At 32.5% G+C, this 72,089-nt stretch overlaps 3 protein-coding genes across 3 annotated transcripts; 1 reads left to right on the top strand and 2 right to left on the bottom strand.

Moving 5' to 3' along the window:
* The first annotated feature begins 6,470 nt into the window (after positions 1–6,470).
* On the top strand, positions 6,471–9,240 carry LOC133173596 (uncharacterized). The gene is made up of 8 exons (XM_061308580.1): positions 6,471–6,519; positions 6,619–6,679; positions 6,793–6,904; positions 7,177–7,350; positions 7,673–7,766; positions 8,225–8,307; positions 8,741–8,837; positions 8,979–9,240. Exons 1-8 carry the CDS (start codon positions 6,471–6,473, stop codon positions 9,215–9,217), a joined length of 909 nt encoding a protein of 302 aa, XP_061164564.1. The 3' UTR covers positions 9,218–9,240.
* An 8,190-nt stretch (positions 9,241–17,430) lies between these two features.
* Positions 17,431–20,086, bottom strand: LOC133172908 (uncharacterized). The gene is made up of 8 exons (XM_061307742.1): positions 20,039–20,086; positions 19,694–19,754; positions 19,481–19,586; positions 19,050–19,223; positions 18,635–18,728; positions 18,088–18,170; positions 17,888–17,981; positions 17,431–17,738 (listed from the first exon to the last, which is right to left on the bottom strand). The coding sequence occupies exons 1-8, from the start codon at positions 20,079–20,081 to the stop codon at positions 17,497–17,499; spliced, it is 897 nt and encodes a 298-aa protein (XP_061163726.1). The 5' UTR covers positions 20,082–20,086; the 3' UTR covers positions 17,431–17,496.
* An 11,959-nt stretch (positions 20,087–32,045) lies between these two features.
* Positions 32,046–59,212, bottom strand: LOC133172907 (uncharacterized). Its single transcript, XM_061307741.1, has 8 exons — positions 59,139–59,212; positions 34,295–34,355; positions 34,087–34,192; positions 33,655–33,828; positions 33,243–33,336; positions 32,678–32,760; positions 32,478–32,571; positions 32,046–32,330 (listed from the first exon to the last, which is right to left on the bottom strand). The coding sequence occupies exons 1-8, from the start codon at positions 59,182–59,184 to the stop codon at positions 32,089–32,091; spliced, it is 900 nt and encodes a 299-aa protein (XP_061163725.1). The 5' UTR covers positions 59,185–59,212; the 3' UTR covers positions 32,046–32,088.
* Between the last annotated feature and the right edge of the window lie 12,877 nt (positions 59,213–72,089).

Genomic DNA, 72,089 nt, shown 5'->3' with positions numbered 1-72,089 from the left:
CCTAATATCTTCAAGAACTGAAAAAAATTTGCATGTGTCAGGCAAAAATTCTACTGTTGTCAATTTTCCCGTTTGTCGGTCAGTGTCACTTTAAACATAATTATGATAGTAATTTCAATGAGGATGTTGATAAATAATAATAAATAAATGAAAACCATTTCTTTCTTTGTCAATTTTAATCATCATGTTTTCATTGACTTAAATATTAAATATGTAAACACCAACTGCAGTCTTGTGTGTTCAGCAAAAACACAGACGTCGTAACACTACTGGACGAAAAAAGTGCTGAGAATCCCAAATTTTACTGATAATGTTTGATAATTACTGATACGGTGCTGTTCTTGCTGATAAATACTGATATTTACTGTTATTATTACTGTCGTTGCTGATAATTTTAGTTGTTTCTGATAAATACTGATAATTACTGTCGTCTTTACTGTGGAGTCTGATAAATACTGATAAATACTGTTGATGTGCTGTCGATGCTGAGATTTACTGATAATTACTGTCGTCATTGTTTTTAATCTGGGAAGGGACTAAAATAGCCTAAGAAATGATTATTTGTTTTAAAGAAAGTATTTTATCAACAAATTCATTACAGTATTCTAACCAAAAAAAATCATTCTAGGAAAAAAAGTCTCATTTTATTTGTTTTCATATTTCATGTATTAATTTTATCATAATCATTTTTACATCATAATGTTAAAATTAGATCATAAATGTTTGTGTTTTTCTTTACCTTTATATTTCTCCTTTCACAAAGTTTTCAATATCTGCGGAAAATAATGATTGTGTTGTTATTGCGGTGGTTTTTCTCCCCAAGTACTTTTTAAAACAAGTTTTTATTTTTAAAGGTTAAAAAAAAAATCCCATCTCATATTTTTTCCACGTGTATTTGTATTGTCATCAAAAGCTTTTAGAGGGTATCTTTAATATAGTCAATGGTTGTTATTGTCAATTTATTTTTTCGTGTGGAGAAGTGAACATGTATGAGCTCTATAAGTTGAGACCCCCCCCCCCCCTCTATTAACATACAACTCTCATTTTAAGAAGACACTTTAGCCATTATTAAATATATCTCACAAAAAAATCTATTCTGATTTTATGTTGTGTACACTATGTCCTTTTATTGAAGAATGTGACAGGTTTGAATAATAAAAATAAAACATCTTTAATTTGTAGAAAAATCTCTGTAATATACATATAGCCAGTGCGCTCTAGTTCTCTGATTATGTCCTCGATGCAAATTTGATATCATTGTGTGGTATCGACGCTTTCTATCTTTCGATTTTTTTTTATTTTAATTGTTAAGCCATCAGTACACTATAAATCTTATGCAGTGTGATTTTCAATCAATGAAATACACGTCTTTCTTTAATTCTTTGTTAATAGTACATAAATCTGCGTTAGGTCTATGGACATACGCCAGTATCAGGGAGATCAATAAATAACTGCTTATACATGTTATACGCGGTCAGTCAGTTAAAAAAACAAAACAAAATAAAATAAAACAAAACTTGAAGTTACTTTCATCCATTAATGCCGTCTAGCTAAATTGCTGTTCTGGAACACACATGTCAACCACGTGTAAAAGTTCTACTTTCGTTTTGAGAATCGGGTCAATTATTATAATAGTACATTCTGTGTAAATTTTGTAAAATTAGAAATAGTTTTGTACAGAGATTATAATGTTTTTTTTATTCCATTTTCTCCTTGTCGGAGACCTTTGTATAAACAAACAGTACAGGCTGGGCGCTTACCGACTTGATTATGCTTTTTAGAACAAAAAAGGGGGGGGGGGTGAAATACTGTCAACTTAAAACTGATACGCGCAAGGTTGATTCTTTAGTTTTATGTTTAATAAGTCATACATGTTATAATTACTTATTACATATTTTTTATATACATGAATAAAATTATTTTAGAGAATCAATGAACGATACCAAATTCAGAACTATAACATTTATTCATGAGTGCGATAAACAACGTCATGTTACTGTCATTCAAAATTCATAAAAGATTTTTTTCATGGATTCTGAGCGATGTGGAGTTTAATTCCCTGTTTCTGAATTGTGAACAGTTAATGCTAATATAATTTCAATAATTGATTTCACTAAACAATCTATTTTTTTTAATTTATATGTACATTTTGCATAATGTTTTAATTATAAGATGAAGTCAAATGTTCCGTATCAATTTCTCGTCTCCGTTTCACGGGCCCCAAACCATCGTTAACAGAGATTCAGAATTGAAAATACATGTAGCCCCCTCCCCGGGATTTTCTTTTAAATTTTTCTCAAGCATTTCAAGAAATGTGCATAAAACTAACAAATAAAATTAAATACTGAGCAAAGATAGATTTATGTGAATTCAAATAATTATTGAATATTAAGTCTGTACAATGTATATGTATATAACTTCATTTCTTTCTTTTTTATCTTAGCACTGCAATGTCCTATTTTGCTAAATAGTTTTTTTTTCAATTTTCAATTTTATTCGTCAACAAATTGAATATTACAAGATATTTTTTTTTCCGTGCGACCGTAAAGATTTTCCTGCTCAAAGAAGAAAGTACATGTACAGTGTAGGTAGTTTGTTTATTATGTACACCGGTGGTCGCAGACGAGGAACAATAAGTAATAAGTGCCCATTGTTACGCTGACCACTACAATTTACATGGAATATACAAGTTGTACCCCGTTCTACCCCGGGGCGGAAGACTTGTACGCAATACAGCCAAATCAGAGACTGATCTTCGATTTTTGATCAATGAAGATCAATTTATTAAGTAAACATATTATACTAGGTCTCATTTCTTATTTCACATTCCATAAATTAATGAGATTTTAAAAATTATTAAATAAAAGTTTTTCGTGTCATGAAATTTTAAGAGACCAACATCAAAATAACATAAACACGTGTGCACCTTCGCTCTGACACTGCACTAATTTTTAATCAGCCCCCAATCTGCCGGTTGCACATGTATGTATCGTGCACATGTAGATGTAGACTGAAGAGATATTCTGGAAGAATCTAAAATGCCTATATTACGTTCAAATGAATGAATAAATAAATAAATAAATAACTAAATAAATAAATAAATATCTTTGCCTCTAGATTGAACATATTCACCTCTGTTTTCATCTCTTTATTAAATTTAAATATGCATAAAATTTCTAATTTTCGAGCAAATTTTCAAATATCTTGACAGAGACCAGAAAACCAAACATTTGAAAATGAAAAAAAAAATAAATAAATGTCTTTGAGAAAGAAAAAACAAAAATAGCTATATGAAAGGTCATCTTTAAAAAGAAAATGTCGTCCTCTCTTGACCAGTTGACGGAGTGAAACCGTGCGAATCTGTTAATCAAACTTTTCTAATCTGCAGGAAATATTTTTTATCCCAAATTTTTTTCCCACCCATTAAGAACTATTTCTTATTATTGAAAAAAAAACATCACCGACCTCCCTACCCAAATATCTTGGAGTCGGGAGAGGGCGGCGATAAATCTTTTTAAAAGGATAGCCTTATTTTCTTTTTATTTACAGTACATTAATAAAATTCCATTTATCTTGCTTACAGATAAATTATACTATTTTCATAGATTGGTAGAAAACATTTGCTTAATATAGGCGGAAGGTTTCATTTATTTATTGTCAACATTTTCACAACCGTATTGTAGTAAATGAGATTAGTGTAAATTTTGTCACTAGCAGAACATTTAAAGAAATATCAAAATGTTGTAATGATAATTTATAATTAAAAGAAAGAAATAATTGAAGGTTTTTACAGCCCTCAGTTCTTCTTTAGCCCTTCCCAGCTTAAGAACAAAGACCACAGTAATTATCAGCTTAATATAGGCGGAAGGTTTCATTTATTTATTGTCAACATTTTCAAAACCGTATTGTAGTAAATGAGATTAGTGTAAATTTTGTCACTAGCAAAACATTTAAAGAAATATCAAAATGTTGTAATGATAATTTATAATTAGAAAGAAATAATAAGAAAGAAATAATTGAAGGTTTTTACAGCCCTCAGTTCTTCTTTAGCCCTTCCCAGCTTAAGAACAAAGACCACAGTAATTATCAGTAAATCTCAGCATCGACAGCACATCAACAGTATTTATCAGACTCAACAGTAAAGACCACAGTAATTATCAGTATTTATCAGAAACAACTAAAATTATCAGCAACGACATTAATAATAACAGTAAATATCAGTTTTTATCAGCAAGAACAGCCCCGTATCAGTAATTATCAAACATTATCAGTAAAATTTGGGATTCTCAGCACATTTTTCGTCCAGTAGTGTAAGAAAGGAGTTTATCATATGTGTTCCCCTTTATCTCGTGGATATCACTCATTTTTTCATATCCCACTGTTGTGACGTCACAATGGGTTTTTATTCAATGTTGTCGTAAGAAAGAAGTAAAATCCAGGCTTTTGGTATCATTGACAGCTGCCTTTTCAATAAAAATGGAACTCGTAGATTTACTTACCTTGTCATTGGTCATTTGCAAAATTATTTTGTTAAAAAACTTTCTGAAGTTGACATTAAAAAGATGCTTGAGTTTCTGATTGACAATATCTATGTAGTTTTTGGAGACCAGGTCTTCCAACAATCTATTGGAATTCCCATGGGTACAAATTGCGCCCCGTTATTTGCAGACCTTTTTTTGTATTCATATGAAGCAGAATTTGTCCAAAATCTTATACGTGAAAAGAAGAAAACACCTGCTGTGGCCTTCAACTCGACATTTAGATATATCGACGACGTATTGTCTATAAACAATTGTTATTTCCATTCTTATGTCGATATACCGTTCACGGTAGCTCAGTCGGTTGAGCGCTCGCTCCGTGATCGGGAGGTCGTGAGTTCGAATCTCGGCCGCGACAGACCTAAGTCGATAAAAAAATAGGTAGCAACTGTTCCTTCGCCATGCACTCGGCACTTTGGAGTGAAAGTTGCGGGTCTTTCGGATGAGACCTTAAAAACCGAGGCACCGTGTCACGGCAGGCGTTGGCACGATAAAGATCCCTCACTGCTCAATGGCCCTGAGTGCCGAGTAAAGGTCAAAATTTGAAGCCCTTCACCGGTATATGGTGACGTCTCTATATGAGTGAAAAATTCTCGAATGGGACGTAAAACAATATACAATCAATACAATCAATCTTATGTCGATACGATATATCACGGTGAGCTTGAGATAAAAGATACTACAGAGTCTGACACATCTGTTTCATATTTGGATATTTTACTTGAAAAAGACGTTAATGGTAATCTAACAACCAAGCTTTATGATAAACGTGATGACTAACTTTTCAATCGTCAACTTCCCTTACTTATGCAGCAATATACCTTCATCACCTGCATATGGGGTTTACATCTCTCAGTTGATTCGATACGCAAGAGCATGCTCTACGTATGTACAATTTCTAAAACGAGGTAAATTATTGACAAACAAATTGATAAAAGAAGAATATCAGCAGTCTCGTTTAAAGTCATCATTTCGTAAGTTCTATGGTCGATACAATGGCCTTGTCAGCAAATACAATTTATCATTGAGTCAAATCCTGACTGACGTTTTTCATACTAAGTGTTAGGCCTTTATTTACACACTGAATTGTCGACGGATTTTTCTGTTATTTCCCGATCATGACAAAGAGCACACGGCGGGTGTGACTGGTCGGCAGGGTATGCTCACTCCTCGATGGCACCTGATCCCACCTCTGAAATTTTGGAGGTCCGTGTTTGCTCTGCACCTATTTTGTAATGTTTAATGGACTTTTGAACTTGAATACTGTTCGTTATCTCCATATATTTCATACAAAGTCTTTTTGAAATCGAGCAGAAATCATCAATTAGGAATTTATTTTGAATTGCGATGCTATACTTCCGTATCATACATAGAGAATAATACATACCCTTTTCCATGTAACATCCTGTACCTGTATCAGCCCGAGCCACCAATATCAGACAGAGGGCCGAGGGCTGATTTTGGTGTCTCAGGTATTATGTATTCTTCTCTGTTATACACTGTTGAAGCATGAGCATTTATATACTTCTCGAATGAACGTGTAAATGTGAATAAATAAAGGAAAAAGTAATGAAAATAGTTTGTTGTACATAAATATGTTTATATATACAACATAATTCTGGTATTTTGGTAACTTGTTTTATCTGAATTTCGGAAAGAAAAGAGGTATAGGTTTTATTTCTTTATATGCAAAACTTTACTTTCTAACAGAAATCGGCTGGGTTGTCAAACATGGTTAAAGTAGAGTTGTCAAATGTTTTTAGCCATTATATTTTTTCAGATGTTGTGTTAAAAATATTGTGGAAATATGATACACACATTAAAAAGAAATATGAGAGGGACTTTGACTCACGATAAATGTATACATTTTACCTACTCAAATTTAAAAACTAGTCTAACAATAGATGCCGTTATTGTGTGGGGAAAGGAGCTATGATGATTCTTCTGTGCGTTTTCACATTGATCGTCTCGTCTTCAGAAGGTAAGCCTAAAAAAATATTAAAAGAGTGTTTCTAAAGAAAAAAAACTAGTTCATTAAAATCTAATATAAAAGATTGATTTTTTTCACGTGACACGAAAGCCATCAAACGCCAATGGGCCTCAGAAGTTACAGCCTTTTCGTCACAGCACAACACAGCCGGGTAAAATCCTTATAAGTCTGTTTAGTTTCTAATTTCTGATGTAATTTATATGTTTAATCTTATGAATTTTTTCAATTTCAATATCCTATTCATAGTTTTTGCATTTTTTACAGATACTCAGCAAAACAGATGTTGGGAAAACCCAATGTTTATCCTCGCTATGGTGATTTCCCAGGGACATGGACACAGGCAACTGGACAACTAAATGAGAACCAGTTTATACAGGTACAATGTCATTTCAAGAAATAAGTTAACAATGACAAAGTTAATCATGTGATTGTTATTCTTTTCACCGAATATTGTTCCTTCCTTAATCAAAAGCCATATGCAGATTTAAAAAAAAATGTTTTATGTACCGTGATAAATAAGGATGGTCAACCCACAGGTGAAAGATTACTTACCGGGCAGAAAGCTCCTTTTGCAAATTCAAAGCTAATGATATATAAAAGCTAAGGTTGCAAAGTAATCTTTAAGGTATGATTTTGTTTTATTTCCAGGTCAGATTTCCAGAAAAGGTTTGGCTTACCAAGGTTGTTATATATGAAACGTATAATGCCGGAACTGTCAAGAGAATATTGGCGAAGAATAAAGAAAACCAGTGGGTTGAAATTTTTGACGTTTCCCCTGAACACACAATCGATTTGGCTAGGAAATTCTCCCCAATAATAAAAGTGAGTTTTTTTTAAATTGTATTTTCTGTTAAAATGTTTAGTAAAAATTCATTGTTTGTTTTAATAATTTCATAGTACACATGGCAATGATTTTTTTTCCTTCTTTGTTTTTTGACTTGTCTTAGGTGAAAAAAAACTTTTTGAAAATGCGTGAAAACTTACATATAGCTATATGATATAGAGCTGAAAATATAATGATTATTTTGTCTCCTTCACTATTCTAAGTCGGCATCGTTTTAGCAACGAATGATTTGTAGATCGTAAAACCGTAAATATTTAAATATTTCTTAATGAACTCTTAATTGATCCTCATTATATTCAGAAAGTGAATTTTCCTGTGAACGAGTTGAGAATAGAATTTGATTGTTCTATTTCTTCCTCTTGGGTAGAAATCGATGCAGTCGAAATCGTTGGAGGTATTTGGTTTAATCTAAATATTATATCTGTAATTGAAATTAATTTCATATTAAAATATATTTTATTCAGACATCATGAAAAGTAAAGAAGAATTTTGATCTGTGATTATTCTCCTAAATATTAATTAGAGGTTTGATAAAAAAAACGACATTAATTGTTTAAGTGATAAATTTAATTGCATGGTATAAAAACAACTTTATTAAAAATAAGGAAATAGTACATTAAAGAAGACAAAAGGATACGGATATTTAATTACATGAAGAAGCTTAGAAAAAGACTTAGAGAATTACGAAGAGACACCTACTGCATAATGGAAAAATGAAATTTAATCTGTTTTTCACTATATGTATTTAATGTGGAGTCTTTAAGCGCACCCTGTTTGAGATGTGTTTGGATTATATAATCTTGATTTATTTTATGTCCATGTTTTATCAGTCCCTTTTTTTCCTTTACAAAGGTGAATGCCCTGAACAGTTTAAAAAGATGTGGGATTCTTGTTATCTGATCAAGAAGGATAAGGTATCAGCAGACACAGCATTTGTAAGTAGAAAGGGATTGGGGAATGAATATATACAAATGATAGTAGGTAAATCATAATTACTTTTTCTTTTAAAAAATTATCATATAAAGGGTACATAACAAAAATTCGATACATGGATTGATATATGATTTTTGACTGATTTTGAATGGAAATGACATAAATAATCAATCCCTAAAATATAAAGAAATCGTAAGTTTTCTTTGGTGCATAGATAAACAACTTTGCATTGTTTTCTATGTAATTCTATACAAAATTTTGCACATATTTTTGACATTGTGACAAAATCTTACAAAAGTCTCCCAATTTCCCCAGAAAATATCATTCAGGCTACCTTTTTGAATATTAGTCTATGAGAAATATTTGCTGATTTCTGAAAAAAAGTTTGTTTGTGTTATTTATCCTTAATGTTGTTTTCTGGATTACATCCTATAGGCAAACTGTTTAGATGCCGGTGGTTATCTGGCCAACTTTGAAACAATAGAAGAAGCTTTGCAAATGAAAAAGATTTTGAAGAAAATGAACACAGGTACTAATTTAAATTTCATGGGTACCATTTTTTAAATTACTTATATTTCTTTTATTTCAAACTTCACCTTTATCTTTTTTTTATACAATCAGAGAATGACCTTTTCAATTCCATACTTATTTGACTTTAATGAAAAATTAAGATCTTCCTTTTACGTTGGGGGAAGAAACATAAACAGAAGAAAACCCGGGGGTGATTGGAGGTGGATCAAACATGGACAAATGACCAAAATGACGTATCATGCCTTTGGTATCGGACAGCCCAATGGATCTGATAAGGCTCCCCAGGACTGCATGTATTTTGATGTAGGAGAACGGTACACGTTCCACGATGTCTTCTGCGATAGTGATACACACCTTGGTGGCTATATCTGCGAAGCATGAAAATTGTCAAATTGATTATAATAAAAAATGAAAGAAATTCATTATTTGCGGAGTTTCTAAATTCTTTTGCACAAAAAGGAAAAGACATGCATCTAGTGCTCCTGGTGTACAAGGGGCAATTGTGTTCATGAGTGACATTCCGTCAGAAAAGTGTTTCTTAGGAATGACACCAGCACCCTTTCGCTTTTCTTCAATTTTTCATGTTATTGATTTTTTTCTTTTGATCTGTTTTCCGTCCCTCATATTAAAGCTGGAATAATTTACATTTCAAAAATGTGAATGTTAGACCTATGTTTCATTTAAATGGGGGTATGTTGAATTAAAAATTTGCTTATAAATCGTTTTTATATACACTATGAGTTTCTTCAGTTTTATAAAATATTGCATATCACTTTCAATAACACAAAATAATGCTTCGAGTAAGTCTCGTTTCTGTCTTTAAACTAATTTAACCAACGTTGAAATAAGTTAAGAGTCTAGATTCACGAGAGGATTAGGTATGGGGGTTTGGTGATTCGCTAGTTATTTGGTAATATAATCGTTTAAATCAATTTATCAGTCAATAATCAAATGAGACTGGAAATCGGAAAACAAGCAGTAAAATTCAACTTTGACACAAAATGTCAATAATTGTAAATCTTATTCACTTACTCTTTGTTTTGTGATTTCTGAACTTCATAAAATCTCTCAGTTATTGTATTATACACATGGGCTTCATGTACTTAGCTATTAAATAACTAAAAAAATTGTGTAAAAATCTAATCAAATGATAATATTATCATCCAAAAACATGTCTTACGATTTCTTGAGAGACTAACTTTACAATTTTTTATGAGTTAGAATTTTAGGTTTGCGATCGATGATTTGAATTAAATATTTTGTAAGATTTCATTTCAAATTAGAAAATTCTTGAGTCGAAAATACTCATAATTCAATTTTAAAAAAATCAGTTGACTCATATATACCTTTATCCAAAATATTTTCGATAAGATTTAGCATTGATAAAATAGGTGTAATCCTACTCTGAGAAAAAGAAATGGAACATCTGGCTCCAGTGTGAAATTTACCCATCAAGGGAAAGTCCTACTCTAGAGAACAGATTACGGTGGGAAAGCTGGCTCTGGGAAATTCTACTTGAAAACACCGGTAATTTTTTTAACTAGCTTATATTTCTGGAACAAAAATAAGCTTTTTAGGAAATCTTATTCTTGTACTTTTTGGTCGTCCATTAAAATCTACATTTTTGATAAAATATATATGTTTCTTACTCATTATCCAGAATCTTATCGCAAGAGGTGTTCTGGGTTTCGCAAATCTACCGTTAAGATTTGTCCTAAGACAGATCATTAGATGAAATATGAAAATTATGAACAGTATTCAGTCTCGAAAGTCCAGTGAAACGATACAAATTTGGAGTAGACCTCAAAATTTAGACCATCTTTAACATCTGACTTATGACAATCATAAGCTAAAGCTATGTCACTGCTATTTCACAAAACTATCTGGAGTGTAAAAAATCTTAAGACAAGTAATAGTACAAATTTCATACTTTTATATAACAAGGATTTTTTTTAAAATAAAAGTTTTCACTAGGTTTAGTCGCCTTTCTTAAATAAATTTCAATATTTAGTAGTGTGTCTTAAATAATTCTTTACTTGCTTTGAAAATACATTTTGTTGCACCAACTTCAATGTACTTGGGTGGAGGCTAAATTTCAATACATTTCATTACAAATGTTACATTAAAAATTTAGACTTTATCACGTTAAACTGGTCTTAAACAGTTTAGACTGTAAGTTATACTAGTACATAAGTTTAACTTGATAAAATCTAAACTTTTAATGTAACACAAAGACTGTGTGAGAAATGAAAGTACTAATAAATTTGCATAAATTTCTTTTGCTCAGAAAAATAAAGGTTGTTAAAAAATGTATAATGTGATACTAATTAGAATTAAATTCACTATTGCATTTATGCCTGTGCGAATAATCCAGTTGAAACATCAAAGTGTGTTCAAAGTACCACGGTGTCTCTGAAATGTCTTTACTGCTACTAAAATAACCCTGCTATCCAACAAAGTAGAGAAAAGAAAGAACAATTATCAATCAGAATTTAACAGTTGCGAATGCTTTGAAGAAGGAAACATGTAGCTTCAAATGTTACAGTAGTAATTACATGTATAATCGATTACATCAAGTTGGCCTTCTTACAGTAGCTATATTGAGTTTCCATACACATCTGGTAGATGAAAGTAGGAGGGGTGTACCTAAAGAACCAAAACTGTTTCATCTAATTCTCTGAAAAAAGTCATCAAAATTATTAAAATAAACTGAAAAGTCTTACAAATGTAGGGGGCTACAGAACTAATGTTCTTTTTTAACTTTAAAGGACGGGTCTTGTCCAAAGCATAAACCAGAAGTCTCTGACGAGACTGTAGTTCTACTGGTTGTTCTTATAAAGGAAGATAAAGATTAGCACTTAGACTTAAAACTTTGCAACAGCAATATATAGAATAATGATCCTTGGTTTAGTCTCTTTTTGTTGCAATGTTGCAAGATTTATTGCAATCAGACTAAAATGCTATGAATACAAAATTTGTTACGGACAGACAGACACACAGACGGACAGACAGACAGACAGACACACAAGGGTAAAACAGTACACCCCCCTCTCCTTCGGAGCGGGGGTATAATTATGTATCTCAGTCTAGTCTACTTGTATGCCACGTTATACTGAAATCAGACAAAAAGTGTAGGAGGAGTAGAGTTTTGAAAGTATTTCAATAAAATTTCTATTTTTATTAACCATGGCAACACTGTTCATCGAAATCCAAAACTGGTACAAAGAATTATGTATCTTAGTGTAGTCTACTTGTGTGGTAAGTTATACTGAAATCAGGCCAAAATGTAGGAGGAGGAGCATTTTGAAGGTATTTTAAGGAAATTTCTAATTTTAGTAACCATGGCAACACCGTTCATCGAAATCAAAAACCGATGCACAGAATTATGTATATTAGTATAGTCTACGAGTGTGCAAAGTTATACTGAAATCGGACCAAAACTGTAGGAGGAGTAGAGTTTTGAAAAATTGTTTACAGACGGACGGACAGACAGACAAACGGACGGACGACGGACACCTTACTATCGCATAAGCTCTTCTTGTCTCTGACCAGTAGAGCTAAAATCTCGCAAATACTTCAAATTTTTATCGATTCAAAATTAATTTACATAATATATCCATAAATCTAATTGCGTTAGCCATTTTACAAAATGCATACGTATGAAACGAGAATTAGCAATGCTTTTCTCATAGAAAATATAACATTCCAGTGAAAAATTGAGCTTTGTGAATAAATTTAAAATTATATGATGTTAAAGTAAGTTATAAATGATATCTGGATCTTACATAAACATGTACAGGCCCGTAAGAAGAATTTTGGTTGGGGGGGGGGTGCACATCCAAGCACTTTCAATTGCGAGGGGCACTCAACCACACAAAAATTCCTTGCAAAGCAAATGAATAATGGGGCACAACCATAAAGTAGCTATGTTTTTTTTTTTATCGTACAGTATCTACTGGTAAAATCATTGGTGGTGGAAGGGTGATGGGGCATAGTTCCTATGGCCCTGATTTAGTCCGAAGTATTGTTTTATATTTGAGTACCGCTTTTTCTTCTAAAAACCTTCTGAGCCGAAAAATATACTATTGCCATGTTCAGACATGTATCTAGTTGTCTTAAGATAAAGATTAAGATAGATCTCAAGATTTAGTTTTGTCGACCAGTTATGGTGCAATCTTACGATAAATTTCGGTCTTAAGACAGATCTTAGTCATGAGATGGTTTTGTTTATCTCCGTAAAAGTTCAAATGCAGAAAACGACATAGAGACTTCGATGTCTTCTGCATGAGACCATTTAAGTTGTATATTTGATACTTTAAAAATATGTAATATTTTAAAAATGTTTAAGAAAAGGAAATATGCTATGAATACTTCCTACTACTTAAAAAATTAAGAATATCAGTTGTGACGGAATATTAAATTTATCATGATATGTGGTAGTTGTACTTTTTATCTTTTATGATATTTATTTTAATTAAATTGTGTTTATTATTCTCATTTATTATCTTATTCATCTAGGTATTCACTTATTCATCAAGCCTTGCGAAATGATGTACTAACACTTTATAATGTGTTTGTTCAGTGTATGTTTCCCAATCATGACAAGGAGCACACGGCGGCTGTGACCGGTCGGCAGGGGATGCTCACTCCTCCATGGCACCTGATCCCATCTCTGATGTTTTAGGGGTCCGTGCATGCTCTGCTCCTAATTTGTATTGTTTAACGGACTTTTGAGATTCAATACCGATTGTTATTACCATATATATCATTGTTATAAACCTAAACACCCCCTATTTTGTAAAATGTAAGACTCCTTATACTCTTCCATAAATGTGTATAATGGGTTATTCTATTATTTCACGTAACACTGATTTCTATTGGTCACTGTGGTTGAATGGTTTATAAGCTGGAATTGGCGGGAAGTATTTTGATAAATTTATTACTCTTAGAAACTGGTTTTGGAAAGGGTGTGAGGCGTAAGTCATGTAACCATTATGGAAGATAACCTGACCTTATTCATGTAAGTAAATTCAATAAATAATTACACCATTAAATAAGCACCTAAATAATTTCTTTAAGAATGAGGAATCTAAATAATTCACTTTAATCAAAACCTATAAAAAGGAGGGTGTGTGAAAGGTAATGAAAATATATGGGTATGCAAGAGTTATAACAGCAAGTTAACATTTTAATTTATTGAAGCATTCCAAAGAAGGGATTTTGTGAATTTGTTATATTACATTATTGTTAAGTAGGACATATTCATATCGGAGTTGAAAAGTTGTTCATAGCAATTCACAGTTCCACAAACTGATATGTGCTGATATGATAAAACAAATATGTCTATATCAGATTGAATAATGATAACACATGTACCTAATATTATGAAATATTTATATAAATTAGGAGTAGAAGTATACAGGTTTATAGAGATTATTAAACTGAGCGATTAAATAGTAATAAGCACTTTAATTATCCTCTGTTCTTTCCCAAAATAATGTTGAAACCTGAGGTGAATAGAAGTTTGATTTGACGCCATTGGTTAGTACATGTATGTCGTCATGCAATCTTTGATGTCCAATCTATTGGTAAAAAAAAATCGAGAAATTCAGGATTAGACTCATAATAAAAAACAGAAGCTGATGTACTAAGGATGTATATCCCCCTCAATTTCCTGTCGTTTAATTTACTTTATTTTTGTATATTTTATAACTGACTATATCTACTAGTGTAGGCCTATGCATGTTGTAGAAGAATCAGTCGACTCGTGTTTGGACAGGAGGTTCCAAAATTACCCCACCACCCACCCCTTTTAACTGTTCATGATTAGAAGAAATTTTCAAGCGACTAACTATAAAATCCTTGATTTTCAAAAAAGTGAGGTTAGCCTAGCTGTTAAAATACATTTACGCATTCGTTTAACTATTAAACAACAAATAAAGTAATTTTGTAGAGGTACGTACACATCAACAAAACAAATTTTAAGAAATTAAATTGAAAAACTATGTTTCATCTTAGCCTTGAAAAATGCATGTTTTTCAATTTTTATATTTTACGACAAAACTTATCGTTTAATTTAAAAAAAATACTTTTTTCGTGTAGCTGGTTCTGAAATGAAATATATGGAGATAACGAACAGTATTCAAGCTCAAAAGTCCATTATACAATACAAAATAGGAGCAGAGCAAACACGGACCTCCAAACATCAGAGGTGGGATCGGGTGCCATGGAGGAGTGAGCATCCCCTGCCGACCGGTCACACCCGCCGTGTGCTCCTTGTCATGATCGGGAAATAACGGAAAAATCCGTCGACAATTCAGTGTGTAAATAATGGCCTAACAATTAGTGTGAAAAACGTCAGTCAGCATTTGACTCAATGATAAATTGTATTTGCTGACAAGGTCATTGTATCGACCAAAGAACTTACGAAATAATGACTTTAAACGAGACAGCTGATATTCTTGTTTCATCAACTTATTTGTCAATAATTTACCTCGTTTTAGAAATTGTACATACGTAGAGCATGCTCTTGCGTATCGAATCAACTGAGAAAATAATTTTGATAGTTCTTTATAAGTTTTAAAAAGACCTGTTTTGGATTTGTAGCGGACTCCCCCTCCCCTCCTTTTCCCTTTTCTCCCTAAGTCACGTTTCACTCAGCCTCTTTCAGACTTGGGACTAAAACAATGCTATGAATATAAAAAGAATTCACATAATAAAATTCCAATGTGGAAAGTATATTTTGCTTTTAATGTGTTATTTAAATTATATTTTATTTTTAAAAACTCAAAACTTTACAATGCATTAGAATGTACATGTGTAGACAATTCCTGAAATTTTAAGACCCCTCTCTTTCCTTTCTTCTTCGCAACTCAGGCTATTCAAGTTTCATGAAACATCGGTTACATCTGCAGAGTTTAGTCTGTTGAATCCCTGAAGTAAAAATTCGTCATTCATGCATGCTGTTTAGATATTGACTACTTGTATGTTTTATTTGTATTTAGTAAAAGTCATTTTCTAAGGATTTTACGTCCATGTGACCGGTTTGTAATCCATACACATGCTCTAAGTTTCATAGCTGTATATGATTTCAACTTGCATTGAATTTTCATTACTTTTTAAAGTGAAGGCACAATCATTATAGTGTATGTACAACTCTCCTGTCATGTAAATGGGCGACTCTTTGTTTATAAACTAATTAAGAATATCAGAATATATATATATATATATATATATATATATATATATATATATATATATATATATATATATATATATATATATATATATATATATATATATATATATATATATATATATATATATTCTTAATTAGTTTATGAACAAAGAGCCTCCTCGATATTGTATGCATCATTCTGTTGCTCTTATAAATAAAATAGAAATTCCGTACACTGATATCAAATATTTTGTTTTTGTTTCGTTCGAGGAAATGCGAATTGAAACTTTTTACAGTGAAATAAGGCCGAAGCAGTTTACCACATTGAGATATTGTAATTAATCAGTTAATTTCAGTAAACAATTCTTTTTCACTTTCTATACTTAGTTTGTATATATCATATAGCTTTCAGTCATTTTATTCATCAGAACTCACAGTAAAAGTAAGCCAAACAATTCCCCCTCGCTCACCTGAAATGTAAATTCTTGATCTAGGCGCAAAATATATTGCTTATTTATTTATTTATTTCTAATTAATAATTTTTTTTTCTTTTTTCCTCACATTAAGTCATATGCTCTAACATTCTCATTCTTTAGCTTTATTTTCAAATATTTATATATTGCACATTATTTTAACCTTATTCACAAAAAGAACCAAATATAAACCAAAGGGTCCAAGTGCCAATTACAGTAAAACACGCTTATAGCGAACACGCTTATAATGAATTGACGCATACAGCAAACTGATTTTCATTCTCTATGACTTTAAAATATATTGTAAACTTAATGAATATAAGAATTAAGCTTATAAATCGTCCACGTCCCTGGAACTTCGTTATAAACGTGTTTTACTGTATTTAAAAAAAACATACATACAGTAGTTTATTACAAAAATTAAACTTACTTTGAGCGTTATTGCATGTTATTGTCAGTGATATGCAATGCTTTACAATAGTGGATTAACATGAATTATTTTAAAAGGATTTAAAAGGAAATATTTATAATCAAATTACTTTAAGTTTATTTCCCGATCATGACAAGGAGCACACGGCGGGTGTGACCGGTCGGCAGGGGATGCTCACTCCTCCATGGCACCTGATCCCACCTCTGATGTTTTGGAGGTCCGTGTTTGCTCTGCTTCTATTTTGTAATGATTAATGGACTTTTGAGCTCGAATACTGTTCGTTATCTCCATATATTTCATTTAAGGAATCTCAGGACCACTAAATTAATAATTTTGAATGTAAAACATTTGGAAGTTTGGAAAATACATTAAAATGAAAAATAATGACATTAAGAATACTGATTCAAGCAAGGGAGAGGAAGTACGTTCTCCAGAAATTTTCACTATGAGAAGAACTGCCCCTTGGTAGATCTTTAGTTCTATAGACAGGCCACATTCATAATTTTTGCAAATATTTCTAAAAATCAGAACAATAATAAAATGCTTTCAGTTTATTGCATCATATTCAATTTGACAATTTTCATGCTTCGCAGATATAGCCACCAAGATATGAACCGTTATCACAATAGATATTGTGGAACTTGTAGCGTTTTCCTGCGTAAAACATCATACAGTCCTGGGGAGAACTGTCAGATCCATTGGGTTCTCCGGCAGCAAAGGCAAAATATTTCATCTTAGTCATTTGTCCGTTCTTAATCCATCTCCAATCTCCTCCAGACTTTCTTCTGTTTATATTTCTTCCCCCGACAAAGTAGTTATATCCTGATATTTACGTTTTAAAAAATGGAATGAAAAATTTCAATAAGTTAATCTTTAACTGATATGAAAAATATGTATAAGTAAAATTTGAATAGAAGAAACCTTAAGAATTTAGAAAAGGGCATCTTTCAGTTGTTCCATTAATTTAATACCTGTATGCATTTTCTTTAGAAAATTTTTCATTCGCAAAGCCTCTTCAAGAGTTTCAAAGTTGGCCAGATATCCACCAGCATCTAAACAGTCGGCCTATAATATGTAATACATAAAGAATCACTTGAATGATAATCAAAAGAAATTGTAATTTATATACTATCATTTCAAAACATTCATTTAGAAGTCTTTGGTTACTTACGAATGCCGTGTCAGCTGACACTCTAGCTTTTCTGATCAGATAACAAGAATCCCAGAGTTTTTTAAATCGTCTAGGACAACCACCTTTGTTTATTTTTGTTTTTGGTTTTTTTAAAAAAAAAAAAAAATAAAGATTGGATAAACAATGGAAATGAAATTGAATAAGCACATAAATGCTTAAACATTTGGGGATGGCGTGTCTTCAGAGAAGCAGAAAATAATTTTAAATACAATAGTCAAAATATGAAATTTTATTCTCATTTCCCGTGTCCATCTACCATAAAAAACCATTAAGACTCGTGTAATCTTTTCCATGTAATACAAAATGTTCAAATCCTTCAGGTGTGTAACATATTATAAAACTGTGAAGATTTACATCAAAAAATATATGATTAACATCGCATCTCATTTAGTCGACCTGTATTTGAAATTGACGGTAATAAACAGAGGTCCAACATTCTCTTTTGCGTTTAGTTTAATAAGAGATATTAATAAGTATTTAACTTGAAATTCTAATACAAATACAATATTAAGATGAGAAGAAATACCTCCAACGATTTCAACTGCGTCAATAGCTACATATGAACCGGAGACAGTACAATCAACTTCGATTCTCAGCTCATTTACAGGAAAGTTCAATCTCTGAGTAGAATAGTGTTTATTTTTATTTTAATTTTAATAATTATATGAAACACTTTAATATTAACCATGCCATTATAACTCAAAACGATTCTTAACTAAAACACTTAAGGATTAAAAAATATCATTATTTTTTCAATAATGTTTCGATTTATTTCGTGTATGCTCCCTACTAATGACTTTCAAAAATGATATTTTTGTTGAAAGATTTTCATCTTAGAAAAGAAACGATTACTCAAAGAGTAAAAAAAATCAATGCCAATTTTTACCACTCAGAATTTTAAAAAAATAAATGTTTCACTGAATTCCATGAAAAATACTCACTTTTATTTTGGGGGAAAATATCCTAGATCTCTTGATTAAGTGTGCATATGGAGCCTTAAATATTTCAACCCATCGATTTTCTTCATTTTTCGCCAATATTCCAGTGACAGCTCCAGCATTATAAGTTTCATATATGTTAACCTCAGTTAGCCAAATCTTTTCCGGGAATTTCAACTGATAATTTAAAGGATATTCAGCAAAGAAATGACGATGTAACCTTGGTTTTTAAATATGTCTCAATGTAATGAAAATTTGAAGAACCTTGATCAATCCCACATAGCTACGGAATAAGGCTTTTTTGAAAAGATTATGTGCGGATGATTTTTTTTTCAAGATTATGCCTGTGGGTTATTTTTTAAAGAATTCAATCATTATCTAGTGAGAGGAGACACCCTTTTAAGAGTTTTACTTATTTGCTTATTTAGTTTTACCTCTATGTATTGTTTTGCATTATAACTCGACTGCATCCATGTCAATGGACCAGCGCTATATTTAGGATAGACATTCGGTTTTCCCAATATCTGTTTTGCCGAGTAGCTAGAAAATTTGCAGTAAACAATGAATGTGATCTTGTAATAAAATATATTTTTTGTGATTAGATTAATGTAAAATACTTGAGAATATGAAAGCTTAAACAAGTTTACCTTGATGAGCTGTACTGTGACGAAAATGCTGTAACTTCCGAAGCCCATTCTCGTTTGATGGCTTTTTCACATTAGAAATAATATATTTCAAAGTCTATTAAACATTTGTTTTCAATTCATTGAATAATATTTTTTTTTTCACTTTCTCCTCTTGGCAAGGAAATATATATATATATATATATATATATATATATATATATATATATATATATATATATATATATATATATATATATATATATATATATATATATATATATATATATATATATATATTTATATTTGAAATTTTCATAAATGAATAAGATTTGAAATTTTCTTAAATGAATAAGATTTTATGCTTACCTGAAGAAGAGACGACTAACATGAAAAAACACAGTAGAATCATTTTAGATCCCACCTACCCCTCAAAGTAGCGGCGTCTTTATGTTAGACAAGCGTTCAAATTTGACTTATAAAGTAAATAAAATGTACACGTTTATCATGAGTCATTGCTCCTCTCATGTTACATATAAGCATGTTGCATATTAATTATTTTGTAAGCATTTTATGTTTCTGTTGTACTGACCCCTTTTATACAACAGATGTTGACTTTGGAGTTTTTAAACACATTGTAATACATTGAGTATTTTTAATTAATAATTGTCATAAATTACTCAGAAACAATAAATCGTTTTTTTTTTATCATTTATTTACTACCATCATCATTTCATTTACGTGTAGAGAACCTCACTGAGTTTCTTTCTTCAAAAATCAAATTTCTTAAGGAATAGAAAGCTAGTCAAATTGCAAATTTCTAAATGAATTTTCAAGTGGTATCGCGTACAGAATGGAATTCTTAAACAGACACAGCTGAGAGCTTTCTCATATTATTTAAATTATATGGTTTTAACCATTTGAAAAATGGACCAAGCCCGAGAAGAATGACTAAGATGGACAAGCCAATCAGTCCGAAATGTCTCAGTAAATGCTATTGATACCGTTTAGTTATTATGCATTGCCACACAAGCCGTAATGCTACTAAATGATACTAAAAAGAAATTTCTATCTTTGGAAGCCTTAAGCCATATTTTATGAAACTCAACATACTCTCTACTGAAGTTTCTAAATAGTTCTTTTCATTTTCAACCAAAAACTTTTAAAAATTGTGTTTATAACCAAATAATTTAATTCTGGTTATAACGCGGTATTTGATTGGATAAAAAAAATACTTTATATTTACTACCACATTTACTACCACAACCAAGTTTATACGGTATAAATTGGGTAGTATCAAATTCATTCCTCAATTAAAAGTACATAATTTTGCATTTTTGAGAGACAAAATTTTAAGGGAGAGGTATAACTAAATAACACAACTATATCATGCTTTGATGAACAAAATTTAAAGCTCTAAAGCAAATCAAGAGAATGCTCTGGAATTTATTCCAGGTTATGTTTTGTAATCATTACCTTGAACCATTCGTCAAGGGACTTGTTCTTGAAATCGATGAATTAAGAAAATGTAATTATGCTTATATCAAAATATGCCAATGATACCTGCATGACCTCATTGCATCTCACGTAACATCAGACGTTTTTCTTTGTGTCCGTTTTTTTTTGGTTGAGAATACATCAGAAGGCATCAATGATAAATTGATAATATTTTGATATTAAGAGAGAGAGAGAGAGAGAGAGAGAGAGAGAGAGAGAGAGAGAGAGAGAGAGAGAGGTTACTGTAGAAATATTTAGATGAAGTCCTTGTAAGTTTTCAGGAAAATCCAATTTAAAAACAAACACACTTTTCTCAAATTCTCTGTATTTTTGGAAATACTGCCATTGGTCAGTTTCTGCCCATTGTTTTGTATTTAAGGTATTCAATGTATAACGATCATATTTTTTACCTAATAAACGAATGGTCTGATATTTTTAATCATGGTAGCATTTTGAAGGTCTAATCAAATAAAAATACTCCACCAAAGGAATTTACAAAATTTTGATAATTGTGCAAATTGCGCCTTGAATTTTACATTGAATTCTATGGGCAGCGCAGGTGTTAACAAGATTTTGTTAAAAGTTATTTGAACTTCATACAAATCTCTTGGTGAAAATATGCATAAACTCTCTTTTTATTAAAATCTTAAATAAAAATAAACATTTACCACAGATATTTTGACAAAATTAAAATTTTCTTCTTTTCATCAAGGGCAGATAACTCTTCAAAAACATTTAAGGTACAAAATGGTTGGCTTCTTGAATGTTAACAGTCATGTGAATTTGGTTCATTTCACTTTCATCTTTATTTAGCAATACATATTTAACTAGTTTAAAATGATTCAAAATTGTTCAATATCCTTTCATTATACATTGAATACCTTATATCTCTTCTGACCAAGTAGACGAGGTCCATGTTTTTCTGATTTATTTGCCATGCTTAGTGCACAGTCCATGCTGTTAAGATTAGTTTAGAGTATTTTTTTAACCGGGTACGATCAAGGTTTTTCAAAAGACAGGATACTAACAAATACGTTGATTTTAATGGTATTTCAAAAATTCTATGATTGTTATGATAACCTTGTTTGTATAAATAACCTATCATTGGGTCATATGTTGACTGACATGTTTCTTACTAATTGCTAGGTCATTGTTTTATACTAAATTTGACTATGGATTACTCCATCTACTTTTCTCTCTATATAGGACTCTAGGCGGGTTTGAATGGTCGACAGGGGATGCTTACTCCTCCTAGGCACTGATCACACCTCTGGACTTCCAGTGGTTTTGTCTTTTATTCCCTGTTTACAAATTTGTATTTGTTTTAAAAAGTTTGTGATTGATCACTGTTCGTTATCTTCAATCTTTTCATTATACTATCTTTAACTATAGAAAAAAAATGTACATAGAAAAGTATTGGTGTGCCTGACTGGACAGCTGTCGTAACAATAATTAGTTTAGAGAAGGCTACCGAACTCTTATTTTTTTTTTCTTAGAATATAAACCTTTCAAAATTGCAAATTGCTGCGTAAGCCTCATAATAGCTGGATAATAATTGTAATATAAAAATAAACGTATAACGTATAGAAGGATAAATAATGTAAGTTATTAGTCCCCTACCGGTGAAACCGGAGGGGACTATAGGTTTCCTTTTAGTCTGTCTGTCTGTCTGTCTGTCTGTCCTTCTGTCTGTCTGTCAGTCTGTCCCACTTGGTTTTCCGCACTTTTTTCCAAAACGCTTGCAGATATTGAGCTGATTTTTGGCACGTGAGTGTATCATGATGAGTTACAGATCAACTTTGCATTTCGTTCCTCTTCATTGATTTTTGACGGAATTGGAACGAAATGCAAACTTGATCTGTAACTCATCAACATTCACTCACATACCAAAAATCATTTCAATATCTGCAAGCGTTTTGAAAAAAAGTGCGGAAAACAAAGTGGCACAGACTGACAGACAGACAGAGGGACAGACTGAAGGACGGACAAACTCAGAGGAAACTTTCCGTTTCACCGTTAGTGGACAAATAAGTTTAGACAAAGTGAAATTTCCGTATCTATTTCAAGACCGATTTCTGCTCTTAAAATGATTTTGGAAATGATTCTTAGGTTAAGATAAATATAAAGTGTTCCCCCTTTTACCGCCAACATCTTGGCAATTTTGGCATTATAAAGGGGGAACAGGGAGGGGCATTAAACGGGGGAATCAAATTAGACACTTGAAAGCAGAAGAAAATTTCCTTCAGTATCTTAAATATTTTTAGCACACGGTTAATTTTAAAATAGTTATCCAATGTTGATTGTTTTATTTTGTTGTTTAATAGTGACAATACATCTGGTTATTTGTCACTAGACTCCAAATACCGAATCACTTATGAAAAACTTCAAGTCCATGTCTGGCGTCCGTGTATTCAAATCTATGTGGACATAGTTTTTCACACCTAGGAAACTTCTTTATTTCAAAATTAAGGATTATCTCCCTCATGCATAGCTCTGATCCTTCGACGTATTTGGCTCCAGTCTTTGACACCCCCTTTTTGAGCTCCTCAAAGTTTTTTTTTTTTAATTTAAATATTTCGGATTTCCAACGTTTCGGCTTGAGAATCACTGAAGAGACATAATTTGTCGAAATGTGCATCTGGTGCATCAAAATTAATACCGTATATTAATTATTCCCATTATAACCCCTGGGTCGAGGCCTCTACAGCCCAGTATCTAAGTACACTGTACTTTAGTACTAGCTTGAAAATACGGATATATATTTAATTGCTGTGGTAAAATCTTTCAAATCGATCGATATTTCCCGAGGAATCGCAATTACTATGGAAAGAGAATAATAAGAAACAGAAGGAAAACTGTAAGGTCTTCCGAAGGAAGTCGCAAGACCTTAATAACTAGATGTATGCATAGTTGTAATGGCAACAAGTAGTCTTTCGACCGACTCCTTACCAGAATGATATGTTACATTACCTTTTTAAATGCATGTTGTCGTGTGTTACTCGTAGTTAAAACTAAAATTTATTGTTTTCTCAGACGTTCGAGATAAATTCGATGCGCACCTCTGAGAAAACACTGGATTGAAAATCTATTTCATTCGTCGTGTACGTCTGAGAAAACAGTGGAATAAAATTCTACATTATTCGATGCTGACGTCTGAGAAATCATTGGATTTAAATTCTACTTCATTCGAAGTGGCCGTCTGAGAAAACATTGGATTGAAATTATAGTTTTAACTCAAATTTGGATCCAATGATTTCTCAGACGCCCGAAATCGCTTCAAAATCAAAATGACGAATTCCTAGAGTTATTCAATTTTAAAACAAATTGTATACTCAATTTTCTGATAAGATTCTCTACTAACCCTACTTATATAATGAAAAATACTGAAAAAAAACTAAAGATTTTGACTTTTTGAATTCACTTCGTTTGCGATCGGAAGTACCGACGACGAAAAATAAAGATCGATCGCCAGATCTACAAGTCATGCTTTATCACATCAGTGAGTTTCACATTCGTATTTTTAGTAGTTCTCGATATAATGCGCGGACAAAATTCCATTTTACAAAAAATTAGTCCAAAAATTGCGAAAGACAGTGAATTAAAAAAAACGTCTAGAGATATTTGAATGATGCATCTTCCCTGAAAAAAATCTTTTAGACCAAACCACTCGTGAACAATGATACATAGGCTTAGATAAAAGGATTGAATACTTCATATGTAGGTGTTCTGCTAGTCAACAATGATTTCTGTTCATCTCTACTTCATTGTCTTTGAACTTTTTTCCATGCCGGGTATCCTATGTTGACAATATAATAATTAAGCTGAATGTTTACACTTTTACACACTGTAGTTTTCTGAATGTTAAAAAAAATCCTTTAGTGTATATAGGGTCCTTAATGTATTAAATTGTGACAATTTTAACAGATATGATGGTGTTACATAAATAAAAGGAGACTTATACTTATCATGCCAAGTTTTACAATTATCGATTCAATCTAAAAGAGGAGTACTCATGAGAAACCTATACATTGGATCTATTTTCAGTTAAAATTTGAACGCTTGTCTAAACTAAAGCGTCTGAAATTCGATGTCAACACCTGTTGTGTAATACATTGCTATTATTCGAAATGAACATATAGAAATGTAATATAAAAAGATCAATAAATTATTATAAAGGCATATATTTTATCGACTTTATAAATCAATTTTGATAAAAAAAAATATTCCGGTTTTGTGTAGGTAGTTGGATATAACGATTCTAGAGTGTCAATTCATATCGATAGTCTTTTCTTTGGGAGATGGACCTAAGCTCAAGTTACTCAAGATGTTAATTTAAAAATTCAATTACATTTGTCACGACGTGCTTCGTTAAATGTGTCTACGTGACAAGTCTGTGTGAATTTCGTTAACAAAATATTCACAAAACTAGAAAAATATATATAATTAAGTAGAGTAAATAAAAAAAGAAACCCAACAATAATCTTCTCATGGACAATCCCCCACCAGCTGATTCCGATAATAAAATGCAATTTTCTCTCCCAAGAGTGGATTGAAAACCCTTCTCTAATGAAGATTTTCCGTTCTTGCAAGAAAGAATCTCTTACTTGATAAAATTGATTATTCAATGCTTAGGAAACGTGTTTAACGAGAACGAAAACATTATATTTTTTTTCAGTATTCTTTACAATGAAGATGTAAAATGCGCATGCATTATGATTCATTTTCCATAGATGAACATGATTTTCACGTATTGTTTACATAGACACTAAAATTGAATGCATATTATTTTTTCCGGTAAACATGAAAATTACATGTATCTGTATGATTAATTTTTTTTAATCAACGGAAGCCCGTTGAAGCCAGTTCAGAGAAAGAAATATTTTTTATTGCGTTTAAAGGAAAGAAGTATTGCGTCTAAACGCAAAACACTTTGCGTTTAATCGCATTAATTTTGCGATTAAACGCAATACCTTTTGCGTTTAAACGCAATAATATTTATGCGTTTAAGCACAATTATGTTTAAACGCAATAACCTTTGCGTTTACACGCATACTGATATCTTAATTCTTTCTCTTCTTTACTTATTAGGAAATTGTGTATCGTCTAGCCTTATAGAATCAGATTCCTCCGACAAACGTCTCTGAAAGGATAAATCACTGACGTGAATTTATAGAGGAGAAAAAAAAAGTAAAACAGGCAACTTAAAAACGAAACCATGTCTTAAACTTATTAGATCTCTATATTCTTAATGATGTTTGGTCAGTTGCTTACAATCACAAATCACATTTTCTCTTTTCTTATTTTTTCTATTTTGAAACAATTTCTGCAAACAATTAGAATGGATCTTGTAAATAAAAGACAAAAGATGAAAAACTATCCCCCACGTTGCGGTCACAATGTTTAACCTATGTATAAAGGGGTTCAGGAAACGACTGATGAAATGTTGGAATTACGTACTACATGATGAAGTATTTAGACTTAAATATATATTCACAACCCTTCCTATGGTTGCATACAGTAAACGCGAGAACGTAGGTGATGGAATCATATGAGATAAAAAAAAAAATCAAATGAAAACAGATTCATCGATGTGTACTACCAAATTGACTAGTGCTATTAATACCACTGAAACGTTCTTAATTAGTTGTGATACGTAAGCAATTGATCAAAGGCTTCATTAAAGGTGCATGCCAGCCTTTCACTACTGTTAATATCTTAGTGAGGAGTAAAGAAAGAGGCATGGTTGAACATTTACTGGAACCCGCTATGTATGCTTTGTTTATAAGGATTTTTATGAAGTTTCGGAATCCAATAGAGATATGGTAATTCAAATTCATTTCGGTTGTTTGGAATATTAAAAATATTCAAAACTGACATATGATTTTGAAGAATTTCTTCCTTAGAAAGAGAACTATGATTATAAGTTGGATTACCACTTGTAGAATTAAATCCAAGTTCCTCTAAAATACATTCAATATAATTAGCCTTACAAACAAAGACAATGTTGTTACCTGCTTTGTCAGCAGGGACCAGTACATACTGATCATGTAATCTATCTACAATATAATTCTTTTTTCACTTCTGGATTATTGAATACAGATGGATAGATGGTTCTCATATTGCCCCTCAATCTTTTAATGTGCGATTTTAACATACATCTGATACATTTAATCCATTCTGACAAAGTGTCAATGTCTTCTTTTTCATGTCTTGCCCATCGCCTGGCGTAATCCTCTACAGAATCCATAATATTTATAAAATTCCGACGCCAGTTGAAGGATCGGGGTTCCCTATATTTAGGACCTTTTAAAGATAGTGATCTAAGGTCCTCATTATTAGTCCCCTACCAGTGAAACCGGAGGGGACTATAGGTTTCCTCTGAGTCTGTCTGTCTGTCCGTCTGTCTGTCTGTCAGTCTGTCCCACTTGGTTTTCCACACTTTTTTCCAAAACGCTTGCAGATATTTAGCTGATAATTGGTATGTGAGTGTATCTTGATGAGTTACAGATCCAGTTTGCATTTCGTTCCACTTCATTGGTTTTTGACGGAATTACGGCCTTTTCAATTTTTAAGAGTTTTCCGCAATTTTCTTCTAAATGCTTTCAGATATTGAGCTGATTTTCGGTATGTGACTTTACCTTGATTAGCTATAGATCAAGTTTGCATTTCGTCCTGCTTCATTGTTTTTTGACGGAATTATGGCATTTTCCATTCTTAACGGGAACCAGATTACACTTGCCGATAGGGGACTAGTATTGCTAATGCAATACTCTCAGAATGCTTGTTAACTATATTTACGTCACCAATAATAACGTGTCCAGCAGGACTATAGTTATAGGGTGATGAAGAACATGAACACGATGGAGGATTATGTTTCAGATATTCGATATCCAGGCACTGTAAAGTTTTCTTGTAATTAAAAAGTTTGGGAGCAATAGTCGATGTATATTTGTAGGAAATACAAGGTGTCGTCGTCTTGATATAAAGAAACTAAAAATACTACCACCACCTCCCCCCCCCCCCCAAAAAAAAAACTTTTTAAGATAATATGTAGGAAAGAGGATGGACCACGAGGAGAGAACTCCTCCCATTTTCCAAGAAATACATTTTTTCTTTTTGTTCGGGCATTATCTTATTTTTATTTCTTTTTTACTCAAAAATCAGTTGCATTCTTTTCTTTATAAGTTTAAATGTAATCCCCCCTCCACCCCCCACCCCCCACCCCGCCCAACCCGAAAAAACTCTTGGATCTCCCTTCGAATCTATTGACTCAGTTACATAATTGTATTTAAGTTAATAGGCCAATACAAAAATCCACCTATAAAATGTAAAATATGTAAAGACGTCAGCAATCGCACGTCAACGCATCACACCGCCGCTGAATTCATTCTCAAAATTATTTCATTTTCTTTACTTCTTTCATTTTTTAAAAAGAAAATCTGAATTCATAGGAGGATCAGAAACTTTCGTGGAGAATTAAATAAATGTGCTTATCATTATGTCAAGAGGTTAATCATTTTCCCGCTATTGGATAAGCCATTCAGGTGTGTTCCCCGAATGACTACTGACCAAAAACAACATTAAGTTATCATCACACTCAAATAAGGGGCTTTCTGGGTCGGGTACAGCTAGATTTACCTGTGTTTACCTGGATAAGCAATATTTGATAAATCAGATAGATACATTTAAATTCATTTTTAATGGAGAATGATTTAATTCTGGTTAAAACGCGGTATTTGATTGGATAAAAAAAATTTACTTTATTACGTATAAATTGGGTTGCCTACGTCATAAGACTTGCGTCAAAAACGTATCGATCCGCCTGACGTTACATTTAGATTTTGTACAATTTGAAGTCATTTTTGGAGGGCAATAATCTTTTTTCTTACACTAAATGAATGAAAATTAAATTATAAGAAATGAAATTAACAGCTTTCCAATTTATACGGTATAAAGTCGGTTGGAAAAGTTTACGCTTTTTTATAAACCGCTTCGCGGTTTATAAAGTAAACTGCCCCAACCCACTTTATACTGTATAAATTGGGTAGCTATTAAATTCATTCCTTATATATTTTAATTTTCAGAACTCTGCTGTATAAAAAAAAAATTAAAAGATAAAATTAAAGTACTTCGCTGTTATTGTACTTATTGTACGTAAAATATATAGAGGATATTCAATGTTTTGTAGATGAATATGGAATTTATTTCACGAGTGGGACAGGATTTTTTTTATATTTATACCACATTTGATATTTATACCACATTTTCAATTCTTTTAAATTCTTTTTAAAAATATCACAAACTATTTTTTCATGAAATTAACAAAAACAATGTATCTATAAATTTCTGATTTATTTAACTCATTTATTAATCATTTTGAATTATTAAAATCTTTAAAAAAATCATCATAAAATACTTAAAGACCCAATTTTTTTTACCCGACACGTTGAGGAGAGGGAGTGGTCTTATTAGTATAGATGATATTTACCTGAAGGGTTCTAATACTCAAGACCAAAAATTCATATACACAATGCATTATACAGGAAGTCAGGGTCAACATTACACACGTTTCTTGTCTAACTGTGAGTGAAACAGTGGTGAAACCAAGTAATACTTTTTCATAAAATTGATAAACTCAACATTTTCATCGGTTTTTTTTTTTAATTAAAAAAATATCATGTATAAAGAAATATCTTTTTCTTAAAAAATCATAATTTAACAATCTCGAGTGTAAGCTACAATGACATTTTTTAATTGTCAATTAAACAACATTTACATGGTACATTGTAAGTGTGAATAGTGGAAAAAAAAATCCATTTCTCTTGAGTACATTAACCATTTAGAAATTATTAATTTCCCTGGCTGACACTGGAGCCCACGATGTTCATTTAGGAATAAGTAATTTAGAGGAAATTCGAACCATGAATGTGACATTTCTTCCACTGCGTGGTGAAGAATTATTGAAATTTTGTGTAATCCAAATTTCTTAAATAAAACAGAAACAGAGACAGGTGAACGTTTCCTTCTCCTAGACGACACCATTCAGGACAGCAGGATATCCTGTCATTTGCAACAACAGACAACCTACGAGACCTTGCAGCTTCCGGGACCTTATTCTGTGACTGGACATTCTACACCTGTCCAAGTACATTCCACCAGATCAACACCATTTACATTCTGAGTGATGATGTGATGAAAACTGTTGTTTATTCTCTCTTACCAGGAAAGAGTCAAGCAATCTATACAAGATTCTTCACCTTTCTTCTCTACAAAATCAACGACCTTGGCCTCCAGCTTTTACCTACCTATGCCCTAGCTGAAATCGAGACATCATAACCAAGCCTGTTTATAAACTAATTAAGAATATCAAAATATATATATATATATATATATATATATATATATATATATATATATATATATATATATATATATATATATATATATATATATATATATATATATATATATATATATATATATATACACATATATAATTATATTCTTAATTAGTTTATGAACAAAGAGCCTCCTCGATATTGTATGCATCATTCTGTTGCTCTTATAAATAAAATAGAAATTCCGTACACTGATATCAAATATTTTGTTTTTGTTTCGTTCGAGGAAATGCGAATTGAAACTTTTTACAGTGAAAGAAGGCCGAAGCAGTTTACCACATTGAGATATTGTAATTAATCAGTTAATTTCAGTTAACAATTCTTTTTCACTTTCTATGCTCAGTTTGTATATATCATATAGCTTTTAGTCATTTTGTTCATCAGAACTCGCAGTAAATGTAAGCCAAACAATGCCCCCACGCTCACCTGAAATGTAAATTCTTGAGCTAGGCTAAAAACATATTGCTTATTTATTTATTTTTAATTAATTAATTTATTTATTTATTTTTTAATTTTTTATTTTTTTTTTATTTTATTTATTTATTTATTTATTTATTATTATTTATTTATTTTTTTTTTTTTGCTTTTTTCCTCACATTAAGCCATATATTCTAACATTCTCATTTTTTAGCTTTATTTTCAAATATTTATATATTGCACATTATTTTAACCTTATTCACAAAAAGAACCAAATATAAACCAAAGGGTCCAAGTACCAATTACAGTAAAACACGCTTATAGCGAACACGCTTATAATGAATTGACGCATACAGCGAAGTGAATTCATTCCCTATGACTTTAAAATATATTGTAAACTTAATGGATGTAAGAATTAAGCTTATAAATCGTCAACGTCCATGGCACTTCGTTATAAACGTGTTTTACTGTGTTTTAGAAAAAAACATACATACAGTAGTTTATTACTAAAATTAAACTTACTTTGAGTGTTATTGCATGTTATTGTCAGTGATATGCAATGTTTTACAATAGTGGATTAACATGAATTATTTTAAAAGGATTTAAAAGGAACTACATGCATCTATAACCAAATTACTTTAAGTTTATTTCCCGATCATGACAATGAGCACACGGCGGGTGTGACCGGTCGGCAGGGGATGCTCACTCCTCCATGGTACCTGATCCCACCTCTGATGCTTTAGAGGTCCGTGTTTGCTCTGCATCTATTTTCTAATGTTTAATGGACTTTTGAGCTCGAATACTGTTCGTTATCTCCATATATTTCATTTAAGGAATCTCAGGACCACTAAATTAATAATTTTGAATGTAAAACATTTGGAAGTTTGGAAAATAGACTAAAATGAAAATTAATGACATTAAGAATACTGATTCAAGCAACGCAGAGGGAGTACATTCTCCAGAAATTTTCACTATGAGAAGAACTGCCCCTTGGTAGATCTTTAGTTCGATAGACAGGCCACATTCATAATTTTTGCAAATATTTCTAAAAATCAGAACAATAATAAATGCTTTCAGTTTATTGCATCATATTCAATTTGACAATTTTCATGCTTCGCAGATATAGCCACCAAGATATGAACCGTTATCACAATAGATATTGTGAAACTTGTAGCGGCTTCTTGCATAAAACATCATGCAGTCCTGAGGAGCGCTGTCAGATCCATTGGGTTCTCCGGCAGCAAAGGCAAAATATTTCATCTTAGTCATTTGTCCCTTCTTGATCCATCTCCAATCTCCTCCGGACGTTCTTCTGTTTATATTTCTTCCCCCGACAAAGTAGTTATAACCTGATATTTTAAGTTTTAAAAAATGGAATAGATTTCAATAAGTTAATCTTTAACTGATATGAAAAATATGTATAAGTAAAATTTGAATAGAAGAAACCTTAAGAATTTAGAAAAGGGCATCTTTCAGTTGTTCCATTAATTTAATACCTGTATGCATTTTCTTTAGAAAATTTTTCATTCGCAAAGCCTCTTCGAGAGTTTCAAAGTTGGCCAGATATCCACCAGCATCTAAACAGTTGGCCTATAATATGTAATACATAAAGAATCACCTGAATGATAATCAAAAGAAATTGTAATTTATATGTTATCATTTCCAAACATTCATTTAGAAGTCTTTGGTTACTTACGAATGCAGTGTCAGCTGACACTGTAGCTTTTCTGATCAGATAACAAGAATCCCAGAGTTTTTTAAATCGTCTAGGACAACCACCTTTGTTTGTTTGTTTGTTTTGTTTTTTTTTGTAAAAAAAAAGATTGGATAAACAATGAAAAGGAAATTGAATAAGAACATAAATGCTTAAACATCTGGGAATGGGGTGCCTTCAGAGAAGAAGAAAATAATTTTAAATACAATAGTCAAAATGTGAAATTTTATTCTCATTTCCCGTTTTCATCTACCATAAAAAAAACCCATTAAGACGCGTGTAATCTTTACCATGTAATACAAAATGTTCAAATCCTTCAGGTTTGTAACATATTGTAAAACTGTGAAGATTTACATCAAAAAATACAATTTATCAAACCCTGGTGATTAACATCAGATCTCATTCAGTCGAACTGTATTTGAAATTGATGATGATAAACAGAGGTCCAACATTCTCTTTTGCGTTTAGTTTCGTTTAATAAAAATTGTTAATAAGCATTTAACTTGAAATTCTAATACAAATACAATATTAAGATGAAAAGAAATACCTCCAACGATTTCAACTGCGTCAATAGCTACATATGAACCGGAGACAGTACAATCAACTTCGATTCTCAGCTCATTTACAGGAAAGTTCAATCTCTGAGTATAATAGTGTTTATTTTAATTTTAAAAATTATATGAAACACTTTAATACTAACAATGCCATTATAACTCAAAACGATTCTTAACTAAAACACTTAAGGATTAGAAAATATCATTATTTTTTCAATAATGTTTCGATTTGTTTCGTGTATGCTCCCTACTAATGACTTTCAAAAATGATATTTTTGTTGAAAGATTTTCATCTTAGAAAAGAAACGATTACTCAAAGGGTAAAAAAAAACAATGCCAATTTTTACCACTCAGAATTTAAAAAAAAAAATAAATGTTTCACTGAATTCTATGAAAAATACTCACTTTTATTTTGGGGGAAAATATCCTAGATCTCTTGATTAAGTGTGCATATGGAGCCTTAAATATTTCAATCCATCGATTTTCTTCATTTTTCGCCAATATTCCAGTGACAGCTCCAGCATTATAAGTTTCATAAATGTTAACCTCAGTTAGCCAAATCTTTTCCGGGAATTTCAACTGATAATTTAAAGGATATTCAGCAAAGAAATGACGATGTAACCTTGGTTTTTAAATATGTCTCAATGTAATGAAAATTTGAAGAACCTTGATCAATCCCACATAGCTACGGAATAAGGCTTTTTTGAAAAGATTATGTGCGGATGATTTTTTTTTTCAAGATTATGCCTGTGGGTTATTTTTTAAAGAATTCAATCATTATCTAGTGAGAGGAGACACCCTTTTAAGAGTTTTACTTATTTGCTTATTTAGTTTTACCTCTATGTATTGTTTTGCATTATAACTCGACTGCATCCATGTCAATGGACCAGCGCTATATTTAGGATAGACATTCGGTTTTCCCAATATCTGTTTTGCCGAGTAGCTAGAAAATTTGCAGTAAACAATGAATGTGATCTTGTAATAAAATATATTTTTTTGTGATTAGATTAATGTAGATTACTTGAGAACATGAAAACTTGTTTACCTTGATGAGCTGTACTGTGACGAAAATGCTGTAACTTCCGAAGCCCATTCTCGTTTGATGGCTTTTTCACATTAGAAAAAAATATATATTAAAGTCTAATAAACATTTGTTTTCAATTCATTGAATCTTCTTGGCAGGGGAGTATATATATATATATATATATATATATATATATATATATATATAGTTTTGTGCCATGCGGATTGTGGGATATTTTGTGTCTTTTTCACTCACGTTGTGGGTATCATGGATGGTTTATGGGTCATTATATATTGACCCACAAACCATGTGCCTAAAAATTTGTTTATGACAATAATATAGTTACTATTTTCATTTTTTACAAAAAAAATTTTTTTGACCCATAATTACACACTCAAAAAATGACCCACAATGCAATTATATATATATGAAATCTTACCACTCTGTGGATTGGCAGAATTTCGCGCGTGACCCACAATTTTTTATATACTTCCCCATGAGTATTGGAGGGATTATGGGAAACAACTAGATTGTATAGCCTAATTGTAGTGAATCATTATCAGATTGTAACGCATTATTTATTTACATGTATGTCATGCCATGCATGAGCTTTTGTTTTCAATGTACTATGTACTACATTGTATAAATCTAGAAAAAATAAGGTTAAATAATTTTATAAGTTTTAATCGTTCTATAGTTGTGTTCTTCCTAAAGTCTATATAATTTTTCAGATATGAAAGAAAGCTTCAAGTATATCATTTTATAAGATAAAATGACTTTAAAATGTTACTATAAAGAAGGCGCGTTACCCTGATGTGAACCGTGAAGTTTAAGTAATAAAGAAATATGTCAGTATGAAGTCGCAGAAAATCATTCACAACTCAAGGATTATTCAGAAAAAAATTATCACGCGTTAAGATTTTAGGGAAGTGTAATCAAATCAATGTGATTTTAACATTTTATAGATAGACAAGTACAACTGTACATATCCCACGATGTTCTTTATATCAATATATTGACCCAGAATGATGTATAGTTGCCTGTAATTTGATCCTGCAATATTCTATAGCTATATATGTACATATAAATGACCCATAATTATCCGATACATGCATTACATGTACATGTAGAACCTTGATATAGATATATAGATATATTTATGTAATATATGTGTTTATAATATTAACACATTTATGTGAGAGAAAGAGATAAAAGATTTGGGAACAAAAAAAAATTTACGTCAAAAACGTATTGAATAAAAACAAGTAATTCAAAATAGGACAATCTCTAACCATTTTACTCGCTAAATAGTCTCGGGTATTTGCTTTCATCCTCCCACGGGATGAACCTCTGCCATTCAGTCCCTGATGGTTTGAAAAGGTGACCACTTCGCGGTTTATAAAGCGTAAACTGCCTAAACCCAGTATATATCCAACAATGTTCTTTCACTTTTTTGGATATATACGTATATCTTTATACTTATATATCTTTATACTTATATACTATCCCACAACAATATACTCGTACTGTACATTGATCCCGCAACATTATATATATATGTATACAAATTAATGACCCACAATTATATCACATATACCTAAATATTGAGTTATATAAACTAATTAAAAAATAGATCATTAATGACATAAAATGTCTCTAAAATTTATTTTAAAACAAAAGGTTGGGTCATGATGTTGGGGTAAGAAAGTTCTGCCACTTACAAACAAGTCTTAAGCATCTGACCATGCAGATATTTGTTTTGTAAGACATAAACACAGCGGTTCTTAATCAATGTAAAGTTTTCCACCAACAAACTTCTCGCACTCGATCATTTTGCTTAGTAACTTATATTATAGAGATACATTGCTTCTAGTAAAAGAGGCTTCGTTTCGGGATAGTGTATTTTGTGTATTGAGTGTTTAAATTCACTAATAATATTAAAAATCGGAAATCGCTGAAATCCAGTTTTTTTTTTATAAAATCATATTTCAATGTACATAAAAAAAGGGATGACACTCGACATCTTCGATACCAGGAAGTGCCTCGGTCCACACTATAAATAGGCGTCGGAACCGGGAGGGGGGGTAGGGGGGTTAACCCCCCACTTTTTTGCTAAGGTATACATGATATAGGCATTAGAATTGAAAATTGAAGCTTACTTTTTTTTTAAGATTTAAACCCTCCCCCCACTTTCAATTAGCCCCTCGCTATAATTTGCTTTTGACGCCTATGCTATACAATTATCTAATGCCTGAGCAGTCAATAGACCAGAATATTTTTCCCGAGGTGCACAGAGCAGCTGTGCCTCAGTGTGTTCTATTGCCCGAGGCCAACAGCCGAGCATTGTTTCAAATTATTGTTTACCACTGACGTCTGTTCAATGTTACATATAAATTCGAAACCCAGATCGGTTTTTCCGAAATACGTTGCGGTCCAATAGATCGCAGTATAGCCATATTGACCAGCGGTTCAATAGATCGGTTTCAAAAAGTAAGATAACTTAAATGAAAAATTACATTAATTTTTAGGGACCTTGTAGAAAAGAGTTATCCGTAGTAAAGTATAAAAACAAAGGCATGAAAATAAGTATGAACTTCGCCAGTAAATTGTTAACGTTCTGAAAACTAATAATTATTATACAATTATTGCTGGCTTTTGAGGTCAATATGATGATTTAGACACCTGAGGAGTACAATATTCACCGAGCCCGAAGGGCGATGTGAATATTGTACTTCGAATCGAAGGTGTCTAAATCATCGTATTGACCGAAAAAAAAGCAATAATTGTTTTATCATATGATTCAATGATTAAATGACACACATTCATTAAGCAATCCATGCCATCTTACATAATGTACTTGTTCACATCTACTGAAGTACTAGCCAAACATAATGAGAGAAACGGGGTTACAAAAACAACATTGTATTATTCTAGAATTTTTAATTCTAGTTTAAGTGCAATGTAGAAAAAATAAATGTCAAGCACATATATAGGATTGATTTTGAAAAAGGGGGTATTAAAAGGAAAAAAGAATAACAACTTACCTGAAAACAAATCTTTGACTACCCCCCCCCCCCTCCCAAAAAAAAAAAGAAAAGAAAAAGAATTCGCAGCAGTGTTAAGGCGTACTTCGAAGAAATCAACGGAATATAAACGTGCATAAATACATACCTTTTTAAACTGAATTTATTTTTGTAAAGGTACTATATTATCACATGGCTTTAAATATTATTTGAAATAACATTGTATACACCGCTCTGTAATGAATTTGGTTTGGTCACGTTATTTGACAGTCACGTGATAAATGCATATAAAGTGTACTGTATGTAGCACAGGCACTTGGGGTATGGACCCCCCCTTTTTCCATTTTTTTTTCTTTTTAAATCTGGTGTCGAGTCACCTTTTTCCTATTTTTGTATTCTAATATGCACTGTATGTTATCAATAATGTAACTCTTTTGTCTCTATAAGCTGTTTTTAAATATATCGTTTTCGACTGATACATAAAAAGAGAGAAGGCTTGCAACTCTTTTCTCATCGTTTGCCTCACCTCGCTTAAACTTCGCCTGATTATTTATCGAAAGCATAAGAAAAAATGGAATATGCATACATCAATAAATTCGTTATACATTCTTCTTCCTTTTCATATTTCCATTTAATTTTTATGTGCCCCCGATTTGTAAATATTTCGATTAAATCACCCACATCTAGGGTAAATTTTGTTGATGTGCACCAGCTGGGACGGAAGTGCAATAACGGTAACTCTAACTTTATAAATGTTCTGCATTTTAAAAAAAATTCCAAGCTTTGCAATAACAATATTGTGAAATTTGGTTGTCTAAGTCTTCTATTAAAAGTTAATCTTCATCCATTAGAATTTGCTAGTTACAGTTATCTTGTTATTCACAGAACTTACCGTTACATGTTATATGAAGAGAAAATTCGGGATTTATTCCTTCTCGCATTTAATGTTCCGAATGACATTACACGTAATGATGATACCCGAAAATACCGGACACTTCCGTCCCAGCTGGTGCACATTAACAAAATTTACCCTAGATGTGGGTGATTTAATCGAAATATTTACAAATCGGGGGCACATAAAAATTAAATGGAAATATGAAAAGGAAGAAGAATGTATAACGAATTTATTGATGTATGCATATTCCATTTTTTCTTATGCTTTCGATAAATAATCAGGCGAAGTTTAAGCGAGGTGAGGCAAACGATGAGAAAAGAGTTGCAAGCCTTCTCTCTTTTATGTATCAGTCGAAAACGATATATTTAAAAACCGCTTATAGAGACAAAAGAGTTACATTATTGATAACATACAGTGCATATTAGAATACAAAAATAGGAAAAAGGTGACTCGACCCCAGATTAAAAAAGAAAAAAAAATGGGAAAAAGGGGGGGGGAGTCCATACCCCAAGTGCCTGTGGTATGTAGGTCACAAACAAATTTTTAATATCGCAATGGCATACCCTAGTTAAAATTAAAAATTTAAGTAATAAATTGTTCCTACATAAATTGTAGTTTATGGAAAGTGCTGCTGCTTTAAATAGAATTCGCATTTTATTAGTTTAAATTTCAAGTTATCTGGCTTATGTCGAAATATCTGTGACCTTTATCAAGTATTTTATGTATTTATTAAGTAATGCTCTCGATTTCAGGAAAGCAGCAGCACTTTTCAAGTTAAGGAATGTGTCCGTTATGTATATTCAAAAAATGGTCAAGATCTATTAAGTTTATGCCCTTGCGAAAAGGCTATTTAATGAGGCACCTCGGCGTGAAACATGCACACCCTGTAGACAAAAACACGGGAAAATTAATTCAATACATTCTTTCGATAGTTTTAAAATAATGACACTAAACAAACGTTTCAGATTTGTATTAATGGTCTACCTAAGATTTGAAAATAATATTCTGTTTAATAATAAAATGCATTTTTCACTGTGAAAAAATTACTTGATCCGCCTCTCACTGCACATAAAATGCGTCAAATTTTACCATGATGACGTCATGTCGACAAGTGCATTGCGATCGGTGACTTGTTTAGATCTTGCTGTGTGGGATTTAACTAGCGACAAAAATGAATGCAGTGGTAAGTTTTGATGTAGTTCATTACTCTTATGCAGTTTAGATTAGCAAATTATTTCATTTTCTGTTATTGTGAGGAATTGCTATATTTGTGTGATGTCACAGTAAACTTTTCCCGAATAAATTATGCCCAGCCCTCTTTATGCAGCCTTTACAGAGCTGCGTTCTCCCAACTCAAAATTTTATTTGGTGGGATGTAAAAAAGGTCCATAAACGAGGGGAGAGGGGGACTTTCATTAAAATTTTTCATCCTTAAAATTTGAATTAAAACTTTACTTTCTCAAAAGGTGGGGAGAGAGGGGTAGGCCACCTGCAACCCCCCCCCCCCCACCCCAACCCCTCATCCAATAATCTGTGTGCCTTAATGTTATGTTCATATGAGTGGAAGTCAGGTGCAAGTGAAATAACTTTCCAAAACTATTTGCATCAATTTGGAATTTCCCTATCTATTTTTGGTCCAATTTAGAATAAATAATTCCTTATATTGACCTGGAAGGTCACGAGAATCTGTTACAATTTTATGTACTTGTATACCTATGTACAGATGTAACTGTGCGTAGGATGGATTACTAAATTATTAAGGATCGATAAAATGATACAAAATATGCATCATCATTATGAAAAAATAAAGATTTTCTTTTATGACATGACCTTGTACATATGTATGCCATATGACATGACCTTGTATGCCATTCCGTTTGCTCTTAAAAATTTAAGCATTTATCTTTAAAAATGCGGATTTTTTTTTAATTCCCGATGTAGAATTTAAAAGGCAAGTATCACTGATATTCATTTTCATTTTTTAAGGAATTTATTTCATTATTTAAACATTAAGGTATTGTAATAGATGGGGGTAATTATTGTAAAATTACAGTCATTTTCGAGTCAGATTTCTCTAATTCCTAGCACAGGTACTTGTGGACAGGACCCCCCCCCCCCTTGAATATAACCACCCCCCCGGGTCAAAAAAATATTTTTATGTCTTTCTTTCATAAGCTATTCTTTTAGTACACATTTACAATGTATTCCATTTGAAAAATCCAGAAAATAATGCAGAATTAACGTTTTACTAAAAAAAAAATCATACCCGCGGTATTATAAAATAGAGAAGGTAAGTCACTTCCATTTGTTTACACTGGACCCCTCTTGGATATCAGGCCCGAAATATCATTTACCTACTACATGTCACCAAAATGTGTCATGATATCTTGTTTCGGTAGATATTTTTGTCTTTAATCGTGCTATCTAACTGCCCAGGCATTCCATAATAACCCTAGTACTCGTCGTCAAACGTGAAAAATGCTACAAGGTTTGGAAATGTCAAAGTAGAAATTACGGAAGTGATGCAAAAACGAAACCAAGCGTGTAACTCGAGAGTTCCGAGTGTTATAGAATTGAGGGAAAACCAAGAGGTCTACGAAAAAGTTCGGGAAAATTTTAATAAATAAGTCGAAATTGATTCATTAGAATTTAATTCTGCTTAAGATTTTCGAGATGAGTGAGGGTAGTCGTCAATATTCCCTTTAAAGGATGTTATCACTGATAGCAAGTAGCGTTTTAAAATACTAAAGGAAAGGAACACAATCTTGTAAACAGCCCCGCTTCGAAGCACAGGTACTTGTGGACATAGGAACCCCCCCCCCCCCCGAATATACACCCCGGGTCATAAGATATTTTTATGTTGTTTTTTTTCCCCATAAATTATTCTTCCAGTACACATTTACAATGTATTCCATATAAAAAAATCCAAAAAAAAAAAATAACGCAGAATGAACTTTTTATTAAAAAATCATACCTGCGGTATTATATCCAAACGCTATGACTTGATAGGAACCCTCGTGTTCCATTAGTACAATTATGTATATAGATAAGGCCTCTTCGGAGATCAATCGCAACTTCTCGGGCCTTCCCGACAAGCGGAAAGACAAGCTCGAATGTGTTTCGAAATCGTCCATGACAACCCCCTTTTCAAAAACATTGAAATGAATGTTGGGTGGCCTTTAATCTGTAGAGTCTTGTCCTTCCCTTTAAGGAATGTAAAGATATTATTCAGAATATGCGAAGGAGGGGATAATGAACTGAATACCAAGCGACTCCATTTTGCATAAAATTTTAACATCCGGTGCTGTTAATACATTCGAGGTGTTTTTCCGAGCTTTCCAGAAAGGAAACATTACAAAAAAGGTCCCCATTATCATTTTCGTGAATTTCCTTTGTGTTTCTCTTGTTATGTGATATTAAATCAAACTATATACACCACACTCGGATAACCTCTGGAAATAACGACATCTTACGCTTGACAGCAATGGCCAAAATAATTATCATAAATTCGTTGACTTTGAAAAGCCGTGTCAAGTGCGTGTTTTTTGTTGTATGCGTCGAATCTGGTTAATCTTTAAAAACACATTTTTTTTGTTGTTTAAAATTTGTTTTAAGCGCTCATGTTGAACAGACTATAGTGTATATTGAGTTAATCCGATCGGGTAGTAGATCACAGAAAAACAGACCGACTCATGGCCACTCATGAATACATTTAACAGGGCATTGATGTTTGAATATGAATTCCAAACTTCAAGTTTACTTAATATGGTTAAAAAATTAAAATGTTTGCAGACAGACAGGTGGACATGATGCCCAGATCTTCGACCTTCTGGGGCATAGAAAGTACATGTACATGTAACTTGATGAGATATAATCCCAAAACCTTTAAGGATTCATGAGTTTAGCAAGTGTAACTTTTTTTATTGCGTGGAGAGTTCTAAGCTTCACGCAGAAAATATATAAGCGTCTGCGAATTGAAACCGGATGCAATGCAGCTTGCACATGCACCCGAGTGCTTGACAGGTCGCTAAGACAACTTGCTCTTAGGACTATGCACCCCAGTCAGAATCGACTCACCGTCGGGAAAACTCGTTATATTCACACGTACATGTACATGTATAACTCGCCTAAGCACATTTATTTTATGTGATCGACTTACACGCAAAGATTACACTTCTTTTAAAAATCTAAGCAACAATTCTAAATACCATATAGGTACAGTGTATATATTTAATTTGCGGTTCTAATTATAAGCTCGGAATCTTGATGATTATAGAAAAAAAATTGTTATAGCTTTGTAAATTGTACGAAGTATAGAAGAAATATTTAATATATTCGCCAATTTAGAGAGGGAATATCTATGATACAAGTAACTTATAGAGTTTGAAATGGTGGTGAGTTGGGGTGGGGTTGCTGATTCATATCTGATAAAGTTCACATCCACTGCGATCCCTGTATTCTGAGGTCAATGATCAAGCCAATATTACAATTAATAATAGATGTGTAGATCATAAGACTGACCTTTTATCCCCCGCTTTTACTGAAAGTGGGGGATATTATTTTCGGTCCGTCCGTCCGACCGTAGGGCTGTCCGTCTGTCTGTAACATTTTCGTTTCCGCGTGATATCTCGAGAAGCTTTTGGACTTTTGCAATGAAATTTTACACAACAACTTCCCATGGCGATTTTGAGGTCGAAAGATCAAAGGTCAAGGTCGTAAATTCATAAATTCTGTCTGTTTTGACACTTTCGTTTCCGCGCGATATCTCGAGAAGCCTTTGAGCTCTTGCAGTGAAATTATATACCACAACTCCCTATGGTCTAAGAAAGACTCCAATTGACTTTTAGGTCAAAGGTCAAAGTCGTAAAGTCATACATTCTGTGTGTGTGTAAAACTTTCATTTCCGGGCGATATCTAAAGAAGCATTTGAGTCTTTGCAATTAAATTTTATACCTTAACTCCCCATGGCCCCGTCCGCCCTTCTTAAAGTGCCCCCCTCGGACCCCCCCTTCCCGATCAGCGCATGCTTTTTTTTTTTCCTTAAGCATGGGACACAGTTTCTCTGAATTAGCTTGTCATGATTACACCACAACAGCATATTATTCAACATCAATATAACATTAATTAACTGTACAAATCACAATACTTTTTTACTGGTAAGAATACAATTCAATTAAAAAAGAGAACAAAATCAATATTCAATACAGTCAATTTATTCTAACAGCTTGGTCAATTTCGTATTACTTTGAATTTAAAGTCGACCTTCGAAACGTTTGGGCCGGAATGTGTCGAGCACGTTCTGTCGTCGGCGACAATATGTACTGTGAATATTTGCACATTTTGTCGCCGATATTTTGTGTTGAAGAATATTTACTAAGGTCGTGAAAAGAGAGAGAGAGAGAGAGATATTGAGACACACAGAAACAGAGAGAGAGAGAAGGATAGGCAAAGTGTATGGCAGATAAATAAGTAAACAAGTTGTATTTATCTAGCATAACTCCCAATAATGTAGGGGAAAGGTTTTGGTCAGAAAATTGTGTCCAGGATTGGTGTATATCATTATGATATGTCAAGATACCGTATTTCTTGAGATATCTGATAAATCAGTCTAACCTTTTTTTCTCGTTGTATATACATGTACTTCGATATAGATTTTTTTTCAGTAGTAATGATTATCTGGAAATTATTTTCGCGTTATTCTTATTCATGTGCCGATATTATTGGTGCTGGGGTTAACATATTTTGCTCACCTGAGCTGAAAGCTCGTGACCTTTCCGGATCACATTTTGTCTGTAATTCTTCTGTAAACTTTTTCACATTTTCAGCTTCTTCTTATTATACCCCACGCAACAAGTTGCGTGAGGTATAATGTTTTTGACCCGTCCGTCAGTCAGTCAGTGTGTCAGTCAGTGTGTCAGTCAGTCAGTCAGTCCGTCAGTCCTGTTTTTTTGTCAGTGCAACTCCTCATAAACCGCTGCACAGAATTTCGTCAAACTTTGCAGATATTTAGGACAGAATGTGTAGATGTGCATATTACCAGGAAATTCCGATTCCTTTATTTTTTCTTGGAATTTTGGCACTTTTCAACTTTTATTTTTTGTCATATCTTGAATATAGAGATGAACAGTTTGTCAGTGCAACTCCTCTTAAACCGCTGCACAGAATTTGGTCAAACTTTGCAGATATTTAGTACACAGTGTGTAAATGTGCATATTTCCAGGAATTTCATATTCCATTATTTTTCTGGGAATTTCGGCACTTTTCAACTTAGATTTTTGGCCATATCTTGAATATAGAGATGAACAGTTTGTCAGTGCAACTCCTCTTAAACCGCTGCACAGAATTTGGTCAAACTTTGCAGATATCTAGTAAACAGTGTGTAAATGTGCATATTTCCAGGAAATTCCGATTCCATTATTTTTCTGGGAATTTCGGCACTTTTCAACTTAGATTTTTGGCCATATCTTGAATATAGAGATGAACAGTTTGTCAGTGCAACTCCTCTTAAACCGCTGCACAGAATTTGGTCAAACTTTGCAGATATTTAGCATACAGTGTGTGGATGTGCATATTACCAGGAAATTCCGATTCCATTATTTTTGCCTTAAGAGTTTTAATGCCTATTATTGAAGAAACTTTCCAACTAGGTAATAAGGAAATCCACTGGAATCAGCTTTTGTAATGAAACTTTATGTGAAATATTTTATGACCTTAAAAGACCCCTATTGATTTTGAGATCAAAATATTAATGATTTGATACACACACAAAATCTTGGATAGTTCTCTCCCCCCCCCCCACCCCCCAATCAAATTGGTGCTTTGCCTTAAATAATTTCATAAGTACAGTATATAAACAAATTCATGAATTATACTGTGTATTTAAAATGCACTGTGCCATTCATTGCGTGTTGCATTGTCGAGTTTTGGGGGAGCGTGGGGTATGTGAGCTTGCTCACTTTTTCTTTCATTATAAGTAGATCTACTTCTGAGACAATTTCAACCAAACTTGCCACAAAGCATCCGTGGATAAAGGGGATTCAAGTTTGTCTAAATGAAGGACCATGCCCTCTTTCAAGGGAAGTATAATTATGAATTAGTGAAAATTTAGTGACATCTTTTAAAAATTTTCTCAATAACCACTTTGTCAGAAAAGTTAAAATTCATATTAAAGCTTTCTTATAAAGTGTAATTCAGTTTTTTTTAGAGCATGTCCCTCGGGGAAATGGTGGGGCTACAATAGGTGATCAGTTTTTTCATACATGTAGAATAATTCTTTCAAAATCTTTTAAAATTCTGAAATACGCATACTTTTTCTTTTCACTTGCATCTAATAACGTACTGCCCGACTATTGCATTTTCACGTGACCCACAATCATATATATATGTAGTACTGCATAATGCCGATGTCGGCCGCTAACTAGTGAGTGTGGATCGTAGTTGCTGATTTGAGGGAAGAAATTCTGTGGATGCTTTAGACTGAACTGAATCGAAGTGCAATTAACGCTAATCTTTATATTTCCCATGAGAGTAGTGCGAGGCAAATGATGTCAGCAGTTTTGAGGAAAGGATGCAAACTTTTACAAATTTCAAATTAAAGCTTTAAAACTTTATTCTCATAGAACAATATTAGGGCTTTCAACATTTTTTTTGGAGGGGGGTGGGGGAAGTAATGATTTCAATATCCTACGTGCTCAATAACAATAATGAGTAAAACTATAAAATAAGCATATGGCATGAAATAAACGAGTAAACAATAAACAAAGTAAAATAAGAAAAGAAATTAAATGTTCGAAACTGTAACCTTTAATTTGATGTTATAGAAAGCATAAGTACTTAATTTACTCCATTTCATTGAGCATGCAAGTAATACCAATTAAAAAATACATTTTTTCCCATACAAATATCGGGAAATGTATACGGGATGGAATGGTCTGATTTAAGGGCATAGATGGAAAGGAGAGTGTCTGTGAAAAAAAAAGAGAAATGTGCCTTTGAATGCATAGTAGAAAAGGTGTAAATAGGCCATATTTCCTTTTTTTGAAGGGGTAAGTGAAATATGAGGGTAGGGTACATGTAACATGCGGTGTTTTAGCAGGACTTGCACAACTATGGATTCTCCTTAAATTCAGAAATATTTTGGGGCTTGAATCAAAATTAATTCTTCATTAAATTGAAATACATTCCACATGTAAGAAAAGAAGAACGCATGGTAGCAAAATAACTGACCATATTTGATACAGGAAATGAATGCTATAAATGACATTCGAAGGAAATATTTGTTTTTTATTTTATTTTTATTTTTTCCCAAAGCTTCTAGCTACAATCAATTTTCTCGAATCATTCTTAGGAGAATATCAGTAGCACTTTTATTGTGTTCAGCTCAGTGCTAAATTGGCAAGGAATTCTTAGGATGTATCTGACAGTGAATATCGCCACCCTTACATTTTTTTCGCCGGCGATAATATGTACCTGGCTACCCTTACTGTACATGTCGTTCATTGATACAAATTAACACCGACGCCAATTTGAGACTTTTTTCCCTTTATGAAGAATGGACGATGGAATGGTCCCTGCATACATATCGGCACATAATGTTGTCGGTGATAATACAATGTAAGTGCAGCGAACTTTCTGCATATATTATCACCAAAAATATCGTTTTAAAGAATGTTTTACTGGGGTCGGAGATTGAGAGATTCTTTTATTTTTTTTTCGAAGAATCCATATCTCTTAAGATCAGCCCGAATACACGTTTTACATGCAATATGGCATTTTATTGCAGCTGCTTCCACGGAGTAAAAAATGACTTGTGCTTGAAAAAATATGATTTGTCATTTAGTGAACATGCAATCTCATGAAATTTAAATATTTGATTCTCGATTTGAATACGATTTTCGTGTATACTCACGCGTATTGATGTACACAGAGAAATTCTGATTTATGAACTTAACAGTAGCTCAACTCAGTAGCTTATTGAAATATGCCTACTTAACAAGTCTGTATGAATTACACGTCAATAATATACATGTTTGATATATAGTGTGTAAGTGTTTGAAAGTTGCCTTGTATTTCAAGTTTAAACGTTATCCAACAGAATTATTGCTGAACACCACTAATTCTGTATCAGATGTAGGTAATTTCGGGAGGGTTCACTCTTCATTAAGAAGCTCCAATGGATCGATTCCCTCTCTGGGAGCGTAATCTTTTGATTTGAACTTTGAAGCGACATTTCATATCAGCAAGTAGCCCTATAGAGCATACGGATAACATAAAAGTTTCTGAAGATATTTTTTAGGTTTGGGAGTCTGATGCACAAACACTGCATATAATATGTCAAGATGACACTATTCTGACGTTTGAAATGAAGATACACTTAATTGTTCATTTACTTGTTAATAAAATTTGTTTAAATAACTGAGCCCATCCATGCCAAGAAAAGGTACGCATTCTAGCTGTAGAGCGAACTCAATAAAAGCCGACTTAGCGTTAATCTGTTATTTTCCCCCAGGGAGATGTGCGCGAGGCAATTAATTCATCAGTTTTGAGGGAGGGATCTTAAGTTTTACTGGGTTTAAATTAAAGCGAAAATACTAATTATTTAGAAGCCTTTGCGCCTTTCCCCCCGTTTTTTTTTTTTGGGGGGGGGGTTCCATCCAAATCAAATGCGGTTAAAAAAAGCAAAATAAAAGGAAAAGAAAAGTTAAATTAATTATAGTAAACTAATTGTTCATTAAAAATTAGATGCCTTTCAAATTTTTAAGTATTTCCATATCAAAATATTTTTTTTCCTATAGTATAAATTAACATCGGGCACGATGAACTTGGTTGCGCCGTATTATGATATCATACCGTCAATTGTAGTTCCATACATATAGAAATATTATTTTTTTCTTTTGATTTTTTTTAATTTCCTTCCAGTCTATTTTTACAAATTTGGTACCTGTGCCTGAGACATTTTACGTACTTTGTAAATAAATAAAGGTTTTTGACAGGAACTTTTTTTTTTTCAGGGCATAGGAGGCTACTTCTTGGGGTAGAAGTTTATTTTTCTTTAACTAAGAAAACTGAAAACTTAGGATCCACCCCCTCAAATCTGCTGCCGTTAATTGTCTTGCCAGCGTTAGGGAAATATGGGTGATTTGCATCAATTACACTTTTATTGACCCCATCGCTGTGGAAAACTGGACGGGATTTCTTGGCATGTTTAGCAGAAATAAAACATGTTTGCATATGCATTAATATTTATAAAATATCCTGTTTACACTATAAACACAAAGTGCATGTTATGTATTATGCTAACATGTATCACACCCCATTTGATGTTTGTGCTTCTTCTACAGAAAAAGCAGATAAAATGAAACGAAACTCAATCTTCTTATTTATATATGGTTGGGCAGTATCAGGTACAGAGTCCCTGAACTCTCTGAATGACAAAATAAATTGTATTAATAATTGATAATTGACGAAAGTGAATAACAGACGTCATGAGTTGTTTAACAAATTGAGTCGAAGACTGCATTTTAAATAAACAATAGTTGTGTCACTCAAAATACCTACTTCTGGCCATATAATTATTATACCCCCGCTTGAAAAGCAGGGGGGTATATAGTGATGGGGGTGTCAGGCCGTCAGTTTGTACGTCCGTCCACCCGTTACGCTTTGGGGTACCCATCTCTTATCCGCAACCCCTCTTATACCAATGAATGAAATTTAATGTGACTTTCACAGAATCTTTGTTACATATATAAAACCGTCATATACGGAATTACACAACAAATTTCTAAAAAGGTATAGATTTCATTGTGGAGAAAATGTAACGCTTATCCAAAAATGCAGCAGTTCTAAATACAATTTTTTTTATTTTAAAAAGGCTGTGGTCACACTTTTATAGGGTAATTTTAATTTTAATCTCTGAAGAGGAGAAAATCACCCTAAATTGGAGAAATCCGGAATGTTTGACGGTTTTTGAACACACGTAATTGGAGAAATATAGAATCTCCCATGCTTTGTGGTTGGATACGATTTTTATCCAACGAGTTGTGTGTTTTATCCCCGAGCCTTAGCAATTATTTTTATCACATGTTTTTTTAATAACTATCAATATTTAAGATTGTTTTTATGTTATGAATCCACACTATTTACTTCATCATTTTCATGCAAAACCCATTGTGACGTCGCAGCAGTGGTATATGATAAAAATATCTAATGAGTGATATCCACGAGATAAAGTGGTAAACATGTGATAAAAATTGTTTCCCATTTCATACACAGGTAAACCTTAACAATTAATATATACACAATCGATAAACTGTAAACGTGTGTTTAATTTTGCAAAACAAGGGCTGACAATTGTTACCATACAATTAGTATGAGGAAAAATCCTAAGAAACGTGTTTCATAAAAACAAAACAAAACTGCATTATGCATTATTGGAATATTTGATACTCTTCAATTATATAAATGTGACGGTGATGGTGCGGGGGTGGGGATGGGGGGGGGTTTAGATTTTTCTGACCAAGAATTCACAATGTTTTCAGTATAGAATTGATCAAGTATGATATGCATTTTCTCAATACCTTGGAACTTAATCATCAATTTCTACGGGAGAGAAGGGGAAAGGAGGTTGAAGAAGGCCGAATTTAAGCTATTTATCTACCTAGCCTGTTGACCAGGCACCCTTATAATCTGAATTTAGCTCCAAGCATAAGCGTAATCACAGGGGAAGGGCAGATGAGGTTAGTGTCCTATCTTTTTTTTTTTTTTTTGAGGGGGCAATGGAATCTTTGTGCCCACACCTACACTTCGGGTAAAATTGTACAAAAAGAAGATATAATAACATGCTTACTAGGAAATGCTCGTAGTAGGTTTCAAATTGTAAAAAAAAAAACTGTTACTTTATTTGCTTCTCAAATATTTTACTCAGTTGACACCCCCACCACTTCCACGAATGCCCCCCTTTTCAAAACTTGTGTACAGACATGTGGAGTAAATTAATTGAATCTTGATTTTGGTAATCTTAGATTAATTTTATCATTATTTACCCAGTTCTGTTAAGGATTATAACAATAATAACTTGATTTATAAACATTGATAGTAGTGTACTTCATATTTAAGTAAAAGTTACAGCAGCATAGAATATTTAAATAATAATATATAAATGGTGCCTGTTTTGGAGGGTAACAGTTGAAATTGAATGTTACCCTCCACAACAGGCACCATTTATTTTATTACACTGAATGTCTTATTGATTTAGGATGTCAACAAAAAAAATTGTCGATCGTTTAGAAAACTTTCAAACTCCAAGCTTCTATTTTTCTCAGTAAGAAAGCTTCGAAAAAGATTTACCGACTTCTTTATTTTTTATTATTTTTTTTTTTGTTTGATACTCGAAAAGTCCTTTATCATTTAAAGTTTGTTTCGTTCGCGTATGTTGTTTTCAAGTAAGCTACATCGGACGCCCGGTTATTCGGCTAGGCTACCCAAGTAAAATTGACATCCCTAATATGTACATTTTTAAAGATACGTTTATATGTATATACATGTGAAGGAAAAAACTGTTATTATACTAAAATGTTTAAAGTAATTGTGTTGAAATAGAAACATGTTAATGACTTAGAATATACGCGGAAGTCTGATTTTGCCATCTATGAGATCTTACACGATGATCTGTATCTTGGGCCGAAACTGCAAGTATCCGAAAAAGCATAAGGATTGAAAATCTTTAAGCCAAAATTATGTGTTCTCATCTGCATCCCCCACTGTTTAAAATAATATCCTTACACATTACAAATATTTCATAAAAAGTCAATGTTTGGTAAATTTTCAAGAAATGTTTTGATGCTTATGTAGTGTTGTAATGATAAACTGATATATCCTGATACAATGTACGTTTGGACCAAAGTCGGTACATATAACCGGTCAGTACGGCAATCCAGAAAATTCCTTTTTATTTGATACGGTTTATAAGTTAAAGCTGAACGCGATTCGTAAAGGGAAGAAATCTAGGTTTGTCCACCATATTACTTTGCATTTTCCGTTACCTGTACGGACCCAAAATAAGCCGTTAACTTGGTCACAGTTTAATGTAATCAGTTTTCACCGGTTACGTATTGTATTCTACATAGCTATTGTAAAACTCTAGGGTAGCGACAAAAGTAACTCCTTCCACGGCAGAAAACAAAGTTACCAAAGAAACTTACATCAGTTGCACAGGTCAGTGAAAAACAAACACAAATACACGTGAACTGCAATAAAATGTTTGTTTGTTTGTATGTTGTTTAACGTCCCTCTCGAGAATTTTTCACTCATATGGAGACGCCACAATTTGCCAGTGAGAGCTGCGAATTTTGTCCTATACTCGGCACTCAGGGCCTTTGAGCAGTGAGGGATCTTTTTCGTGCCAGCACCTTCTGCGACACGGGACCTCGGTTTTTACGGTCTCATCCGAAGGACCGGTCTCCACGTCCCACAGTGGGATTCGAACCCGAGACGTAAGGATCAACTCCTTACTCCGCGACTCTAGACCAGACGCTCTAACCACTGCGCCATGCGGGCGACGCAATAAAATGTAAACAAAGGTAATGTAAGATAACCAACAGGAACACTTGTCATACATTCCACGCAGGTACCCCTGACAAGAAAACAGTCAGGTATAACAAATGCGAAAAGTATACCCCGTTGTTTATATCGGAGATAGGAAAACTAATATGGCGTATGCATTTTTACGAGTTGTGCTTTGCATTTAAAAGCAATAAACGCAGTCTTTTTTGTTTGTTTAAACGCATTAATTACTGCGATTAAGGAGATGGATCATGTTACAAAAAGCATTAAAAATACCCAGTAGTATATTTTTTTATACAACACATAGAGCTTCATTAAAAATGGAAAACGTATTTTTAAGTCCGTTGGATGGGACATTAAATGGTGCCCCGTGTCAAGGATTACAACAAGATCGTTTCTCTGGATTTCGAAAAAGAGTAGGCTCATCGGGGGCAGCCAGAGAAACCAAAACTTTCAAAAACTGATCATTTAAACAGAATAATCGGCGTTAAACATTAAACAAGCAGTCAATCATTTCAGAATATAAAGATTTTGCTGAATTTCAGCAGAATGGTTATAATTATATTAAAAAAAAATTAAATGTGGGGGTTTATGTAATTTTTTTTCTTTTTTCATAGATATTATTGAATGGTGTCAATTTTTAGCATAAAGTGAGGCTATTATTTTATCTGGACTTTCACAATAAATTTGCTATATTTTTCACAAGATGATAATAAAATTCATGGCAGTTAATTTGATGAATAATTTGGGACCAAGATAAAACATTTCACTGCACAGAATAACTCTGTGTGCAACTTGCATGGAAAAATAGGAATTCAAACTTAACAGTGTGTAAATTCTTTGAAAAAGAAAAATCTCATTTTTTTTCTGAAAAAAAAAAAAAACTTCCGTCAGAAGATATATTTCCTCTCCTAATGCTTTTGGTATGGAATTTAATCTTGGAATTTTAATTGAATATAGTTTAATTGGCATTGTAGACTCAAAATTTATTGAAGGAACTAAAATAATATGCAGATTTTTTTAATAGACATCAAACCAAAAATATGCTCAAAATCTGAGGAGCGAACCTCTTTAAACGCAGTTTTCTCAGCGGGTCTCCGTTCAATCCCTTACTCCTAAAGTTATACCAAACCTTTTATAATTTTTGATATTTTTTTAACTTACAGAACAGATATGAAAAATGATATATATTTTTCAATATCAACATACATGTATCACGAATTTCTTTTTTTAATCTGTGTGTATCGATACCTATATCGTACAAAATAAAGTTGTATTCAAATTAGGTTGGTTTGTGAGGAAACAATAAAAGAGACATGGCCCGCCCCAAAATCCTCTCTCGGGATCAAATCTTAGAATCATCCTTCAATAATAATCCCCTAAATAATGACCATGATGACCAGTTATCAAAATTAACTTTATTGATTCTGTTCACAATGTACATGTCAGATATCACGCCGTTTGCATTGTCGGTTTATGATACAGAATACGATAGATGTGTTCGGTATAAAATTTATCACTTCTTTATTGAAAATGTCCTTCCATTGTCAAAATTCGAGTGTTGGTAAAATGGGTTGGTGCTGTCGGACCTGTACGGGCAAATTAAAACCCTGGTTGTAAAATATTCTTCGTTAATACTCAGTCAATTGAATTGAAATGGGTGGATTATGAAGGTCGATTATAATAAGAATATTTATTAAATGAGATGTTTAACTATTAGTAATTCTAATTGAATAATATCAAAGTTGTGTAAAATGGGAGTAAAATTTCTTGTCATATATTTGCTTTCAAATACATTTTGTTGAGTGTGTTCAGCAGATAATATTAGTCGGAATATTGCAGTTTTAAATTAGCCTTTTGATGTTTGTTGTGTCGGCATATATCCATCAAAATTCATACAATCTTTAAAATCTTTCTTAACTACTGTACATTATGTAAAATTTTTCACAGGGTGCACCCCCTTCCTGTAAATTATTAGGACCAATGCACAGGCACTTGACGCTTTAAACCTTTCTCTTCAATGATAAGAATATCATCATATTATAATGATATTATGGTACGGGATGGACATTATGTGATGAATGAAGTGATTATACCGGTTTCTGGGTCACTGTATAAATGTATATATCGAATTGTGGGATAACTATATTCACTATACCTGTTTGTGGGTCACTGTATATATGTATATATCGAATTGTGGGATAACTATAGTCACTATACCTGCATGTTTGTGGGTCACTGTGCATATGTATATATAAATATACTCTGGGATAAATAAAGTGATTATATGCCACTCTGAGGTTCACTATTTTTAAATATGCATAAAAACTATTGGATACGTAAGCATATATATAGATTAAATACAGTCCCTGAAACGTTCTACTTTCCCACTTGAACGGTGAGCGAACGCTGAACGAACGGTGAACGAACGCTGAACGAACGCAGAGCGAACGGTGAGTGAACGATGTGTGAACGCTGAACGCAACTTGGTGAACGATGTGTGAACGGTGAACGGTGAGCGAACGCAGAACGCGAACGGAGCGCAAACGCGAACGCAAAGTGAACGGTGAACGAACGGTGAACGCAAGATGAACGATTTATTCGGAATGCCTCTGATCTTTTCCTTGCATTGAAACTATTCTATTGTATGTATGCCTGGTGCTAAAAAAAATAAATGAATAATAAATAAATAAATAAATAAATCAATGAAAAGTGTCCTAAGAAAGAAGATACATGCACAATAAGTAAAATTATTAATTTAAGTTTCTTACAATATTTTCTGCACATATGTACGATGTTTAAATTAAGCTTTTTAATAAGACGATTTTTATCGCTGTAAAACATTGTAATTGTTACCGAACGCTGTAGTATTAAAGATAAAATCAATCTAGTTGTAAAATAAATATGTTTGTTCTTATTTGATATAGAAAATCATTACAAATAATATGGATTTTAGAAGAGCAAATTACGGACTTATAGAATGAATTACAACGGTTGTAACAACCTTACATATATTTCCGTGCCAAGACGATTCCGCGTAAAATAATGAGAAAAAAATTAAAATATTTTACAAAGGTATGTGGACGTATTGCATAAATACACCCGTATATTAAAACTTTAATGCAATAATATATTTATGAGTCAGTTTTATTTTTTTATGATGATTTATTGAGCAGACTTCTACATGTATCTGTAGACATTTCCCGGCCGTGATTATAGTCGGATAAGTTGGTACAAAGAGGCATTCATATTATTTGTTATATATTAAATTTTCACAACTTGATATTTAAGTAATATGCTGTCATAGTTTTTATTAAACAGACAAATGAGAGAGAGAGAGAGAGAGAGAGAGAGAGAGAGAGATATTCGGTTTTAGCCCCCCCCCCACCCCCCGTCTCAAATGTTTGTACCTACATGTGTATCAAATAAAAATTCTTAATTTTTTTTTCTAAATATACCAGGCAATGAAAGAAACTATTTTTATCAACAAATCCATTTGTTTTACAGTCGTAATCGGTTTTTATTTTCCTGCTTCAAGTTCACACGAAGTCCACGTGCTTGACCTGTCAATCAAAATCATTCGACACTGTGCAGGTGTGAAAGTCTCGTCACACCGAAGGCAAAGTGTTAAGTATTTCTAAGAAGTTTTAACATTTTTTCTTATCATTTCTAGATCTGATTCCAACATTTCTAAAAAAAAAAAAAATAAAATAATAATAATAAATGAATAAAATACATTGGGAATAAACACTCAGAATGATTAAGCCGCTTGAATTTGAAACCTACTCCCTGCCATTTGAAAATATCACCGCCGGCACATGTATATTTTGAACTACTGTTGTTTAATGACTTTGTTTAGATGCATGTTTGTTTTGAGACTGAAATTTTTGTGCTACAAAACACATTAACTTCTATTTAAATGTTAATTAAAACATACCGAAAATACTAACTAAGTAACCGATTTACGGGAAGGGGGGGGGGGGGCTCTTATTTATATCAAATGGGAAACATATAAATATCATTTCTGGAGAATCACTTTGGTTGTATTAACGATAATCATGTTATAAAGGCATTTCTTTCTCTCTAATTAAAGACTTTATATATGTAAAGTGGAAAAAAATTCTATAAGGTATTATATTAATTTTTTTTTTTCAAACCACACTATCAATTTAATTTGCTCTAAAGATATCAAATCAACTGGATATCCGCAGTACTGTTTATAATCCTCAGAATTAGTTCTAACATGTATTTCTGTATTATTTGAAAAAAAATGTGTTAGAAATAAATATTTTCGTATTTCTGCTGAAGTTGGTAAATTAATTGACCTCGGTTATTATCTATCCATTAACGATTTGTCGTCTTTAACATAACAACAAAATGTTTCAGTGCTTGAAGCATCTGTATATTGCCCGTATTTAAATTTAATTTTTCAGCATCGTTCTACATAGGTACATACATGTACTTATAACAACATTTATTTTCCAGATAAATTTAATAAATAACCTAACAGCTAATTTAGAATAATAAAAATAAATATTGTAGATAATATTTTCTTTAAACACAATATGTTAATTATTAAATTTGTAAATCCTTACTTAAATAAAGATAAGTCCATTCACTTCGGAGTTCCGAATGACAGTAAAGACTGAACGATAAGTGAACGCTGAACGCAAGGTGAACGCAAAGTGAACGAACGAAGAGCGAACGCTGAACGCTTTGTAAACGGTGAACGCGAGCGCACGGTGAACGCTGAACGCAAAACTGTGAACGGAGAGCGAACGGTGAACGCACGGTGAACGAACGGTGAACGCACGGTGAACGAACGGTGAACGAACGGTGAGCGAACGGAAAAATGGGAAAGTAGAACGTTTCAGGGACTGTATATCTTGTTAAAAATCTCATAATATAAGGTTGATAAGCAGCTCTGTGTTGAAGAAATAAATAATACATTTTGGGATGGACATTATGTGATTAATTTAGCAATCATACCAGTTTGTGGGTCACTATATGTATATTACGAATTGTTGGATAAACAGGCGATTACATGAAATATATTGTGAAAATCTAATAATATTAATTTGATAACTTGTATGTTGAATAAAGAACAAAATACGTTATGGATTGGCCATTAAGGGATTTAAACGCGATGATTATACTTGTTTTTGGTTAAATAATAATTACATTTAAAAGAAATTCTGGGATAAGGAGGCGTTTAGATAAAATATCTTGTTAAGAATCAAATAAATTCGGCTGATAAGTTGCATAATGAATAAATAATTAATACACTTTCGAGTTGGACATTATGGGATCAATGTATAGTACATTCTAATACCTGTTTGTGGGTCACTATATACATGATTTACATGTATATGAGAAATTGTTTGAAAAGTAGGCGATTGCAAGAAAAGTGTAACATGCAAGAGTGTCATAATATAAGGCTAATTAGCTGTATATTGATATATAAAATATTAGTACGATACGATAAACATTATGGGATCAGTCTAATGAATGCACCAGTTTGTGGGTCACTACATGTATATGTAAGAAATTATTGGATAAGTATAGGTGTTATGCATGAAATAATATTTTTAATAATGTCATAATATTGAATAAATGAATAAAATATTATGAGATGGACATTACCGGGCTAAGGTAATGATTATACCTATTTTATTTCACTTTCTATGCGTATATAGCAACTGTGGGATATGTAGGCGCAGGGATAAAATATTTTGTTAAGAATTTCTAATATATGGCTGATAAGCTGTATGTTGAATAAATAAATTATGGTAATAGTAAATATATTATGGTAACGGACTGAATTATGGGATAGATGAAGTGATTATACCTGTTTGTGGGTCATTGTATATATAGATATGACGAATTGTGGGATAAATATATTGCACGTGATTATACCTGATTGTTGGTCACTGTATATAATGTATATAAAAATGTAGTGCTTGTAACAGTTTGTGGGTCACTGTATATATATATGTATAAATGAATTGTGGGATAAATATAGTGATTATACCTGTTTGTGGGTCACTGTATATATGTATAAATGAATTGTGGGATAAATATAGTGATTATACCTGTTTGTGGGTCACTGTATATATGTATATAATGAATTGTGGGATAAATATAGTGATTATACATGTTTGTGGGTCACGATATAAATATGTCTATAATAAACTTTTGGATATGTAAGCATATACGTAAGATATTGTCTTTAAAATCTCATAATATAAGGTTGATAAGCTCTTTATTGTTTAAATAAATAATTCACGAATGGAAGGTCATTATGTTATAAACGTATAGTGATCATAGCTGTTTGTGGGTCACTATATATATACATGTATATAACGAATTGTGGGACAGGCGATTGCATAAAATATGTAGTGTAGAATCTCATAATATTAGTCTGCTATCCTATATGTTGAATCAATAAAAATACGTTACGGATTGGACATTATGGAATCAATGCAGTGATTATACCTGTATAATTACTTTCAAAAATAAGAATTCAATGCTTAAATGTGGTTCACTATATATATGTATATAAGAAAATCTGGGATAAGTAGGTGTATAGATAAAATATGCCGTTCAATATCTAACATTGCTTAATGAATAAATAAATTATAAATAATACATTGTGGGATGGACATTATTTGATTGATCATCTTTGTCACTATATATATGTGTATGTAAGAGATTGTGGGATATATATATATATAGAGAGAGAGGATATCCCTAAATATCTTGTTCAGAATCTCATAAATCGTATTTCGCAGTGAGTCATTAATATGCAATATGACCCCAAAATACTTGAAAAGTAATAGTTAAAATCTTATATTGAATCCCCCAAAACTGTTCTTAATGATTCATTCTATTTTGTGCATATTTAAATATACATATATATTATTTATATCAAATATTAATTCTTATGTCTTTCATTGTGAAATCCAGGACATGATATATATAGCATGTGATAATATTGTGGGTCATAATATTCATAAATAGAGCATTGTGCGATGTATATACTTTATCCCACAATGCTCTATATATATGAAAATAATGACCCACAATGATATACAACATTTTTAATCTTATCTCAAAAATTATATTATATATTATATAAGGACCATATATAACGCTTAAATCATGAATATGACATAGCTATTCAATGTAGAAATGCGAGATCCCACAAACCTGTTTAGAAGGTCGGTGCCCACAAACAACCTCATATACCTATATATATATATATATATATATATATATATATATATATATATATATATATATATATATATATATATATATATATATATATATATATATATATATATATATTTGAAATTTTCATAAATGAATCAGATTTTAAGCTTACCTTCTGAAGAAGAGGCGACTAACATGAAAAAACACAGTAGAATCATTTTAGATGCCACCTACCCCTCGAAGTAGCGGTGTCTTTATGTTAGACAAGTGTTCATATTTGACTTATAAAGTAAATAAAATGTACACGTTTATCCTGAGTCATTGCTCGTCTCATATTACATATAAACATGTTGCATATTAATTATTTTGTAAGCATTTTATGTTTCTGTTATACTGACAGATGTTGATTTTGGATTTTTTCTAACACATTGTAATTTATTGAGTAATTTTAATTAATAAGTGTCATAAATGCAAGAAACTTTATTAAGAAACAATGAATCGGGTTTTTTTATTATTTATTTACTACCATCATCATTTCAATTACGGATAGAGAACCTCACTGAGTTTCTTTCTTCAAAAATCAAATTTATTAAGGAATAGAAAGCCATTAAAATTGCAAATTTCTAAAAGAATTTTCAAGTGGTATCATGTATAGAATGAAATTCTTAAACAGACACAGCTGAGAGCTTTCTCATACTATGTAAATTATATAGTTTCAACCATTTAAAAATGGATCAAGTCCGAGAAGAATGACTAAGATGGACAAGCCAATCAGTCCGAAATGTCTTAGTGAATGCTATTTAAACCGTTTAGTTACTATGCATTACCACACAAGCCGTAAAATCTTAGAATGATACTAAATGATACTTAAAAAAAAGTCTCTATCTTTGGAAGCCTTAAGCCATATTTTATGAAACTCAACATACTCTCTACTGAAGTTTCTAAATAGTTCTTTTCATTTTCAACCAAAAACTTTTAAAAATTGTGTTTATAACCAAATAATTTAATTCTGGTTATAACGCGGTATTTGATTGGATAAAAAAAATTACTTTATTTAATGGGTTGCCTACGTCACGTGACTTGCGTCAAGAACGTATCTATCCGCTTGACGTTACATTTCAATTTTGCACAATTTGAAGTCACTTTTTAAAGCGCAATCATCTTTTTTCTTACACTAAATGAATGAAAATTAAACTTTAAGGATGGATTTAATAGCTACCCAATTTACACGGTATAAACTGGGTTGGAACAGTTTACGCTTAAATTTTATAAACCACTTAGCGGTTAAAAAGCGTAAACTACCACAACCAAGTTTATACGGTATAAACTGGGTAGTATCAAATTCATTCCTCAATTAAAAGTACATAATTTTGGCAGACAACATTTTAAGGGAGGGGTATAACTAAATAAAACAACTATATCATGCTTTGATGAACAAAATTTAAAGCTCAAGAGAATGCTCTTGAGTTTATTCCAGGTTATGTTTTGTACTCATTTAGATTACCTTGAACCATTCGTCAAGGGACTTGTTCTTGAAATCGATGAATTAAGAAAATGTAATTCTGCTTAGATCAAAACTTGCCAATGATACATGCATGACCGCTTTGCATCTCACGTAACGTCAGACGTTTTTCTTTGTGTCCGTTTTTTGGTTGAGAATACATCAGAAGGCATCGATGATAAATTGATAATATTTTGATATTAAGAGAGAGAGAGAGTGAGAGAGAGAGAGAGAGAGAGAGAGAGAGAGAGAGAGAGAGAGAGAGAGAGAGAGAGCGGGTTTACTGTAGAGATATTTAGATGAAGTCCTTGTAAGTTTTCAGGAAAATCCAATTTAAAAACAAACACACTTTTCTCAAATTCTCTGTATTTTTGGAAATACTGCAAAGCCATTCAATTTTAAGCCTATAGTAGTTTTTGGAATGTGCTCGTTTTTCATTCGGACTGAAGGGTCTTTTTCAAAGAATTAAGGGACGTAAAACAAGGATATTAGTTACCACGGCCTAAGATGATTTTTCTCTCCATGTGTGTGTTAATCTTTGTTCGTGTGTCTGTGTGTATGAGAGGGGGGAGGCTACCACCCTGGAACCCCCTTTCAAAATTAGCTTGATCAGCCCCTGCATGTTTGTGTAATTTACACAATCTGTGACGATTGACGTAGATAGATGAATATTGTCGCCGACGACAATATGTAAAGAAGAACAATATGTACCGTCACACACCTTAAAAGTCATAATGCACCGCCTTGTATTTGAATATCTGAGATTCATTCGGAAGTCAAGATATTTTTGACGCTGCTTGTATTATACACTAACGAGTACCCGAGAAATAATGAAAAATGGTTCTTATTTGATCTACTGCAATGGATTATGATATTATGACCAAATGAAAATATCTCTAGAAAGTAGAAAGTAATAGAAAATAATGCAGAAGTTTAAAATTAATAATCTGCCTATAGACAAACTCAAGACCATATGTCTGTACCTGTAAGCTAGCGAATTTGATGATTATACACATGCACATACCCTCACACCCTCTCACACACACACACACACACACACACACACACACCCTCCCCCCCCCCCCCTATATTTTCAACGTTTTGTTAACAAGAGGCCTAAGGACCCTAATGGTCACCTGAGTATATTACAACTCTGTAAAGGATACATAGAAATATAAGATAAAACAGAATAAACTGATAGATGAAGTTTTGTTGCCCAAAAGCAAGAGAAACAGGATGATCAGGATCTACAAAATAAATAGTCTAGTACTCAAAAAAAAGAAGAAAAAAAACCACATGGAGTAATTCTCCTTACTCTTATTTATCACTATCACCATGCAGACTATAAACCAAACAATAGTGCTTCAGCACTATTTTTTAACCCCCTATTATTACCCCTCACATTGGCCTCTCATAGTCTTTGAAGAACATTTAATAAGATATAATTTTTGCTATTTATCTATTATTTACAAGTCCAACTGATTATTAAAACTATTAGAGTACTTTTTGTATTGTAAAATTTTTCGTTTTCCCGATCATGACAAGGAGCACACGGTGGGTGTGATAGTTTGGCAAGGGATGCTTACTTCTCCATGGCACCTGTTCCCACCTCTGATGTTTTTAGAGGTCTGTTTTTTTTCTCTGCTCCTGATTTTTTCTATGGATTTTTGAGCTTAATTACTTTTCGTTATCTCCATATTTGACAATAAAAATTCTTGTAATTGCATATTTTTCTTATTTTATTAACCTTTCAAATACATTATTTACAGTGATTAATCATCATTGGTGAATGGCAAAGAGGAATAACTTCTCTCAGTAAAATACAAATTAATACTGGCCAGCACCAAAACACTTGATCAAATACCCAGGAGCAGACAAGATTATTTTAATAGAATTTATGCATTTTTACTATATCATCAATAGAGCCCCACCCTTACACTAGAATATCTGTCCCAGGGGCCATGAAACTCACAATTTTGGAAGAAGAATCCTTGCTCATCATAACTTTAAAATTAGTATCTTTGCTTTATATCCAGGAGCAGAAGAAGATACTTTCAACAAAATTATTCATTTCCACTATATAATAAATAGAGCCCCCTTTCATCAGAACCCCCGACCCTTGGGCCATGAATTTCACAATTTTGAAAGAAGCATCCTTGCTTATCATAACCATGTACTTTTTTTTGTTTAATACCCAGGAGCAGAGAAGAAAATTTTCAAAGAATTAATGCATTTTTACCTCACAATCATTTTTACTTCATAATCAACAGAGTCCTGCCCTTAAACCAGAATACCTGACCCAGGGGCAATGAAATTTACAATTTTGTAAAAGGAACCCTTGCTCATCATAACTATGCACTTTGTTTGTATAATACCCAATAGCAGAGAAGAAGGTTTTCAAAAAATGCACTTTCGCTATGTGATCGATATAGCCCTAGCACCAGAACCCCTGACCCTGAGGCCATGAATTTCACAATTTTGGTAGAAGGCCCAGTGCTTAATACAATCATGCCAACAGTTTGACTGCTTGATGTCTAAGAGTTAAGAAGAATATTTTCAATGATTGCATTTATTTTGATAATTTTGCTTCACCCTCAGACCCTAGGGGGGCACAAAATTCACAATTTTTGTTCCCTTTACCCATAGATGCCATATGCCAAAATTGGTTGAAATTTGTTTAGCGGTTTCAGAAAAGAAGCTGACAATGTTCAAATGTAATGCACAACGGATAGCAATATCAATAGGTCACCTGAGTGACTCAGGAGACCCTAAAAACTAAAATCGTACGAGATAAATGGAACATCTAATATTGTGTGATTTTATATTTGCTTTATCCAACTCGTTGAGATCCTCACGTTAACTCATTTGGTAGAAATCCGTGATCGGAAGGTCGTGAGTTCAAACCCCGACCACAACTAACCTCAGGCGATCACAAATAGTCAGCAACTGTTCCTTTACCAAGCGCTCGGCACTTTGAAGTGAAAGTTGCAGGTCTTTCGGATGAGAATGTAAAATCCGAGGCCCGCTTTAAGACAGGATCCTTCACTGGTGACGTCTCTTCATGACTGACATTTTCTCGAACGGGAAGTAAATCAACATACAATCAATTAATTCAACTCGTTGAAATGGTTTATGACTGCCTACGGAAATATATCGCCGTCTATCATCAACCCGATATATTTCTGTAGACAGTCAGTAACAAACCTAATGAGTGATTTCATATTGTGAGAGACATAAACACAAGACAGGCCCGAAGCAACGTTTATCAAAGGAGAGGGCAGCCACCGCTCCACATGACAAAAGAAAAAAAACGCTGTTAAAACTCGGAAGGGGTTTGAATCTTCCTCTAAATTGATGAGAATTTTTCAATGAAATAACATGGCACACATGATAACATTTTCCACCTACTGCAACAAACAATGTGTGTGTGGATGTGGGGGGGGGGGGGGGGGTTACGGAGTTTGAATGATATACAAAAGAATCTACAGCAAAACACTATTTTATTCTCTAAAAACCCCTTCCTACCCCAGAATTCAACGAGCCTGACGGAGTGATGATCAAGGTGATTGAATACAGCATATTTTAATTCAAAATTTAAGTTTCCCAACTCTCGACTATCGTCAGTATCGTGTTTCACAAAGTCCAACTCTTCAAAATAATCAATCTAACCTTAAGCCGTCAAGTAATCTTGATAAATCTTTGAGGCACCTTTGTTTAATTTTAATAATTTGTTTCTGTTTAGAATCTAATTAAAAACCTTTTTCCTCTCTCGTTTTAGCGAATCTCGACGCTACCATCACTTGTTTATGCGTTCATTACAAACCTGACGTCATTTCTGAAAAGGACCCTTAAGGACCCTTACTTTAATTTCAAGAATAAGAATATATATATATATATATATATAGTTTGTGATTGTGTTTCTGTGAAAACGCACACAGACCTGTCACGTAGACATATTTTATTGAAGCTCCTCGTGACACATGTTATACATACAAATGTTATTGGATTTTATAACAACATCTTGCAAGTAACTTGAGCATTGATCCATCTCCCAAAGAATAGATGATCGATATGAATTGCTACACTTGAATCATTATAGCCATCTACCCACACAAAACCGAAATCTTTTTATAAAAATTGATTTATAAAGTCGATAAAATGTATACGTTTATTATAACTAATTATAATTCTTATATTACATTTCTATGAGTCCATATAGCGAATAATAGCAATATATTACAAAGCAGGTGTTGAAATTCAAATTTCAGAACCTTTATGTTACATAAGAGTTCAAATTTAACTGACAAAATAGATCAAATGTATAGCTATATGTTTCTCATGAGTAATTGCTCCTCTTGTATTACATTTTAACATACATGTTATACTTTTAAACTATTATGGAAACATTTAATGTCTCAGTGATAATGATGTTTTTTACGTGACAAGCTTGATTTTTTACCAACACAGTACTTCTCATAGTAGTTTTAATATAGATAAGATTATGTCATTGAATGCATGATTTTTAAACTGGACATTAGTATATGTCATCTTTTATTTATGTACCACCATCACCATCATATCTATTATAAATGTTACAAACAGTGTCTTACACATTAATTGGTTTATTAATGTGCATTAAATTTTTACTAATTTAACTTTATGTTATGGCCTCGAATTAAAGACAAAAGTCACAGCCATTGGTCAGTTTCTGCCCATTGTTTTGTAGTTAAATCTCTTCTGACCAAGTACAAGGTCCACGTTTTTCTGCTTTGCTTGCCATGCTTAGTGTACAGTCCATGCTGTTAAGATTAGTTTAGAGTATTTTTTTTAACGATCAAGGTTTTTCAAAAGACAGGATACTAACAAATACGTTGATTTTAATGGTATTTCAACAATTATATGATCGTTATGATAACATTGTTTTCATATACAACCTATCATTAGTACATGTTTCACACCTCGAACAATGGGTTTTTGCTGCCACCAAATCACAAATCACTCCAAGCCCAAGCTTTAATGCTGGATGACTATGCCATTGTGTGAATAATTATTTAACCTATCATTATTAATGATAGGTTACAATCATGGACACAGGGCAAGGTCACTAAACAATGAATGTTGGACCTGATGTGCTAAACAGTTAATAAAATCTATAGAATTAATAAACAAGGAAAAAAGATCTTTTTCCCTTCACTTGTCTTTCTTTCTGAATTAATCAACTTTAGCCAAAATCAAAACATTAAAAATTATTTAAATAAAAAAAATTAAATTAAAACAGAAATTTAAGAAAAGTTTAGTAATTATTTGAATATTTAGGATTTAGCAATTACACCACTATAACTTACAACTAGAATTATATCTCATCAAAAAGTGCAAAAAAAGGTTACTCACCATCTTGCCTTCGATTTTGATTAACAGATTAAGAGGACACAGCAAGAAGTCAAAATTTGATTTTTTCCAAAGTTCAAATACAGGGATATTCCTATATTGCTCAAGTAGTGTGTAAACTTTCCCTGTAATTGTTGTAAGCCGAGACAATCCAACCATATACAGATTTTTTCCCTTTTTTCTGTTTTCGTTTTCTGTGGAAATCTGTGCTTTTCAAGAGCAATTTATCCATTTTACCTTTTAAAAAAAAATCTTTACTAATGTCCACAAGTCCCCTGACTTAAATCCTGTAAAAATGACATGAGTATCTTCATACTGAGATTTTGAATCTATAGAAATGAACCTTATTGTGTTTGAAAACTACTCACTGTAGACTGTCATCTGACCTGTTGCAGACAGGTATATATTACCCTGAGGGGTATAATTATCACATCTGGGCCTGTACAAAATGGCAACAGTCAGGATCAAATCATCGTTATCTTGATTAAATAACAAGAAACACACACAGAATTGTAATGAAAAAGATAGAGAGACAAAAGGTTTAATTTCTCATGTGAAACATATACTAAGTATGTTGTTAAACTTTTCCCTCGCCATTCGATTTGGTCCCTCGCTTCGCTCGGCACCAAATCTCATGGTGCTCGAGAAAAGTTTACCAACATGTACTTGGGTCATTTGTTGACTGACATGTTTCTTACTAATTGCTAGGTCATTGTTTTATACTAAATTTGACTATGGATTACTCCATCTACTTTTCTCTCTATATAGGACTCTAGGCGGGTTTGAACGGTCGACAGGGGATGCTTACTCCTCCTAGACACCTGATCACACCTCTGGAGTTCCAGTGGTTTTGTGTTTTATGCCCTGTTTACAAATTTGTATTTGTTTTAAAAAGTTTGAGATTGATCACAGTTCGTTATCTTCAATCTTTTCATTATACTATCTTTAACTATACAAGTTAAATGTACATAGAAAAGTCTTGTTGTGCCTGACTGGACAGCTGTCGTAACAATAATTAGTTTAGAGAAGGCTACTGACCTCTTAAATTTTTTTCTTAGAATATAAAGCTTTCAAAATTGCAAATTGCTGCGTAAGCCTCATAATAGCGGGATAATAATTGTAATAATTGAATAACGTATAAAAGGATAACTAATGTAAGTTATTATTATTATTATTATTATTATTATAAATAACAAGCATTCTGAGAGTATTGCATAAGCAATACTAGTGTCCCCTACCTGCAAGCGTTATCTGGTTCCCGTTAAAATTGAAAATGTCATAATTCCGTCAAAAGTCAATGAAGCGGAACGAAATGCAAACTTGATCTATAAGTCATCAAGGTAAAATCACATACCAAAAATGAGCTCAATATCTGCAAGCGTTTAGAAAAAAAATGCGGAAAACCCTGAAAAATGGAAAAGGTTGTAATTCCATCAAAAATCATTGAAGCAAACTTGATCTGTAACTCACCAATATTCACTCACATACCAAAAATCATATCAATTTCTGCAAGCGTTTTGAAAAAAAAGTGCGGAAAACAAAGTGGCACAGACTGACAGACAGAGGGACGACAGACAGAAGGACGGACAGAGAGACAGACGGACGGACAGACTCAGAGGAAACTTATAGTCCCCTCCGGTTTCACCGGTAGGGGACAAATAAGTTTAGACAAAGTGAAATTTCCGTATCTATTTCAAGATCGATTTCAGCTCTTAAAATGATTTTGGAAATGATTCTTAGGTTAAGATAAATATAAAGTGTTCCCCCTTTTACCGCCAACATCTTGGCAATTTTGGCATTATAAAGGGGGAACAGGGAGGGGCATTAAACGGGGGAATCAAATTAGACACTTGAAAGCAGAAGAAAATTTCCTTCAGTATCTTAAATATTTTTAGCACACGGTTAATTTTAAAAATAGTTATCCATTCTTGATTGTTTTATTTTGTTGTTTAATAGGGACAATACATCTGGTTATTTGTCATTAGACTCCAAATACCGAATCACTTATGAAAACTTCAAGTTCATGTCTGGCGTCCGTGTATTCAAATCTAGTTGGACATAGTTTTTCACACCTAGGAAACTTCTTTATTTCAAAATTAAGGATTATCTCCCTCATGCATAGCTCTGATCCTTCGACGTATTTGGCTCCAGTCTTTGACACCCCCTTTTTTGAGCTCTTCAAAGTTTTTTTAAATTTAAATATTTCGGATTTCCAACGTTTCGGCTTGAGAATCACTGAAGAGACATAATTTGTCGAAATGCGCATCTGGTGCATCAAAATTGATACAGTATATTATTCACATTATAACCCCTGGGTCGAGGCCTCTACAGCCCAGTATCTAAGTACACTGTACTTTAGTACTAGCTTGAAAATACGGATATATATTTAATTGCTGTGGTAAAATTTAGAAATTTATTTCAAAATTACGGATTATCTCCCTCATGCATAGCTCTGATCCTTCGATGTAATTGGCTCAGCTCTTTCAAATCGATCGATATTTCCCGAGAAATCGCAATTACTATGAAAAGGGAATAATAAGAAACAGAAGGAAAACTGTAAGGTCTTCCGAAGGAAGTCGCAAGACCTTAATAACTAGATGCATGCATAGTTGTTATGGCAACAAGTAGTCTTTCGACCGACTCCTTACCAGAATGATATGTTACATTACCTTTTTAAATGCATGTTTTCGTGTGTTACGTCGTAGTTAAAACTAAAATTTATTGTTTTCTCAGACGTTCGAGATAAATTCGATGCGCACCTCTGAGAAAACACTGGATTGAAAATCTATTTCATTCGTCGTGTACGTCTGAGAAAACATTGGAATAAAATTCTACATTATTCGATGCTGACGTCTGAGAAATCATTGGATTGAAATTCTACTTCATTCGAAGAAGCCGTCTGAGAAAACATTGGGTTGAAATTCTTCTTCATTTTACGCGAACGTCTGAGAAAACATTGGATTGAAATTAGAGTTTTAACTCAAATTTGGATCCAATGATTTCTCAGACGCCCGACATCGCTTCAAAATCAAAATGACGAATTCCTAGAGTTATTCAATTTTAAAACAAATTGTATACTCAATTTTCTGATAAGATTCTCTACCCTACTTATATAATGAAAACTACTGAAAAAAGCTAAAGATTTTGACTTTTTGAATTCACTTCGTTTGCGATCGGAAGTACCGACGACGAAAAATAAAGATCGATCGCCAGATCTACAAGTCATGCTTTATCACATCAGTGAGTTTCACATTCGTATTTTTAGTAGTTCTCGATATAATGCGCGGACAAAATTCCATTTTACAAAAAATTAGTCCAAAAATTGCGAAAGACAGTGAATTAAAAAAAACGTCTAGAGATATTTGAATGATGCATCTTCCCTGAAAAAAATCTTTTAGACCAAACCACTCGTGAACAATGATACATAGGCTTAGATAAAAGGATTGAATACTTCATATGTAGGTGTTATGCTAGTCAACAATGATTTCTGTTCTTCTCTACTTCATTGTCTTTGAACTTTTTTCCATGCCGGGTATCCTATGTTGACAATATAATAATTAAGCTGAATGTTTACACTTTTACACACTGTAGTTTCCTTAATGTTAAAAAAAAATCCTTTAGTGTACATAGGGTCCTTAATGTATTAAATTGTGACAATTTTAACAGATATGATGGTGTTACATAAATAAAAGGAGACTTATACTTATCATGCCAAGTTTTACAATTATCGATTCAATCTAAAAGAGGAGCACTCATGAGAAACCTATACATTGGATCTATCTTCAGTAAAAATTTGAACTCTTGTCTAACCTAAAGCGTCTGAAATTCGAATGTCAACACCTGTTGTGTAATACATTGCTATTATTCGAAATGAACATATAGAAATGTAATATAAAAAGATCAATAAATTATTATAAAGGCATATATTTTATCGACTTTATAAATCAATTTTGATAAAAAAAAATATTCCGGTTTTGTGTAGGTAGTTGGATATAACGATTCTAGAGTGTCATTTCATATCGATAGTCTTTTCTTTGGGAGATGGACCTAAGCTCAAGTTACTCAAGATGTTAATTTAAAAATTCAATTACATTTGTCACGACGTGCTTCGTTAAATGTGTCTACGTGACAAGTCTGTGTGAATTTCGTTAACAAAACATTCACAAAACTAGAAAAATATATATAATTAAGTAGAGTAAATAAAAAAGAAACCCAACAATAATTTTCTCATGGACAATTCCCCACCAGCTGATTCCGATAATAAAATGCAATTTTCTCTCCCAAGAGTGGATTGAAAACCCTTCTCTAATGAAGATTTTCCGTTCTTGGAAGAAAGAATCTCTTACTTGATAAAATTGATTATTCAATGCTTAGGAAACGTGTTTAACGAGAACGAAAACATTTTATTTTTTTTTTCAGTATTCTTTACAATGAAGATGTAAAATGCGCATGCATTATGATTCATTTTCCATAGATGAACATGATTTTTACGTATTGTTTACATAAACACTAAAATTGAATGCATATTATTTTTTCCGGTAAACATGAAAATTACATGTATCTGTCTGATTAATTTTTTTTAATCAACGGAAGCCCGTTGAAGCCAGTTCAGAGAAAGAAATATTTTTTATTGCGTTTAAACGAAAGAAGTATTGCGTCTAAACGCAAAACACTTTGCGTTTAATCGCATTAATTTTACGATTAAACGCAATACCTTTTGCGTTTAAACGCAATAATATTTATGCGTTTAAGCACAATTATGTTTAAACGCAATAACCTTTGCGTTTACACGCATACTGATATCTTAATTCTTTCTCTTCTTTACTTATTAGGAAATTGTGTATCGTCTAGCCTTATAGAATCAGATTCCTCCGACAAACGCTCTCTGAAAGGATAAATCACTGACGTGAATTTATAGAGGAGAAAAAAAATGTAAAACAAAGGCAACTTAAAAACGAAACCATGTCTTAAACTTATTAGGTCTCTATATTCTTAATGATGTTTGGTCAGTTGCTTACAATCACAAATCACATTTTCTCTTTTCTTATTTTTTCTATTTTGAAACAATTTCTGCAAACAATTAGAATGGATCTTGTAAATAAAAGACAAAAGATGAAAAACTATCCCCCACGTTGCGGTCACAAGGTTTAACCTATGTATAAAGGGGTTCAGGAAACGACTGATGAAATGTTGGAATTGCGTACTACATGATGAAGTATTTAGACTTAAATATATATTGACAACCCTTCCTATGGTTGCATACAGTAAACGCAAGAACATTGATGGTGGAATCATATGAGATCAAAATCAAATGAAAACAGATTCATCGATGTGTACTACCAAATTGACAAGTGCTATTAATACCACTGAAACGTTCTTAATTAGTTGTGATACATAAGCAATTGATCAAAGGCTTCATTAAAGGTGCATGTTGGGTTCTACATGTAATACGTTTAAGTCATTCTGGTTGTAAGGATACCATTGTTTTACTACAATTCTCAAAAACTGGAACATTTTGCAAAAAGACACAGAACCAAACGGTTCTTCTTTAAAGTGTCGGATCCTATTAATCATAAACTTTGGTCAATTCATGTCTGATTTTGAAAGTACAGTATCGTTGTGCATAAAAGAAAAACGAATCCTAAAAAGAAAGGATTATTGCTTTTAAACGCAAAATTTCTTGCAAGCACAAAAAAATCGCTGGCAATAGGGTTTCGCTTCACTCCTGTGTAAGAAAATTGAATTTTCATTTGCGGAACCAAAAGGGGGAGGGTGTCAGAACAACGTCCCCAGGTTTTCCAAGGTTATTAAGATGAAATATATGGAGATAACGAACAGTATTTAAGCTCAAAAGTCCATTAAACTTACAAAATAGGAGCAAACATGGACCTCCAAAACATCAGAGGTGGGATCAGGTGCCATGGAGGAGTGAGCATCCCCTGCCGACCGGTCACACCCACCGTGTGCTCCTTGTCATGATCGGGAAATAACGGGAAAATCCGTCGACAATTCAGTGTGTAAATAATGGCCCAACAATTATAGTATGAAAAACGTCAGTCAGCATTTGACTCAATGATAAATTGTATTTGCTGACAAGGTCATTGTATCGACCATAGAACTTACGAAATGATGACTTTAAACGAGACTACTGATATTCTTGTTTCATCAACTTGTTTGTCAATAATTTACCTCGTTTTAGAAATTGTATATACGTAGAACATGCTCTTGAGTATC

Source organism: Saccostrea echinata, unplaced genomic scaffold (genome assembly GCF_033153115.1).
Source record: "Saccostrea echinata isolate AGI-Se365-2 ecotype Australia unplaced genomic scaffold, CSIRO_AGI_Sech_v1 ptg000056l, whole genome shotgun sequence".
Taxonomy (NCBI): Eukaryota; Metazoa; Mollusca; class Bivalvia; order Ostreida; family Ostreidae; genus Saccostrea; species Saccostrea echinata.
This window is presented reverse-complemented; position numbering and strand designations above follow the sequence as displayed.

What these genes read in the sequence shown, in the direction of transcription:
- LOC133172907 (XM_061307741.1), bottom strand. Translation starts at nt 59,184, where the DNA reads ATGATTCTACTGTGTTTTTTCATGTTAGTCGCCTCTTCTTCAGAAG. An exon ending in ATGCAAAACAATACATAGAG is followed by an intron (nt 33,829 to 34,086) that starts GTAAAACTAAAT and finishes TTAAATTATCAG; the next exon opens with TTGAAATTCCCGGAAAAGAT. An exon ending in TGTCAGCTGACACTGCATTC is followed by an intron (nt 32,572 to 32,677) that starts GTAAGTAACCAA and finishes TACATATTATAG; the next exon opens with GCCAACTGTTTAGATGCTGG.
- LOC133172908 (XM_061307742.1), bottom strand. Translation starts at nt 20,081, where the DNA reads ATGATTCTACTGTGTTTTTTCATGTTAGTCGTCTCTTCTTCAG. An exon ending in TCACAGTACAGCTCATCAAG is followed by an intron (nt 19,587 to 19,693) that starts GTAAACTTGTTT and finishes CAAATTTTCTAG; the next exon opens with CTACTCGGCAAAACAGATAT. An exon ending in ATGCAAAACAATACATAGAG is followed by an intron (nt 19,224 to 19,480) that starts GTAAAACTAAAT and finishes TTAAATTATCAG; the next exon opens with TTGAAATTCCCGGAAAAGAT.
- LOC133173596 (XM_061308580.1), top strand. Translation starts at nt 6,471, where the DNA reads ATGATGATTCTTCTGTGCGTTTTCACATTGATCGTCTCGTCTTCAGAA. An exon ending in TCACAGCACAACACAGCCGG is followed by an intron (nt 6,680 to 6,792) that starts GTAAAATCCTTA and finishes CATTTTTTACAG; the next exon opens with ATACTCAGCAAAACAGATGT. An exon ending in TGCAGTCGAAATCGTTGGAG is followed by an intron (nt 7,767 to 8,224) that starts GTATTTGGTTTA and finishes TCCTTTACAAAG; the next exon opens with GTGAATGCCCTGAACAGTTT.